Below are 67373 nucleotides of genomic sequence, written 5' to 3'. Positions count from 1 at the left end.
TGAAAAAGATAAAAATTTTAACTTTAATTTAAATAAAAAGTATCATTTCAAATTACTATCCCCATTTCAAATTATTTTTTTAAAAAAATTTGAAAAAATAAAAAAATTGGTGTAAAAAAATTAAAAAACATCATAAAAAAAGAAAAAAGAGAAAAGAATTGAATTGAAAAAAATAAAAATTGTAATTCTAAATTTTAAGAAAATAAAATTTTTAATTTTAATTTAAATAAAAATCATCATTTCAAATTACAATCTCCTTTTAAAATTAATTTTGTTAAAAAAATATCCCAAAAAAATACCTTAAAAATTAGAAAAATAAAAAAAGAAAAAAATGAGAAAAAATGAAAAAAATAAAAATTATAGTTTTAAATTAAAAAAATAAATTTTAATTCAAATAAAAATCATCATTTCAAATTACAATCTCCTTTTAAAATTAATTTTTTTAAAAAAGTTTCAAAAAAATATATCTTAAAAAATTAAAAAAATAAAAAATATCATAAAAAAAGAAAAAAAATAAAAATAAAAATAAAAATTTTGAATTTAAAATTATATCGAAATCTTACCATCCTATACCGGCCCATACCGTACCGTACGTAGCTGTTCGTGCCGGTACCAGATCGAGATATACCAGTACGGTCTAATTCATCTCATATATCGAAAAATCGACTTGAACTTTGATGGTTCCCCCCGACTTGTCTGATTTAGCTTATTTTTAGATATTTTAAAAAATATAATTAAATTATCTGATATATTATTATTATTTATGTTATAATTTTTATAGCCCTTTTAGCATAATTTTTTTCTCTCCTAATGTTCTGAGACACATTAGAGTATGTGTATCCATATCCACAAAGCATAATATCCGATCATTTGAAATTAAATAATATAAAATAAAATTAATAATTAATAATATTAAATAGAATAAAAATATTGAGTGTACAAAAAATAGTACAATAAAAATTTTAAAAATACTAAGTACAAATCTAAAAAAGATCAAGTCCCACAAGGAAGTCGTGGTGCCCGTGATCGCTTGGAAGGTCCTCAACGGCTGCTCCTGCTCCTGCTGTGATGGCTCTTCCCTTATATCAGTGGAGATCTGCTGGTCATGCTGCTCAAGAATAACTGATGCAGTCGGATCATCTACGGACTGAGCGACCCCCTTAACCCTCTCATCTGGATACACAAATGGACCTGAAAAGAAAGTGTTATACTCATGTGGCCAACTGGTATCCGGTGATGTCATCTGGAGAATGTTGGAAGAAGAAGGCACTGTCATCTGTGGATCAAAAGGTGGTGGCATCTATGCAGCATCTAGTGATGACATCTGCAGAATATGCGGTGATGACATATGTGGAACATATGGTGATGGCATATATCTCATATTTGACACATCGGCTGCTCCATACCAAGGCGCACAGCTATATGGGTTAACACCAATCGCCACCAATATTTCGAAACTTGTTCTCTCTATCTCACGCAGTATCCGAATTCGTTCGTCCTCATCAGTCGTAGATAAAGCACGATGAGCGTCCAACACAAGATCCGACATAGAATCAATCTACATAATAAAAATAAAATAATAAATATACTATAAAATATAAAATAAAAATATAACACAAATAACATAAACTAATTTTCGTAGTCTTATCAAAAAACGCACAGCAGAACTCTCGCCCTCGTATCCGAAAACTGCATACCGAGGCTGTCCAATAACTCGCACAGTAATGCTAAAAAATCAAGCATGTAGTCCTCGGTATATGAACGACCTCTCAAAATGAGATCACCATGAACAATGTGATCTCGACGTGCATTCCAAATATCGATGTACTCTGCATGTCTGATACGCCAATCAATACGAGCTCTTCCTTGTCGATCAATACGATAAAGTCCCTAGCTGGTATCAAACTGCTCTGGGATGCCCTGAATCTGACCAAACTGCCGCAGGACACGATCGAAAAGATGCCACTCTACCATATCAAAACAAATAAGTGACATCCTAGCAGTCCATATGTCATATCCAACTGTATACATCTGCGGCAATATAGCTAATATCTCATATGTATATGGCTTCCACAAAAACTGATAGAGTTAAAATAAAAAAAAATAGTAAGCTAAAATTTTAATAGATTATGAATACTACAAAATGATATTTGTCAAAAAATTAAATTTATCCGTCTATATGTATCAACTAATATATCCAACTGGCACCTATAAACCCATGCCACTTTCGTCGATACGTGATGAACGTTGAATGCAATGTTCCATCTGTTTCACAATCTACTCATATTAAATAAATTTTATCGGATTTAAAATAGTAAGTTTCAAGTAAAAAAAGTAATATTTTTATACCTATATCCTAATGATCCGTCTAGTCTAAATGGAACATCAGGATCATACTGCTCTGATGGCATCTCGAGCAACTGTCATCATAATGGACTGATAGTCGGCATATGCTCCTATACCGAAATCTGCAAATTTCAAAAAAAATCATACATAATATACCCAATGTGAACTATAATTAAATATTAAAAATAAAAATTTTTAATTCACGTACTTGTAATAATACAAGATAACCACCAATCTCACTCTGATCAGCATAAGAACCCCGACACATAGCTCTGTACGGACAAGCTAGTACTGCACTATCCCAACTGAGTCTACAAGCGAAGTCTAAATCCTCTAATAATAGCAAAAACATCAACTTCATCTTATTCGATGAAGTGTCGGGTAACAGGATACCACTTAACAACCGCAGCACCTGACCCCTAACATATTGCTGCACCATCTCCTCTGGTGCATCATCCTTAATATGAAAATATCGATAACGATCATCCAAACACTCAATCCTGAGTTGTGAATGATCGAAAAACTGAGCGTCAGGCTCAAACCCTAGCAATCGCAAGCACAAAGCCTGTCACTCTGAAATGGTAAGCGTGGGATCAACTCCGATAACTGGATCGCCATCAACTGGTAGTCCAGTAAGGATGCTGACATCCTGTAAAGTGATGGTCGCCTCACCAAATGGAAGATGAAACGTGTGTGTCTCTAGACGCTATCTCTCAAGCAAAGCAGTAATAAGACCAACATCCATTTGTATACGACCAATCTGATATACTTCATAGAATCTAAGATATCGTAAATAATCCAGCACTCTATGTGGGATGTCCTCTGTCCTCCAGAAGTCAGCATCGGATCGTCGTAGATGAAAGTGTTTGGGCTCTTGCAATAAAATATAATAATTAGATAACGTATATAATTTTTTTAAAAAAATATAAATAGTAAGAGTATGATTGGAATGCTTACGCCACCATCTAAAATAGTCTGTGATCGATGGTGCTCCTACAGTATAAGAATACTACTGTCTCGAGGATCGGAATGCCACAGATCGTAAGCCATAATACGCTAATAAATCTAAAATAAAGATATTATCACAAATGTATTAAAAAAATAAGAAATATGATAGCCATTTATTTTATGAGAAATACCACAGTGGTTCTTACTTCTTATTTGCCTATCATCCATCTCATTTCGTAGTCTTGTTGACTTTGGTCTACCTTTCTGCTTGGGTCTCAAACGATGATGATCAGAAATATATTTGAATATACGTGTATGCATCTAATAATCTTCATGTGGTAATGGATTAAAGTCGCCGCTCCAAGCATTCATATATGCTAAATTGTATATACATCATTCACAAACCCACTAAAATGTACAGCAATTTTTTGACACAGATAAAATGTGAGAACATGGATATTTGTACATGCTCTACTTTTCACAAGAATATTTTCTTTCAGCTAAAGTAATAGTATGAGAATTTTTTCTACCTCGTAATCCTGCGCTTGTTCTCCTCGTAAGTACTTGATATATACCTCTTTGAAGGTTGAATGCTGTTACTCGATGCTGGTTAGCTTTAACTTGATCTTCAGCAATCTTAATTGCAACATGAGGAGTAAAAAGATTATTTAGATTCTCCTCTATATATCTCAAGGCTTGGGTATGCCTCATATTGAAGTATTTCACAAGACGATAAAATATCATTTGAACATAAGCTGTAATTGACACATTTCTAGCTCTTCGTAAAACACTGTTAAAAATCTCTGATAAATTTATAGTTAAGACACCATAGCGCAGGCCATCATCATGTGCCAACGTTCACTTCTCCTTTTCTAATTCAGACAACCAATTCCAAGCCTCTTTATTCACTATTCTGATCCTACCCATGATAAAGTTGAACTTGCAAACTTGATGAGTGCTTCCTACTTGTCATACTGCTCTTTTCAACTGCACATTTTTAAAATGAGTATTGAAATTATTGCAGATATGTCTTAAGCAGTATCGGTGATAGGCACGTGGTGGACTCCATCCAATAGACTCATCTGCGATGGCATTTAATATACCTGGATGCCTGTTAGAAATTAAGCATATTCCATTTTTATCTTTGACGATATGTGTTCTGAGCTGGAAAAGAAATCAACTCCAACTTGCAGTCGTCTCCTCATCCACAATTGCATATGCTAATGAAAATATCTCATTCTCTGTATTAATTTCTGTTACAATTAACATCTTACCTTTAAACTTTCCATACAAGTGTGTGCCATCAATGCTGATTACAGGACAGCGGTGCGTAAAATCTTGGATGGATAATTTGAAAGCACAGAAAATATAATTTAAAACTCAGACATAAGAATTCGCAGTTTGAAAAAAATTCTATGAAACAACTGTATCGAGATTTGCATGTTGAAGTGCAGCCATATAATAGGATAATTTAGCATAAGACGGTTCCCATTCTCCATAAATATCAACCAATGCCTTCTGCTTTCCACACCATGCTTTCCTGTATGACACTGTATATTGAAATTGATCATTAACGGTTGCCACAATAGCTTCAACTTTAACACCAGAATCTTTCTCAATAATATATCGGACTAGTGTGCCAATCATCCTTCCACTGACATGTTTGTGGTCTCGACTCAACCCCGTAAACAAACAAGTATGAGGATCCTCATATTTTGTGATTTGAAAATATCCATATTTTTTCAACAATGCAGCACGAAGCCTGCATTTATAATTTTGAACATTATTTGATGATGCGCATCGTACGGACCATAATTTTGAATGCGACTGAACTACATTGTATGTCCGATAATTCATAATGTGATAAAGATCAACAGCTCTCCTTACATAATCTTTACTCTCAAACATTATATCTTTAGAAAATTCAGTCATCGAGGAGTCCCAAAACTGATAGTCAGAGTTCAATTTTCGACCAGCACTAACACAACCACCATCATCTAAATTTATATCGTTAAAAAATTATAGGGGTTCGTGCAAATGAGGTTGAGGTTCTTCCACATTAATATTAGCCTGAACATCTTCATTATCATTCTCATCTTCACCATCATCATCATTACTGCTAGTGTCCTCATCCATCCAATAGTCTTCATCTCCACTTTCATCTGACTCAAAGCTTAGATTATCAGAATTTATTCCACCGACTACCTAGTCATCATTCCCTATATGAGTATCGTCTTCCACACTTACCACTACTTCTAGCAAAGGAGAAGTCACCATAGCAGAAGATACAAAAAAAATCACCATAGGACTCTGAATAATTGGACAACTAGGACCGACAGTAGTGGAATATTGTTCTGCAAATACGACCTCAACATTATCGGTTTGCACCATAGGAGTTACGAAAGGTGAGGAAGGCCCAACATTATTATCCGCTTGAGTTAAAAGCTGACTATAGTATCCAAAGCTCGGTACATCTTCCTTTCAATATATAATTCTAAAAATCGATATTCTGAATATTTCAAAAGAAAGGTCAGTATTTTTTCGACATCTTTATCATCATCAATTGGAACTAAGATATACTTGGTCTGCATTAACTGTCCCGACATATTAGAAGATTTTCATTTCAATTTTATTTCATATTTTTCTTTGTCTACAGAAATACTGCTATATAAATGATCCAATAATTCTTGACATGATAATGATGAAAATACTCTAATCATCCGATTTGCAGGGTGAGTGTACTGCACACCAATTTCGTCATTCTGTATCATGTCATCATAATACAATAGTACACGAACTTGAGTACCGGCTATTTTCTCAGAGAAATCTATGACAAAATCAAAATCAAAAAATTTAGTATTACTAATTATTTTATCGTTTCAAAAGATTTATATGATAAATGCATCATATCATCAATAAATAGGTACAGATAGATCCTATCCCATTCGAAAATTATATTAATTTTATAGATTAATTATATTAATCAAACGATACGCAACATGGATCGAAAAAAATTTTAGCAGTATTTTTTCTTAGTTCTCTCCATACGATTGAAAATATGTGAGGAGAACTAAAGAAAAATATTGTCCGAAATTTCTCTCGAACCTTCTGCATATCGTTCGAATAATGTAATTACCTATAGAATTAAATGTAATTTCCAAACTGGACAATCAATTGACCAATATATATATTTTACGGTATCCATATAAAAATATATAATCAAATATATATTTTATACGAATATCGTAGAATATTCTACATTGATCAACTGACAGGTCTACGTTTTAATGAAATGTAATATATTTTAAAATTTTTAAATTAGGATCGAATCGAATTTTAAAATAAATCTAAATTTAATGAGATAAAAATAAAAAATAATGAGATAAAAATAAAAAAAAAAGATCGAAATAGAAGGACGTCGCAGGGCCGCATGGGCTACCACCGGGGGGCCGCCGCAGCCTGTCACCGAGGGGCCGCCGCAGGGCCACCGTCGGGGCCCACGGCGGGGTGCCACTATCGGGCCCACGCCGCGGGGCCACCGTCGGGGAGGGGCCACCGCAGGTGGGGATGGGCCGCCGTGGGGCCACCACCCGGGGCCCGCAGGGGGCCGCCGCAGGCGCGCGGGACTGCCGTCGGCCAGCTATCGCCAACGGGCCAAGGAAAAAGAGGGAGAGAGAGATGAAGAGGGAAGGAAGAGGGAGAGAGAGAGAGAGGAAGAGGAGAAGGAAGGCGTGGTCGGCCAAGGGAAGGGAGGGGCGGGGTGGCCGCCATCGACCCACCGACGGACCAACCACATGGAAGGGCATGCGGGACCACCGCCGGCCGGCTGTCGCCAGCGGGCCAAGGAAAAAGAGGGAGAGAGAGAGGAAGAGAGAAGGAAGAGGGGGAGAGAGAGAGGAAGAGGAAAGAGAGAGGGCGATCGGCCAAGGGAAGGGGAGGGGCAGGGCGGCCGTCGGTGGCCCACCGATGGACCAACCACATGGGGGGGCACGCGGGACCACCACTGGCCGACTGTCACCGGCGGGTCAAGGAAAAAGAGGGAGAGAGAGGAAGACGGAAGGAAGAGGGAGAGTGAGAGAAAAAGAGGAAAGAGAGGGGACGACCGGCCAAAGGGAGGGGCGGGGCGGCCGCTAGTGGCCCATCGACGGACCAACCACATGGGGGGGCGCGTGGGCCCGCCGTCGGCCGTCTGTCGCTGGTAGATCAAGAAAAAAGAGGGAGAGAGAGAGGAAAAGAGAGCTCACCACCGTCGGGAGCTCGCCGTCGTGCCGTCGGAGAGGAGAAGGAAGATGCGGAGAAGAGGGACACGCCGGAGAAGAGGGAGAAGAGGGAGGTTTTCTTTTTTATTTTTGGATCTTAAGCTACAAAAACACCAAAAGGGACGGCGTTTTCAAAAACTCCATCCCCTTTGGTATTTTTATTTCATTTTTTTATTTCTTTATAGTATTTTTTATTTTTTTTTATTTTTTTAGTTATTTTTATGCTATTTTTTAATAAAAAAATTAATTTAAAATGAGGATAGTAATTTAAAATAATAATTTTTATTTGAATTAAAGTTAATTTTTTTAAAAAAAATTATAATTATAATTTTTATTTTTTTCATTTTCCCCTTTTATTCACTTTTTTATGGTATTTTTATTTTTTTTAATTTTTTAGAATTTAAATTAAAATTTTTATAATTTAAAATTATAATCTTAATTTTCTTCCATTTTTACCCTTTTTGGCATTTTTTTAGGTATTTTTTCCTTTGTTTGAAATATTTTTTAAAAAGTTAATATTAAATTAATTTAGTAATTTGAAATGATATTTTTTTTTGAATTAAAATTAAAATTTTTATTTTTTAAAATTTAAAATTATAATTTTTATTTTTATCTCATTTTTTCATTTTTTTTATGATTTTTTTTAATTTTTTAATTTTTTGAGATTTCTTTTGGGATATTTTTTAAAAAAATTAATTTTAAATGGAGAAAATAATTTAAAATGATATTTTTTATTTGAATTAAAATTAAAATTTTTATTTTTTTCTCATTGTTTTCTTCTTTTATGGTATTTTTTTTAAAAAAATTAATTTAAAAAGAATTCTAATTTGAAATGATGATTTTTATTTGAATTAAAATTAAAATTTTTATTTTCTTAAAATTTAGAATTATAATTTTTATTTTTTTTAATTTTTTATGATATTTTTATTTTTTTTACATCAATTTTTTTAGATATTTTTTAAAAAGATAATTTAAAATAGAGATATTAATTTGAAATGATGATTTTTATTTTAATCAAAATTATAATTTTTATTTTTTAAAAAATTTAAAATTATAATTTTTATTTTTTTATTTTATTTAAAAAAAATTAAAATTATCAAATCAAATGATATTTTAAAAAATACTATTTGAAATGATGTTTTTAAAAATATCATTTCAAATGCTTTTTTTTAAAACGTCATCCGATTTGATAATTTTATTTTTTTTTATTCACATAAAAAATAGATGAAATAGGACGGTGACATGATCATCACGTCATTTTGAATAATATTTTATATTATTTATATTATTTTAATAAATAAATTAAAAATTAAATTATTTTTATAAATAATTTTTTTAAAATTAATTAGATAAAATATTCGTACTCCGAATCTTGGGTAGGTAACCGTCGGATTGGCTTTATATGGTAGGTTTTCTTGGAGTGATTGATTTGATGGCTGCGACTTGGATGTTTATATTGTTTGGTGGACAATTGGATGCAAATTTGTCCTGTAGGGAAACCAGTGCGCTCCATTGGTCTGACAGGTCTGGTTGATACCCTGCGGGACTATCAAGCCACACAAGCCATGATCTTCGAGGTCTTTCAGATGGAGGGTAGCTTATTTGGTATTTTGTGTAGCTTTATGAGTTGTTGTGTTAGGATTTGATAGGTTAAGGTAACTAGGTAAGGTTGGTAGGTAATCTGATTTCCATATGCTATGTTACATGGTTCGTGTATTAAAATATGAGTTGAGTTTTGAGGGTACATAATTTTTTTTTAAAATCAATTATATTTTTAATTTTTAAATTAAATTAGATTTTTTTGAATGATTCAATCCTAAATTTTAGTTTCTATATTTTTTGGATGGTTTTAATATAATCCTTTTTTTGAATTCCGATCATTTTTTTTTTATCAAAAATCTTATCCGGCAATAACCATTGCTTACATAGTGAAAATTGATAAATATATCTTGGTATAAATAACGTGGCATACGAATGATGATGTGGCATAATAAGTAAAAGTTTTTATTTGCTGACATGGCATGATTGATGATGTAGCATCTGATATAGATTTTTTTTTCTAAAAGTATCCAATCACTAAGAGACATATCAACACTTATAGATGACATGGCATAAATGACGAAGCGCATGCATGATGATATGGCATAGGTGATGACGTAGCATTTTTTTTTCAATAGTATCAATCATTTAGTTATACATAAGTGCTCGTAGGTAATGTGGCATAGATGATGTGGCATGGATGATGATGTGATATCTGATATGAATTTTTTTCAAAGTATTTAATTATTGAGTGTCATATCAGCAATCTAGTGCCACATCAGCACCTATATGCTTTATCATCATTCATGCCATATTATCGCTCATATACCATAAATTATTTTTTTAATCTTTTAAATTTTATAAATATTCTTAAATGGTCCTTATACTTAAAAAACCTCTAATTAGGTTCTTTGATTTTTTAGAATAATTTAATTTAATCTTTTCAATAGGATGGTAGAGAAGGTGGTGATTCTAATGCAGGATGAGTCATTAGATACATTCAAAAAATCAAAAATGATAGCAGTATTCAAAACAAAGAGCCGAGTTCAGATCTGAAGATGATCTCAAAGCAGATCAGGTTCAAAGATTTGAAAATCGCTATTATAAACATAGCAACGACATCGAAAAAGTATGCAGGCTTAACGTTCTCAATTTTACTGTTGCTAAACTTACTGTTGCTGTCAAATTTCTCCTTGAAAAAGTGTAAGTTGGTAATCATTGACTATGTAACTAAAGATCTCAGGTATTTAATAGCATAGAGAAGCCTAGAGAATAAATGAATCAAAAATAAATATTATTTTCTTTTTCTTTTGTTTATCCTTTTTTGCTTTTATTCTTCTTAAGTTCAAATCAAACTTTCTATGTTTGCTTTGTACATTTATGTCTATTATATACGTATGATGGGGTGTTACATGTGAGTCATGATGATGTAAATTTTCTTTCTTATATATATTTATATTTATTCTGATGTAAGGTAAAAGAAAAAATAGGATAGGTCAAGAGTATGATTGAAGATTGAGTAAAATCATAATATAATAATATATTATCAAAATAAATTTTTATTTTTAGTTTATCTTTTTGTATTAATTTTAATTATCAAAATCATATTAGTTTAAATTAAATCATATTTGAGAATTAGGAGATCTATTCTATGGTTGAGATCCTAATTAGGAGATTTACTTTACTCCAGTTGGAGCAAATGTCTGAGATCCTTATTTGTATAGTCTACGATTACTGACCTATTCTTTTTCAAAGAGAAAATCAGCAGTGATAGCGAACTTGATAACGACAAAATCAAGAATGCCGAGTCCACATACTTTTTTATTGTCGTTGCTGTGTTCATAATAACGATTTTCAAATCTCTAAACCTGATCTGCTTTGAGACCATAATTTGGATCTGGATCTGATTCTCTGTTTTGAATACTGCTGCATATTTGACTTTTTAAATACATCCAATGACTCATCCTGCATCAGAATCATCATCTTCTCTGCCATCTTGCTAAAAAGATTAAACTAAATCACACTAGAAAATCAAAAGACCTAATTAGAATTTTTTTAAAGTATAAAGACCATTTAAGAATATTTATGAAACTTAGAGGATGAAAAATATAATTTATGGTATATGGATGATGATGTGGCATGGGTGATGATATGACATATGAGTGTTGATGTGGTACTAGGTTGCTAACATGGTACTTGGTGATTGGATATTTTTCAAAAAAATTTCACATTATCACCATGTCATATCACCTATGGGCGTTGACATGTCACTAAATGATCATACACTACTGAAAAAATACTACGTCAGATACCACATCATCATCCATGCCATATCATCATGCATGTGTCATGCCATCTATGCCACGTTATTTATGAGTGCTGACATGTCTCTTGATAATTTGATACTTTCGAAAAAAATTTATATCAAATACCACATCATCATCTATGTAATATCATCGTGCATGTACCATACCATTTATGCCACATCATCTATGATCATGCCATATTCATCAGACATTTTTTGCCATGTAACTACTGATTATTGCCAACTAAAATTTTCGGTGAGAGAAAGTAATCTGAATTCGGAGAATGGACTATATTAAAATAATTTAGAAAGTACAGTAACTAAAGTTTAGGATTTTGTAATTTAAGGATCATTAAAAAAATTTTAATTTAGTTTACGGACTAGAAATATAATTTATTTTATTTTTTTTATTAGATGAACTTATTATACTAATCTAATAAAAATATATTTATAGTAATTAAAAAATTAAATATACAAAAAAATTAGAAGGAATACTTATCACAACAGTCCATAATGTAGTTTCTATATAATCAGCCACATATATCACAATCAAATCAGCAGTTTTTAAGTTTTTTTATATACATGGCTTTATCTAACACGGATATCGCTCAATCCAAAAAAAAAACATGGAATCGGCCGGTAAAGTGGAATGATTGGAGAGAGTTACACGGTCAAGCAAACTTTCCCATGAGCCACATTAGGGCTAATTTGTATTAAATTAAGTGCCAATGGATAAACTAAATCATACATTGTTGCATTTGATTGCCTTGACAGCGTGTCTTGTACCAAAAACAGCAAATAGAGGCTAATTTCAAATTTCAGTTGCCAAGAGCTACTAGTGTGTGTAATAGGACCACAAGCCAAGTTAAAAATTTTCATGATAGATTATCTTGGGTTAGGCTGGTGAATCAAGATAGGTCCATGCTTCCTAAAATTACGTGAAGTTGCATGCCTAAAAGATTACATTAATCAAAACTCTTTTCATAAAGGGTCAAACATGATCCCAATATCTTCTACAATTCAATGATTTTATTTTATGCACAATTTGTTAAAGATTTTGGGTGATATCAGCACACACTCATTCCAACCCAACATTCTATTTTGGCTTGCATTCTTATTTGGCTCTTTTCTATGTTTAGCAAGTCAACACATATTCATATTTGGCTGGCACTCCTATTTGGTCTTTCTCCTTATTTAGCTATTCTACATTTGGTTTCTCTTTACTTAGTATGTAATCGAGATATTCCTTCTTCTTGTAATTGCTACAATAGCTAGACCTTGTAATCTATATATACTCCTATTGGAGAACAATGAAACGCAAGAATCAGAAATTATCCTCAATAAAGATATTACCTTCTTTATGGTATCAGAGCCTTGAAGCTCCAACGAGCATCTCTTCTTCTTCCTCCTTCTGTGCTCTCTCATGGCCACCAGTTCATCTATCTCCACCTCCTCCAAACCCTCTTTTCCTCCTCCACCCAACACAACGACCCCTCTCACCTTTCCATCGGCACAGCATTTTCTATCTATCAAATTAAATGCATCCAATTTTTTGATTTGGAGAAAGCAAATTACTCCCTTCTTAAAGGGTCAAGGCCTGTTTGGGTTCCTTGATGGCTCTCACCCACAGCCCATCGATCCGATTGCCGCTACTGCTTGGCAACAACAAGATGCCCAACTCGTAAGCCTTCTTGTTGCTTCATTATCTGAAGATTTGGTTCCTCTTCTTCTTGACAAAGAAACTAGTTTTGAGTGCTGGACCACTCTTCATGAAGCCTTTGGTTCAGCATCTCCTATCAGGCTCATGTCTCTGCATCTAGAGTTGCAGAATCTACATCAAAAACCAGATGAGACCGTCACCTCTCTGCTCCGACGTGTCAAAGTTGTAGCTGATGATCTTGCTGCCTCTGGTAATGCCCTCAAGCCAACCGAATTTAATCTTCATGTATTGCGTGCTCTATGTGATGATCTACAAGATGCGGTCTCTGGCATTCTCAACCGACACACCCCTCCGACATACACTGAACTTCATGGGTTGTTACTTAGCCATGAAAGCATGCGGGCATTTAGAAAATTAACTGTTGCTGATGCCACTCCTACCAATCCTACCGTCAATACTGCTCAACGGTTCGTCCATTCTTCTAATGACCCTAGGCCCTCTATTGGCCGTGGCTTTACTCGAGGTCGTGGAGGACGTGGCAAGTTTGGTCGAGGTCGTGGTCGTTCTGGTCCACCTGATGGCCGTGGTTCTCAATGGTGTTCGTTTTGCAATCGTAACAACCACTCTAATGCCACCTGCTTCTATCGCCCTCAGCAACCATATCCATACTTTTTCTCTCCACAACCCAATACCAATTTCTCATATTCACCATATCCAAATCCAAATCCATCTCAACGTCACCCTAATCCACCACTTCTCCCTACCCCTCACCCCTCCACTGCTCTCACTTGGTACCCAGATACAGGAGCATCTCACCATATCACTCCTGACATTCATTCTATGTCCTCCTATGATGAGTACACTGGTCCTGATCAGGTGCATGTAGGCAATGGTAAGGGATTACATATATCACATATTGGTCATAGTTCTTTTTCCTCTCCCTACTCTTCTCTTTCTTTTCAGTTATCTAACATCTTACACGTTCCTTCTATTTCTAAAAATTTACTTTCCGTACAACAGTTTGTAAAAGACAACAATGTCTTTTTTGAATTTCACCCCTCTTATTTTCTTGTGAAGGATCGAACTACCAAGACTATAGTGTTATCCAGTCTGAGTAAAGGAGGATTATACACTCTCCATTCCAGTCCTTCTCCGTTGTCTGCATCTGTTCACGTAGCCGAGAGCACCACTCTTGATGGCTGGCACAACCGTTTGGGCCATCCCCATTATCGCTTGCTTCGCTCCATGGTGAAGACCAATAATCTACCCTGCAAGTCTGCACATCTTCGTCCCCTTTGTCCCTCATGTCAATTAGGCAAGTCTAGTAAGTTGCATTTACCTCCGTCCCATCGTCGCAGTCAGTTTTTATTAGATCTTATTTATAGTAATGTTTGGGGTCCTTCCCCTACTCCATCTTTGTTAGGACACCGCTACTACATAATTTTTGTTGATGATCAAAGTAAATATATTTGGTTTTATCCATTAATACGCAAATCTGATGTATTCTCTACTTTCTTACAATTTCAAACTTTGGTTGAACGGTATTTCTCTCGTACTATTAAATCAATCCAAACTGACTAGAGAGGAGAATTTCGCTCTCTTCCTCAATTTTTTCGTAAAATTGGCATTACCCATCGTGTTGCTGCTCCTCACACCCACGAGCAACAAGAGACTGTCGAACGTCGTCACCGTCATATTACGGAAACCGGCCTATCCCTTCTTGCTCATGGATCCGTGCCCATGTCATACTGGCACTATGCCTTTGAAACGACTGTTTTTCTCATTAATAGGATGCCATCTAAAGTCTCTAGTGATGTATCCTCCTTCGAACTCATTCACAACAAACCACCATCTTATGTCTTCCTACGAATTTTTGGGTGTCTTTGCTATCCTCTTCTTCGTCCTTACACTCGGCATAAAATGGAGTATCGATCTCAACCGTGTGTGTTTCTCGGCTATAGTCCCTCTCATAGTGCCTATCGATGTCTCGATTTAAAGACAAATCGTACATATATCGCTAGGCACGTTCGCTTCGACGAATCTATCTTTCCTTTTCAATCTCAGTCTTCATTAACTTGTCCACCACCATCATCTCCCTCTTCCCCACCTTGGGGCATTACATTACTTCAACCTCTACAAGAGGCCACCCCACTACCATCCGTTCCTCCACCGATTCCACATTCTCCTTTGCATCGTCTGTCCAACTCATCATCGGCTGCATCCCCCTTTTCTCGGTCTGCCTCAACACCTTCTCCTATGACCGTCCCACTCCAAGCCCTTTTAGATTAACGACTCTGCACCTATTCGGACCAGATTACCACCTTCCCCTACAAATAGCTCCTAGCAAGACAAAACCTCCCCTGACCCACCTGCCCAACCCACCCGTACACATTCCATGGTACTTCGACCCCGTTCCAACCAGCCATCCGCCCTCACCACCACTATCCTCACCATAGAACCTACTTGCTTTACTCAAGCCTCTAAACACTCTGAGTGGCGTGCTGCAATGACTGAAAAATTTAATGCCTTAATTCGTAATGGTACGTGGTCTCTTGTTCCACGTTCATCTCATTAAAAGAATTTGGTCGGATGTAAATGGGTGTACAGGATCAAGAGAAAAGCTGATGGGTCTCTCGAGCGTTACAAAGCGCGTCTAGTTGCTAAAGAGTTTCATCAGCAACTTGGCCTCGACTACAACGAGACATTCAGTTCGGTTATCAAACCTACCACCATTCGGTCTATTCTAAGTATTGCAATCTCTCAAGATTGGTCCATCCGGCAATTAGATGTTCATGATGCCTTTTTACATGGCAACCTAACAGAAGAAGTCTACATGTCCCAACCGTCAGGATTTGAGGACCGCGACCATCCAGATTATGTCTGTCATCTCCACAAATCTTTATATGAGTTAAAACAAGCACCTCGTGCCTGGTTTCACTGTCTCTCCCAGTTTCTTCTCCGACTAAGGTTTGTTGCTAGCAAAACTGATCCTTCATTATTTATTTTAAGGATGAGGTCTCATGTCCTCTATGTGCTCATCTATGTTGATGATATTTTGGTAACCAGCAATGACTCCAGTCAGATCTCTCTTCTCCTTCAACAGCTTGCTAAGGAATTTTCTATTAAGGATCTTGGTGATCTCCATTTTTTCTTAAGAATTGAGGTTGTTCGGAACTCTACTGGATTATTATTATCTCAAAACCGCTACATTAAAGATCTTCTTTTAAAGGCAGGCATGATTGATTGTAAATCTGTTCAGACCCCAATGGCCATGACAAAGGATTCTGATTCAGGGGGTGCTCCCCATCCGGACCCCACAAAGTATCGCTTCATTGTTGGGGCTCTTCAGTATGTTACATTGACACGTCCGAATATTTTCTTTGCAGTGAATAAAGTATGCCAGTTTATGCAGTCTCCTAATACTGATCACTGGATTATGGTCAAACGCATCTTACGGTACCTTCAAGCTATAGCTGATCATGGGTTACACATTCACCGATCCACCTCTCGCTCTCTCCAAGCTTTCTCGGATGCAGATTGGGCGGGTAGTGGGACTGATAGGCGTTCCACTGGGGGCTATGCAATTTTTTTCGGCCCCAATCTCATTTCTTGGGCATCTCGTAAACAGAAAATAGTTGCCCGCTCGTCCACAGAGTTTGAATATAAAGCCTTAGCAGATGCATCAGCTGAACTTATCTGGCTTGAGTCATTGTTTCAGAAACTTGGCCATCCCTTACATGGTCCCCCGATTCTATGGTGTGACAATATTGAGGCCACTTATCTGTCAGCCAATCCTGTTTTCCATGCTCGCACGAAGCATGTCGAAATTGATTTTCATTTCGTTCGTGAACGTGTTGCAAGACATCAACTATCTGTTCAGTTTATCTCCACTCAAGATCAGCTTGCCGATATTCTCACCAAGCTATTGGGTACCTCCCATTTTAAGTTCCTAAGGGACAAGCTGAAGATTCGTGCTCCCGATTCTTCATCTTGAGGGGGTGTATCAGCACACACTCATTCCAACCCAATATTCTATTTTGGCTTGCACTCTTATTTGGCTCTTTTCTATGTTTAGCAAGTCAACACATATTCATATTTGGCTGGCACTCCTATTTGGTCTTTCTCCTTATTTAGCTATTCTACATTTGGTTTATCTTTACTTAGTATGTAATCGAGATATTCCTTCTTCTTGTAATTGCTACAATAACTAGACCTTGTAATCTATATATACTCCTATTGGAGAACAATGAAACGCAAGAATCAGAAATTATCCTCAATAAAGATTGTTGGGTATAAAATACCCCCAGCCGAAGTCCTCCACAGAATCAACGGCTCCGCCAGCAAGGCCAACCTTAAAAGAAATCTCCGCCCGGGCTCCCACGGGAGCTGGACTTCATCCTTGACGACCATCAACTTCAGCTACAAGACAGCTCCGCCCAGACTCCTACGGGAGTCGGGCCCCGCCGACGACTCCAACGACTGCAGACAGACTTCGTCCGGACTCCTACGGGAGCCGGACTCCGCTGACAACTTCGACCTCAAGAGGACTCCGCCCGGACTCCTACGGGAGCCGGGCTCCGCTCTCAGTATCAACTGCTGGTAAGCTCCGTCCGGACTCCTACGGGAGCCGGACTTCACCTTTAACTTTGTTTGCAGAGGACTCCGCCCGGACTCCTACGGGAGCCGGGCTCCGCTCTCAGTATCAACTGCTGGTAAGCTCCGTCCGGACTCCTACGGGAGCCGGACTTCACCTTTAACTTTGTTTGCAGAGGACTCCGCCCGGACTCCTACGGGAGCCGGGCTCCGCTCTCAGTATCAACTGCTGGTAAGCTCCGTCCGGACTCCTACGGGAGCCGGACTTCACCTTTAACTTTATTTGTAGAGGACTCCGCCCGGACTCCTACGGAAGCCGGGCTCCGCTCTCAGTATCAACTGCTGGTAAGCTCCGTCCGGACTCCTACGGGAGCCGGACTTCACCTTTAACTTTGTTTGCAGAGGACCCCGTCCGGACTCCTACGGGAGCCGGACTCCGCTCTCAGTATCAACTGCTGGTAAGCTCCGTCCAGACTCCTACGGGAGCCGGACTTCACCTTTAACTTTGTTTGCAGAGGACTCCGCCCAGACTCCTACGGGAGCCGGGCTCCGCTCTCAGTATCAACTGCTGGTAAGCTCCGTCCGGACTCCTACGGGAGCCGGACTTCACCTTCAACTTTGTTTGCAGAGGACTCCGCCCGGACTCCTACAGGAGCCGGGTTCCGCCCGCAACTTCAGCTCCGAGAGGGTTCCGCCCGGACTCCCACGAAAGTCGGGCTCCACCCACGACCCCAACCGCAAGGAGGACCCCTCCCGGACCTCTACAGAGGCCGGACTCTGACCGCTGCCGAGCTTCAATCAACAGATCCGCGCCCCCTGGCAGGTCACAGTAACAACCATGATCCTGTTCCACTTCCTGTAGCGGATTCTGCATGGCTCCATCACCCCCTGCGGCGGACCCATTACTCTCTGACAGGCTGTGTCAACGGCCACGATTCTGCTCCGCTCCCTGCGGTAGGTGCTGCGCGACTCCACTACTCCCTGACAACTAGCGGCAATGGACGCCGCTCCATTACCTGCAACAGGCTCTACGTGGCAGGCCATGACAATAGCCACGGGTCTACTCCACTACCCTTCGCAATAAATTCTCCTGACCATGGGCAGCCCACTACCAGATGGTTACAAATGTCACCATCAATCCGTTGCCTCCTCCGTCTATAAAAGGGGGACCCAGATACGTTATTCTATAAGCTCATTTCTTATCTCAAAACTCTGCTAAATTCTCCGTTCGAGCACTCCATTCTTGTTGAGGCAGAGAACTGACTTGAACATCGGAGGGTCTTGCCGGAGCAACCCCACCTCCGGTTTAGACTTCCTTTGCAGGTCCCGACGGCGACCGCGACTTCTCCGACTCCAGCTTCTCCGGCGCAAGCAGATTTTTGTACCAACAAAGATATTACCTTCTTTAGGTGATCTTGATATAAATAATATGGACCCATGTAGGGTTATCATGATGCTCTTAACACCCAAGCAGAGTTGCTACCTAGATGGGCCTTGATTTTTGTTGTGGGATTGATTTGATAGGTAAGGATTGGATGTATGACAAGCAGTATTTATAATTGGCATGTTGGGTCTCTTTGGCGCTAATGAGGCTACAAAGCCAAGTCTAGATAATAATGACATAGGAGCTTAGTTGTTTCTTTTTTATGAACTTTTTGGGCTATTATTTTGAGAATTGATTTAAGCAAGCTAATAAATGGATAGTTGCATTGGCATCCTGTGCTAGATGGTTTAGATATTCAAATATGAGTTGAAAGTACTTGATCCTGCCATTTTCTTTCTGCAAAACATGCCAATAATTGAAACGCAGGACATTAGGGATGATCTATCAGGTGAGTCATGAAATTGAAATTGAAAGGAGATAGATGAGTCATTCCCATCAGTCAGGACCCCAGGCTCTCTTCAATAACCTACTCTAGGGTAAAACAATTTAGAAATCAAAATTTCTTTAGTAATCACATGGAGACAAGTATTCACAAGCCACATCAAATTTCTAAAAATCTAAGCAATATCAGGTGAACCAAATCACATAATTGTTACATGGAATATCTTGAAAGTCTTCTAAAACCAGCAGCAAGAAGGCTAGTTTCCAGTACTGGACCAACAATGAAACCAGGTATGATGGGCTTGCAAGTTAAGTTTACACTAATATTTGCGGCCCAGTATCTTTTTTTAGTGGATGCTATGCAAAAATATCATATTCCCTTGAGCTTGACGCTCTTATGGCCAAATATCATTCTAAGGGAGGCTTGTGCCATGGTTCTTGTTGCAAGCTTGGACAAGACAATGTAGGTCCATGCTTCTCTGATTTTGTGAGGTTGGATGCCAAGATTTTAGGTTTCCATGAATCGAATCTTTTTGACTCAGGAATCAAATATGAATCAAATCTTCATAAGATGCTTTGATTAGTCAGTGGGTCAAATCTAGATCCTAAAACTGAATCTAAAAGCTTATTAGGTTGGATATTAGACATGGTCAAACCCATACTTGAGCAACAGAGAACATTAAGCCACCAATAGTTTTAATAGAAATCTAGTCCTTGCTCAAGAACCAAAACCAGGCATTTTAGGTGTTTCTCAATATTATAATATAAAAATGTGTGCACATTCATCTAGGATGCTTTCTCCATTGAAGAACTTAAACAATAATGATAATACATTATTTTTTAAATATATCAACTTACTAGGATCCTATCTTGCCATTAATTTGATCCAAGCCTAGTATCTTAGTGTCCTCAATTCGCTCTTCCTTCTATCATCTAAATAAACATCAACCCATCTCCTATTTCTTGATTTTGTCCTTGCATATAAATGCCATTTCTCCTTGTCATGCCAACCTTCTCTAATAAATATTTCATATTGACATCACCGTGAATAATTTTGTTCTTTTTTGAAAAATTATCTCGAACTGCCAACCTCATTGATCAATTCATTGACGTGAGGTGCAGTCCTTTATATTTACTCTATTTTTTTGTTTTACATGATACTAAAATGTATTTATTTTTTATATTTTATCATTTCAAACTTGTTTAGTTCGCAAAAAGAATACTACTTGAGAAGTTACTTTTTAAAAAATTATTTTTATTTTAATATATTTATTTGATCGCAAAACAGTGCATTATGAAATGCTGGATGAACAGAGACGAGCAAGACAAAGAATTGCAGCACATGGACACAACAACAGACGTTGTCTTGTGCTTGGATTCGGCAAACGTCCGGAGATCTTAGTGAGGCCACTTTCTGCTCCACAGCTCCGGAAGGCGGTGCAGAGCTACCGGGTGTGCGGTGGACCACTACCCAACTCCGCCATCTACCTTCTTTGTCTTAGGATCACGCTAAATTCTCCGAATCTGTCCCCCCATTTCCGCCGTACTCTCCACGTTTTTCCTGTGAACTTGCTGAGAAAAGAGAACTTATCTGAGATTTCCTTTGATTTCTGAAGTGAATACTAGACCTAAAACTGCTCGTTTACTCGCATCTCTTTTCTCAGTGGAGTTTCTTCTTTGTGGTCTTCAATGAAGATTTCAGAGCCCATCACTCCAGGACAGGTGCGTGAATCCGAAGAAAATTGTTGCAGTCTTTCTTTTCCCCGAAAGATTTGGACATCTGATACGTTTCTGAGTCGAAACAGGGGAAATTGTTGGCATTTATATTCTTAAACGTTGGTTGCTTAAGAAATATATATGCTGTTCTTGAAGCAATTAGAGTGATAATTTGCTGAAAATGGTTCAGTTTCATATGGTTGAGGGTGGAGGCGCTGGCTAATATAATTTGTGAGTGTATCAATGGCAGGTGTCGCTGCTTCTCGGATTCATCCCAATATTTGCGGCTTGGGTGTATTCGGAGCTGTTGAAGTACTGGAAGAACTCGGGTTCTTCACAGTGAGTTATATATAATGAGATGTTGTATTTTGCTTTTGCTAGTTCTATGTGCTAGTTGTATAGCCTGGTTCTTTGTGTTTTAAATTTTTCAATTTCATTGTGGCTCAGCATTTTTCTGGATATAATAGATTGTGGAATCATTTAAGCCCGGAATTTTGTGAGTGAGAATCATCTTTCATGTTTAAAACCCAAGTTTTGCATGAACTGGTGGTCTGTTGGTAGTATTTAGATTAGCAAAATTTGAGAGTTCTTTTGGCATCAAAATTTCGATGATTAATCCAATCAAAGCTTGGCACTTATGCATTTGGGGTCCCATTTTCTTGGGGTTATCTTCATGCAGCCCCATGAGGCTTATTTCTTTATCAGATATTGCAATGATTTGCAGCATGTCCTTTGGAAATATAACCATATGTATATTTTGGGATATTTATATCTAATTGTCTCCCTTAAACTCTGGGCATGAACCAAATCCCTTCTTTGATTTGTAGTGGCAGGATTTCTGATGCCAATTTGGTTGGATTGGACATCAGCCCACCTGTTGAAGAAGCTAAAATTCAGTTATTAGAAGGAGGTCTCTCAGCAGCTTCTTCAAAACCTCGCAAAGCATCGGCAAGCCTTGTCAGGTTTTATGAGTTTAATGTACTTGATATCCTAACATGTAAGTTTTTGGTGTTTATTTCAGCCTGACCGAGTGGCATTTTTTTTATTTGTTGAGCTGCTCAGATTTTTTTTGATGGACAACGATTTCTTGCTAGAGAACCGTTTGACATTACGAGCCATGTAAGTGAAACTGCTGTGAACTTTTGGACTCATCAGCAACAATGTGTTAATAGATTTGAGCTGATAACTTTCAGATCAGAATTTGGAGCTTTCTTGGCTTGCTTTTACATCTGCGATCGTACAAATCTCCTTGGAGAGTCAGCAAAGGTGCTTTTGTATCCCTCACAAAGGAAACTATATGCTTCAATCAACTAGATTTAAAAAAAGTTGACATGAGGTGTACTTTAGCAGGAATTATAAACTCGCTTTTCTTCATATTCAAAATTAAATTCTTATAAAAGGAAATTTCGAAGTGATCTGAGCATGAACCCGATGCTGGAAATGTCTAACTTATCCTGAACTCTGACAATTTTTATTCATTATACATGTTTAAATCAGAATGCTGGTTGTATACTGTACCTTTCAGAATCTCTGGAAAAACAGTAGTAAACAAGAAAATAAGTCGCATTTATCCTAACATGCATGCATCCATGAACATGCAACTCTCTTAGGCTTCACTGTTGTATGGTAAACTCATGAAGCAATTGTTAGAATATGAACATAGTTTTGACTTTTAAGTGTCTTAAAAGGTTAGCAGGGTTCTTTACCAAAAAAAAAAAAAAAAGGTTAGCAAGGTTTCATTTTTCCTCAGAATGGATTAGCATGGATAAGAGGAATTCTTTTTTGGGTGCATAGCAGTCATGGCCAAATTGAAGTAGAATGATATCTCAAATTATGAAAGACCACATGTCAAACTATGAGCAAGTTACTTTCTTTGCTTAGTGATATATCCTAAGGTGATTATGGATCCCAACAAGATACAAGAGGTCTCATTTTAAGCACTACCTTGGAGTCAAAACTTATTCTTAGACAAAGCCAATCAATAAAGCTAATGAACTTATACTATTTATTTGTGAATCTTTTCAGGAAATTATATTCAATGGCAAAAAGGAAACACATAGGCCTCGCTTAAAGAGAGAGAAATTAAAAGAGATATAGATTTTCCACTCTATTAAATTATATTCTAAGCATATTAAATAAAAAAATCTGAGTAATCAACTAATAAAAGGACTCAGATAGCCCTTGTCCTGTCAGAACCAAGTTTGTTATTAAAAAAAAAAAAAAAACTTATATTGGTAGTTACTTAAAAAAATTGCTAGCAACATACTAACTCAAAAATGACATATTGTAAGACCAAAATAGCAACCATACTTAATCACAATTTCCTTATTATGAGCACTAAGATAACTAGTAGTAGCATGCTTGAAGATTAGTCATTTATCTTCTTTTGCATTTCATTTTTATGCATCTTTAATATTTAGATATTCACTTAATCCATTTAGGAGCATGGATCATGTATATTTTATGGGACTAACAGGATTATCCCTGAGTCTTAGTAAAGTTGGCACTTTTCTAGTTGTAGCTATGTTTTGTACCCATTTTCAGTCTAAATAACAACAAGGCTGTCTAATCTGACCACTGTTTTCTATTTGCAGAATTACAACAGGGATATTTTCCTGTTTCTCTACTTTCTTCTCATCATTGTTGCAGCAATGACATCTCTTACGGTCCACCATGATAAATCACCAGTCTCGGGAAAATCCATTCAGTATCTCAATAGGCATCAGACTGAGGAATGGAAGGGGTGGATGCAGGTTTGTAATTACATTGTTATGCCTTTTCTCTTCAAGGTCCATCTCATTTAATACTATGTGAGTCCTTTTTTCCCTTCACTTTAACATCTGATACCTCAAATATGAATTAGTTTATTTTGCCAGATCAGACCCAGATGATCATTAATATACCACTTTGTCTTGTTTGCTTGTACATTGAGTTCATCGTATATACTATTGAAGTCAGTCCCATGAGATGTCATTACACCTAGTTTCTGGTTCTCTTCTCATTGTTTTATGTTAACTGGCACTTGTGTTCAGTCACAAAATCCCAAACATGTTTTGAATTGTGGGAGACCCAACTGCTCCATGCATTCTTTACAACAGATTGTTGTAATCAAAGTGTTTGAATGTGCATATAGGGTATTAAGAACTACTCTTCAAAAGCAAATGTTTCTAGGGATGTGGAAATATCAGATCATCTTGGCCAGATATAGACATCTGGACCCAAACCTTTATCTCAAATCAAGATTGATTTTGAATGCTCCCTTTATTATAATTATTAATTGCTGTTGTTGTCATTGTGGTAGTGATGGTGGTGGTGCTGGTAGTGCTATTTCTATGGTCATTAAAGGTACAAGTCATTTAGTTAATACCCTAAGGGGGTGTTTGGTATGGGATGATCTTCTCAAGATCAAGGATGATGTGAGTAGAGGTGATGAGATCACCACATTTGATTGCACCACGATGATCTTATGTGGTAGTGATTCCAAATCACCTCTACTTCTCAATTCATCATCTAACTCGATGATGGAATACCCATCGTTGAGGTTGGAAATTGAAGATCACCCCAGGATAATGATCTTGGATTGAACTTTAATGAAAAAAATATCCTTCAGTTTTGTAAAAAAAATTAATATATCAATATACCGTTAATATATTATACCAATATTATATATAATATTATATTTTTTATGATATATTATATTATGATATATTATTAATTATATTATTGTCATATTATTATTCAATGATAATGTTAAATTATAGTATAAACATATTATTGTACTTTATATTTATATAATAAAATTATTTAATATAATACTTCTATTTATCTTATTTTTTAATCAAAATAAATGTTAGTATTAAAAAAAATATATTATAAGTATAAATAAAATATTAATTCTATAATAACAATTATTATATCTTTATAGGATTAATAAGTTATAAGACTAATAAATATATTTTCATGGAATACATTAATAATTACTATATTAATTTTTTTATAATATATTTTATATGATTAATAAATATATATTATTAATCATATTATGGTCATATTATTATTCAATGATAATGTTAAATTATAGTAGAAACATATTATTGTACTTTACATTTATATAATAAAATTGTTAAATATATTATTTCCATTTGCCTTATTTTTCTAATCAAAATAAATATTAGTATTAAAAATAATATATTATAAGTATAAAAATTATTATATCTTTATACGATTAATAAATTATAAGACTAATAAATATATTTTCATGAAATATATTAATTAATATATTAATAAATTTATTAATAAATTTATTATAATATATTTTATATAATTAATAAATGTATTTAGAGATCTTTAATCACTAGACCATGGTCTACCAAATGCAGTGATCTTAGATCACTGGGGATCGATTACTTTAGGATTTGGGTCACCAGTGATCTTAGATCACCATGGTGAACTCATTTGAGTCATCATAGCCTACCAAATATTTGGGAGACTGGTTAAAGGAGGGAATTCCTTATGATGCATCTAGCTATCAACTGTTTGCTTGAAAGTGACAAACTTGTAGCATGGGAGTTCGCCAGTGATAGTTGCAACTCAATGCTATTAATGTGATAATTTTGCTTGGCATGAATCACCTATCTATAGATGTGGCAATGTGCTTAGTAAGAAATGGCTGTTGATTGAGCTATTAATTTCTTTGTTTCAAAGAAAATCCCCAGTAGTTTCTCTTCACATGCGTATTTCTTCTCTAGCAATCTGTTGAGTTATTTTTTTTATTTTTTTATTTATTTTAATAATCTCGGACTAGGTGACCTTTATCCCCGACCATATCTGTTGTCCTTCACCGGTTGTTTTTTTTTCCTACACCTATTATGTGATTTGTCAAAATGCTACACTTCTTTGAAGCTTTTCTTGTAGTAGTTTGTAATATGCTATATTTTCTAAGTTGGCAAATGAGGAGTAACTTCTGAAGTCCAATATATTGCCAGTAGAAATGCAGCTTGATTTCCTTCTCAATATCCAGGTACTGTTTCTGATGTACCACTACTTTGAAGCAAAAGAAATTTATAATGCAATTCGTGTTTTTATTGCTGCCTATGTGTGGATGACTGGCTTCGGAAACTTCTCTTATTACTATGTCCGGAAGGATTTCAGCCTTGCACGGTTTGCTCAGGTGATTACTGTTCTTTTGTAAGTAATTCCTCTTTATTTAATGATTAACTACCACATTTTAAAATAAGCTGACAACTCTTGTCATATTTAACAGATGATGTGGCGACTTAATTTCTTTGTGGCATTTTGCTGCATTGTCCTTGATAACCATTACATGCTATATTACATTTGCCCCATGCATACCTTCTTCACTCTAATGGTTTATGGCACACTTGGACTGTTAAACAAATACAATGAACATGGGTCAGTTATCGCAGTCAAAATCACAGCCTGCTTTCTTGTTATTATTCTGGTATGGGAGGTTCCTGGTGTGTTTAGTATTGTGTGGAGCCCATTTGCATTTCTTCTATGTCAGTATCTCTCTGAACCTGTTCCTTAGTTTCTGTTGCTCCTTTTGATTCTTTTGAAAGATGCATATATTACTGAACCCTTTGATGGAAAACAGCTTACCAAGATCCAGATCCTTCGAGAACACAATATCCGCCCATGCATGAATGGCAATTCCGTTCGGGTCTCGATCGCTATATATGGATAGTGGGAATGATATATGCCTACTATCATCCGACGGTAAGTTTTGGTTCATTTGGAGTCATTTACATGTTGTGATGTAGAGAAATACACATCTAACATTTTGCATCTGTACTCAAGATGTTACTTTGTCAACAGAGTTGCTATTTGCTCTTATCTTGCTCTTACCGCTTAAGCTATAATCTTAGCATGTTTGCTGACAAAAGAGCTGAATCCAAGTATCTGCAGCAAAGCTTCAATAATATTTATAAATTTCTTTCTGACATAGGTGGAAAGGTGGATGGAAAAACTCGAAGAAACTGAAGTGAAGCTGAGAATAACAATCAAAACAACAATAGCATCAATGTGCCTAACGGTACTTACAAAACTGAATTCATTGCTCATCTTTCTCTCTCCTTTTTGTTTTTCACATCTCATGGATGCCTTTCTACCTTTGTTCAAGATTGGTTACTTCTGGTATGAGTATGTTTACAAGCTGGACAAGTATACCTATAATGCATACCACCCTTACACATCATGGATCCCAATAACGTATGCTTCTTCCCAATGTCCTTCCAATTGCCAATCATTCACTCCATGCTAAATGCTGATACATTTTATCCCCCTTCATTCTTGGAAATCAGTGTGTACATTTGCTTGCGGAACATCACTCAGCAATTTCGAGGCTATACCCTTACCCTATTTGGGTAAGTGACCTCTAGTTTACCCCAATGAATTGAAGTTCTATTTACTATTTCACTTTAGTTTTCTGGCTTAAATTTTCTGATTAAGTTCTTTACCACATGATCAGATGGCTTGGAAAGATAACATTGGAGACTTACATATCTCAGTTCCACATCTGGCTAAGGTATTTTGCTGTAAATTTAAAAAAGCTTTCTTATTTTCCTTAAGGAGGTAACAAGTCCTGTGTGCATCAACTTGCAGATCAGGAGGGCCTGATGAACAGCCTCGAATGCTGCTGTCTCTTATTCCCAATTACCCAATGCTCAATTTCATGCTCACCACTGCCATATATATCACAGTTTGTAGATATTGCACATGCTATAGTATATAGTTTCATAGGGAAAAAATGGGAAGAATCAAACTAATTTCTTTCCTATTGCTTTATCCAGGTTGCTCGTAGAATATTTGAATTAACGAACAACCTGAAGATTGTGTTTCTACCGAGCAGGGACAACAAGTGCCTCGCCTATAACTTAACTGCAGGAGTTATCATCTCAATAACCTTGTATGCTTTATCCTTGGTGCTACTCAGCCTTCCAAAGATGCTGGTAAGAATGCACTAAAAACTGAAGTGCAAATAGACTGCATAACATTTGATTGCAATAGGACCCAAAGGTCCCAAACTAATATTTGATGATAAGTTACCTACTTGCATGCAGGCATAAGATGTCTGTTTTTGGGTTGTCCATAGAAGTAACAAATCCTGAATGGGTCGATTAAATTCTGACAAAGCTTATTGTTACATCCAGTATCTATGATCGTTCTTGTTGAATTTGACCTCCAACTGAGGAGTCTGTGGAGTAGCCTCCAAGCTTCTTCCTCCATATCAAGGCTAGGTGCTGATGTACTTCTCTATTTCATTTGTTGTGATAAATCAGTATAAATGTTGTGTTTGTGCTTCAAATATCCTTATTGTGTAAATCATAGCAGCACGAATTGTTCTATTCTGTAAAAGTGAATATCATATTATCATGAGACGTAGAAAGAAATAGGTGGATATCCGTGCACTGACATCAGAACTCTAAGAATGTATAATCTCTGCTGCAGGGGTCATAAGAATTCCGAAGCAGAAGTTGGTAAATTGTTGTAATGGTTGAATGACAGATTCTTACAAACGATGGTTGCTTAGAGGCCTTTTGGTCTGTCATGTTGGCGTAGTTCTGATCCAACTGAAGGATGCATCCTCATTGTCCTTCCCCGTCTCCTTTGCGCAGCCCATTGCGATAACAGAGTCATGAAAACATGATCAAATCAACCTGCTATAACATGCCTAATAACCTGGAAATTCAGAAGTTGAACAATTGCGAAGGTGCAAACAAAATTAAATGCTAAATGGTAGTACAGTGATTTGCCGGGTAGAAGGCTGACTGGCAAGCAATGATAGCAGAAAAATGAGCATCTTTGGACGATATTGCTCCAGAATGAAGCAACCAAGCAGAGATAAGGAATTCCTCCTTTTAGCTCTATAAGTTTCTACAACCCTCATGTTGTGATAGAGTTGTCGTAGGTGCGTTGCAAGGGGTGTCAGCATGGACGTGGTATGGTGCTGCAAAGAATTTGGTATGTGCTAAAACTTGCGATGTTCTTAGATATTTTGGAACCTTTGGGATGGAGTTTAAGTAGATGTCTTGTTGGAGTATTGAGAGAAGCAATGGTTAGCCAAGGAGTGGCATAACCATGACATGATATCGGGGGGCTCAAGAAGTTTAATATTTGGCATTGTGGTAGACCGTCAAGATATATGTAGATATTGGAGGACTCTTAGTTTGAGGAGGGATACGGAGCTTTGGCCGTGTTCCTTACTCCCCCAGACACGTAGGACATGGGCTCGTCATGGCACGATTGTAGGCAAGGTGGTGCCATGCCAGGATGGTCTCGCATAGAGTCATTCAGAGCAATGCTGGTTGAACAAGCCGGCCAAATTGTGTGAGGACGGGATATTCGAGAGGTTGACCATTGAGAAATTGTCCGAACCACTTTATGCCTTCTTGATCACTTTAGTGGAGTGAAGAGGAGATAGAGGACTAGTTAGGCAAGAGTTTGGCCTACCTAAATAGGCTAGTCTCATGAGCATTATGGGTGATGTCTTGTGGAGATCTACGAGAGTTGGTTGGCCTTGAAGTACAAGCATGGCTTATAGAATATCGGTTGGGGTATGTGTCTTAGAGCTGGGTCGAGGATGAAGGATGGCCAAGAGGGTCATGTTGAGGAGAGGACAGCTGGATGCAAGGATCAGCTGGTCGAATATATTTATGAAATGGAAGGGCATGTCAAGAATACAAGAATGGGATTGAGACACTAGAGCTTTTGAGAGACCTTGGATAGGGAAACTTGGGAGGGCTTGGACATACATGATCGATCCTGGGTTCAAGGGGCTACGGGATGTGTTAGCTTGGTGGTTTGGCTAGGCGGCACTGGAGATGAATTTGTCTGAGCCTTATGCATAATCATGGCATTGCATGGTCGTGTCGTATAGATTTGGTAAGTACATTTTTGAAGGGCATCTTAGTGGCTTACGGATTAATGGCACAGTAGTTATGTCATGGTATGAAATTACTTCAAGGATCGAAACATCTTGGGTGTGCAGTACTTAGCTTAAGGGGTAGAGTCCTGAAGTTGGCACAGAGGTGCCGAGCTACGGAGCACTCTTAAGAAGAGTCTATCTTGTAGCATAGAGGTGAGCATGAGCATTACAATTGATCCAAGTAGTTGGGTTGTTTGCGGGTACTTGAGGGTGTCGCATGTAGTTCAACAAACTTGTTGGGTAGGATATAAAGGTGCATGCTTAGCTATGTGGTTGAACTACTGTTTGTTTATATGTACATTTGAGTGAAGAACTCAGAAGGTTTGGCCTTGGTGTTTGGCATACTGGGATGCCGCATGGGTGTTTGGGTCAGAAAAACACTCACCTCGTAATAATTGGTATCATAGCAAAGATTAGCTAAGTCGATAGTTGACGTTGTGCTTATTGTTGGCTTTTGATATGTGTTATCAAGTTGCATGTATTTGGCTACAGATATGGAGGTATCCAAAGTAGTGGAAAGATCTTAAGATATTGGGGTCCAATGCCAGAGAAATTGGATGTCTGAGTTTGTTGAGGGCGTCAACAACTCAAAATGGGGAATCATGTTGCAAAGGCAATGTACTTAGTGCTGAATGATTAAGGTTGCTCATCGATGGCACGAATGGATGGGAGCCCGTGAATGCAATAGTCTACTAGTTCATGGCTGAGGAAAGAAATTAAGCATGAAGAGTGCTCGTGAATGCTGAAGCACTTGGGCTGAATGCAAAGTTACAAGATAGAGCATCTTGAAGGACTAGAATCTCCATAGAGGCAGAGTTGGATAAATAGACTGAGGTACTAGGGTGAGTCTAGAGTGCAGAGAACGATGCAGCATCCAAATTTTGAAGTGCAGGCTAAGATGAAGGCTTGGAGAGTCAAGGGACATAAGTGCACAAAGATGGGAACATTGGAAAAAGCCATCTTTTGTGAGGGCGATTATGGAGCTAAAGCACTTAAATGGTCAAATTGAATTGAAGTTCATGTAACTGCTCTTAGGGTGAAGGCATTGAAAATCCAAGGTACTAGTGGTAGATATTTGGCCAAGGATGCTTATCCGTTGCACGAGCATGCGATGTCAGGTTACAAGAGGTGAAGCATGAGGACTGTGTAGAGTTGGCCAAGGTGGCTATTGTCTAGGGTGGCCAGGATGTAGAATGGATCTATCAATTGAGGTGCTTGTTTTGGTCATGCTGTGAGCCACTATAAGGCTTAGGTGTTAGATGCAAGTGGGTGTCGAGGCACTAGAGACACAGGAGTGAGGTAGGCTAGTGGGATAGTCTTGTGTTGGTACTATAAACTCAGAGTGAAGACACAATAGTAGTAGATTCAAGCTAAGAATCTGGGTAAACATCATAAATAAATGGTTCTGTAGATGTAAACAACTAGGTCTTGGAGTGAAGATTGAGATATCGAGGCACTTGAGCAAAGTGGAAAGTGGCCTTCACCACATATTGGGATCCCTCTTAGTAGCATGTGGATTTGTGTTGGTATGAGATGGTGCAGAGAAATAAAAGTGACTTGTTAGTACTTGGCATCAGTGCGGTGTGGTAGGATCTGAAGATATAGTGCTGAATGGAAAAGGTCGGAACTACTAAAGGGCCACAAAGTGGGTATGTAGCAAGATCAGGTATTTGGAGACAAGTTGCCAAAGGAGACTCATGTGGAGGGCCGCTCCTAGATCTAGATGGAAAAGAGTTAAGCTTAGGATGCAGTCCAAGGAGTGTCATTTTGTGTTGCTGGTAGTGAATTTATGAAGGATGCTTTGGTAGAAGCAGTGGTCGCTCTCAGAATGGGGCAATTAGGAGTAAAGCCTTAAAAGAGTTTGAGGAGTGCCACAATATTTTCAATTGAAGTTGATGGTCAGAGGACCACAATAAGCTAAGAGGATGCAGTGGCCACTCTTAGATTAGGACAATCAAGAGTTAAGCCTTGGAAAAAATCTGAGTGTCATGCAGTTGGAAGGTCAGAAGATCATAACGGAATGATAGAAGTAGAGGCTAATGCCATAATGAAGTAGTTTGGGTTCTAGGAAGAGTTAGTGTGGTGTGAATGGTGGATTCACAGTGGTAGAGAAACGATAAAAAACACCAAGGCTGTGGGCCTCTGACTTGAGGAATCATTATTGCAGTGACTGCAATGGGCATTCAAGCAATGGTTTGGATGTCGACAAGAACGTGGACAGCTTGAGTGAGGGAGCATTGTCACAGACTTGCCGTAGGTGCATCACAGAAGGTGTCGGCATTGGTGTGGCACGGTGTTGCGAAGGGTTTGGCTTGAGCCAAAAGTTATAATACTTCTCGATACTTTAGAACCCCCGAAGTAGAGTTTAGGCGGATGCCTCAATGGGATGTTGAGGGGAGCAATAGTTAGCCAAAGAAAGGCATGATATCGGAGGGCTCGAGCAGCTTGATATTTGACATGGCGATGGACCACCAAAACATATGTGGATCCTCGAGGATTCCCCTTGGATCAAAGAGGGATGCAAAGTTTTGGCCATATTCCTGACTCCCCAGGTCCGTAGGACACAGGGCTGTCGTAGCACGATTGCAGGGCAAGGTGATGCCATGCCTAGATGATCTTGCATGGAGGCTCGAGCTAATGCAAGATAGATGAGCTGGCCGCATTATACAGGGAGAGGATATTCGAGAGGTTGACTTTTAAGAAACTGTCCGGACTACTCTATGCGTTCTTGATCTCTATAGTGGAGTGAAGAGATGATAGAGGATTAATCGGACAAGTGTTTGGTTTGCCCAAATAGGTAAATCTCATGAGCATTATGGGGTGATATCTTGCGAAGATCCATCAGAGCCGGCCGATCATGGAGTACAAGCAACTTATGAAATATCGATCGGGACATATGCCTTAGATATGTCCCTTAGAGCTGGACCTAGGATCAAGGGCAGTCAAGAAGACCATGCCAAAGAGAGAATAGTTGGATGCGAAGATCAATCAATTAAATATATTTATTTAATAGGCAAACTTGGATGTCAATATCGCGGCAGTGCATGATGTGCGAGTAGACTGTGGACATCAAATGTTGGGCAATATGGCTGTGAACTTTCATGACCATGGCATTGCGCAACGATATGCAAGCAAATCATGAACATTGTCAAGTAGTATGACCATGGATGGAAAGATATGTTGAGGATGTAAGACCATAGTTGTGGCACCAAAGTTTATCGAAAAGCTTAGATGGTAGAACTTAGGAGGGCTCGAACATGCACGATTGACGATGGCTTCAAGTGGCTATATGGAATGTTGGCTTGGCTGTTCAGCTAGATAGCACTAGAAATGAATTTGCTTGAGCCTCATACATAACCATGACATTATATAGTCATATTGTTGAAATATAGCATGTGCATTTTTAAAAGACAGCTTAATGACTTACAGCATAGTAGTTATATCATGGCACAAAAGTACTCCAAAGATCAAAACATCTTGGATGTGCAATATTTAAAGGGCAAAGCCATGAAATTGGCACAAAAGTGCCAAGATACGAAGTACTCTTGACAAGAATCTATCTTATAACATGAAAATGTACATGAGCATTGACAATTAACTCGAGGGATCGAATTGCTTACAGACACTTGAGGATGTCGCATGTGTTCAATTCAGCTAAGTTGCTAGACAGGAATGTAGAGATGTATAATTGACTATATGACTAAAATGCTGCTTGCATATATGTATGTCCGAAAAAAAGAACTCAGTAAGACTGGCTTTGGTATATAGCCTGCTAGGGCACCACACGAGTGTTTGGGACAGGGAAAACACTCCCATGACAGTGTGGCATTATAATTTATGCAGAAGAAATAAATCCTATTTTTTTTTTTTTTTTGGGTGAGCAAGAAATAAATCTTTTGTCTAGGCGCAAAAAAATTATAAAATAATAGACTCTGCCTTGAACCCAAAGACAAGCAGCCCCATCTCATCAAGTGCCACTAAGGGAAGCAGCATTCAATAAAAGTTTGGCACTTTAAGGTATACCTGGAGAGCAGTCGGTAGCAGGTTAAAAACACCAATCGAAATCCATTTTTAGGCTTAAAATTAGCTCCGTCCGAAAAAGAAATGCTCTTGTTTTTTTCACTGGGAACAGCATGCAACTACTTAAAAGGACACTGAAGGCACCAGTCACATGGTGATGGACTAAGATATGCACCCATTCTTGTCAAACACACCATTGCACCGGCAAAAGCAACCTAAAAGGCTCTGTTTCTGGTCTTGCTCTCACCCTTCTCTTTCTCACGCTTTTTGTACAGCCTTTCTAGAACTCGTTTTGCCTCGCAGGAAGGAAAATTGCTGAGATCGTAATAGTGTGGAGCAACGTCGATTAACCTGCATGTAGTACAGTTGGTGCATTCCAAATTATCGAACAGGTGGCAATTTAGCTAAGAAACAATGCATGAAAGAATAGGGCAAATTTTCGTAAATATCACATGACCACAACTCATTTTTAACTGACCAACCAGAACTTAGTTCGGGGAATTACCAAAATTACATTGCTGATTTTTTTAGAAAAATGTAAAAATAACCCAAACAAAACATTATAAAGACATGCATGCCATCAAATAGTGAAATTAGGAGGCTTAATGATCCATTCTAAAAATTTCATGTCTTAGGCTGATTAAGAAAGCACTCATTAAATAAATCTAAATTTTCACCAAACACCTTACAAAAATAACTTGGTCATGACCGAGCCAGATGGAGAATGGGAGCAACAGCCAGAAAACTTTGTTAATTGTGATGCAAGTTGAAAGCTAGTTTACCGTGTTAGCTCGAAGCAATGAAAACTATGCAACATGAATAGCTTAAGGCTTGTATGCTATTGTTTTTGTTTTTGCATTTTTTGTATCTCTACAAATTAGTGAAATACCAGATCGAGACTGACCTTGAAGCTAGCATTTGCACAAAACTTCTATTATGCCTTGCTTTTTGAAAGCAAAAAATTTTAGCCATCAGAAGTTCTAAATGTCTAATAATTTTTTTTAAAGGTTTAATTATACATGTTAATCAGACAATTTTTCTTCTTGGATTTTTCAAGACAAAAACCAAATGACAGCAATACCGGACAAACCTTTTTTTCTTAGTCATTCTAAACCTCAAGAAAATATGGCATATGCATGTAATTTTATTAAGGAAATTAAATTTACTATGAGCACTAATGCTACCACCGAAGAGAAGCGAGTGAAAAATATAAACAAAGCCCTTTCTTCCTGAGAGAGAAAGATAGAGAGATATGCCAACAACGCTAATGAAAGGCCATAAAAGGATAACAGCATACAATAGAGTGAAATTTTGTATGATAAACATGAACAGATATAACATTAGCAATGAATATGTATTAGCTTACCAATCTCCACGAATATCTGTAACTGTGCGGATGAAGTTCCTACTGGTCAAGACGTACTCATTGTAGATGACCCACTCTGGTTTATGATCCAAGCAGTTCGAGGGGTGGAGATGAACCTCCTAAAAAAATAGGACAAGATAAATCCATGAAGCAAGGTAACAGGATAATATTCATTAAGGGAACTCACAGGATGTGCAACTAAAGACCATTAAGCAGTATCCACCTGATTATCTTTCACCGTCAGGTAGTGTCCAGTTCGCTCAAGATGAGCTACCTGCATGAAGTACCCTGAGAGCATAGCCTTTCTGATGTTGATGTAATAATCACGGCTGTTGAAATCTGTGCTGCATAGCTTGAGGTTGAATCTGGCCATGATGCGGGCAAGCTGTTGTCTCACATTGTCAGCAGCCTTTAATGTCCTTTGGTTAATAAAATTCTCATAACACCATGAAGGGTCTTCGTCTGCATTATCAAAATGAAGTGAATTACATGCACTGAAACAAGGAATTATAAGTGAGCCAAGGGGATTTGCACCGTGTGCTTACTGTTTTGCTTGTAAGCATGATAAACGTTCAGAATTGTCAGGTGATCCCCATCGATGTGACCAAACCGAGCCTTTGCTTCATCTGCAGCTTTCTGAGCTTCCCTAGGCCGGAGAAAGCAATTGGGTACTAAAGACAGAAATTGGTTATCACAGATGAAGCCCATGGTAGGTCAGCAGAGGCATAGAGGCGATACGACACTGCTTCATAAGAGAATTGCTGAGAAACTTAAACTATGTGCATCAGCCCTAAACTGGCAGGGTTCTACTGGCCATGCTGAAACCTGGCTCATTAAGCATGGACAAGAGAGTTGAAGATAACATCCCTCGTCAGGCAATATAAGATACTAAATCGCCCTTACATGCATGTTTTTTCTTTTTTTTCTCCGTGGACATCAATACACCTTGAAATATGGGAAAGCAAGCACAAGTGCAAAATTGACAATGCTGGTGAACTGTTTAGCATATCGAGTAATCATTTATGCTTGCAACCACATATGAACAGGACAAGATCAGCAAGCATCAACACATCTGGACTACACATCTGAAATGCTAAGCATGTCCAATAAGTGTTAATGCCTGCAGAGCATAATGCATTATATTAAATAACCAGCATATTTTGAAAAATCTCAAGACAATAAAATAATCAGATGAGATGCCCAGCAACATAACTAACTAAACAAATAAATTTCTGCATACCTGAAAGCATTGCAGATATTGAGAGGATCTCATTGGAACAATTGAACTCGGGGCTGACAATAAGCATCTTTGCCATCTGAGGATCCAAGGGAAACTCACTCATGATTTCACCTAATTTGGTCAAGTTCCCTTCCTCATCCAAGGCACCCAGATAGTTCAGAACCTCCAAGGCTCGCATCAAGGTTTCAGGAGCAGGAGGATCCATAAAGTCAAAATGTACCAAATCATCAATTCCAAGTTTCTTCAACGTAAGAACTGTATTTGCTAGATTAGAACGAAGAATCTCTGGATATGTCTGTGCTTGTAGATCATTACTGAAGCTTTTCTCAGTATAAAGTCTAAAGCATTTTCCAGGTTGAGTTCTACCGGCACGTCCTGACCTCTGATGAGCACTTGCCTTTGATATTGGAGAGACCAGCAAGGACTCCACACGTATCCTTGGATTGTAAACTTTTTGTTTGGAGAAGCCCGGATCAATCACATAAACTATACCATCTATGGTCAGAGATGTTTCTGCAATGTTGGTTGACACCACAATCTTCCTTCCAGGAGGGCCATCTTCCACCAGCGGGGCTGGAGCAGGCTCAAAAATCTTCTGCTGCATTGCTGGAGGCAAAGTAGAATATAATGGCACTGCTTTCACAGGGCCAACTTGGTCACCCAAGTTATTAATTTCCTTTGTAATTTTCCTACATGCATCTTCTATTTCTTCCTCTCCAGTAAGGAAAACAAGTATGTCGCCGGGAGGTTCACACATGTGAATCTGCACAATTGTTCGAATGGCAGCTTCCAGGTAATCCCTCTCTGGTTCCTGTGTATAGAAAATCTCCACAGGAAACAGTCTTCCAGGTACCTTCATTAGAGGTGCCCCATTGAAATACCCCTGAAACTTCTCAGCCTCAAGTGTCGCACTCATTACAACTAATTTCAGATCCCGCCTATTCCTCAAAACCTCTTTCAGAAGACCAAATAGAACATCTGTTGCTAAAGTTCGCTCATGAGCCTCATCAAGAATCACCACTTTATACCTCTCTAGAAGTGGATCAGCCATTGCCTCTCTGAGAAGCATACCATCAGTCAAGTACCTGATGATGATAAGGAGAAAACAAAAGATTGAGTATACGCACGTGATACTAATTTGATGGTGAAAAACAAGAAGCAAGTTATGGTTGGATGTGAGCATAAAGTCAGAAAAATTATGATAACAATAGCATGGAAAAGGAAATAACTAAAATAATAAAGAGACCACAAAGTACTTTAGACCATCTGGATTAAATAACATTGGCGGTGCCTGAAAAAAGGCAAAAACTTACTTCAGTATAGTTTTTTGGCTACTACAATCTTCAAACCGAATGCTGTAACCAACTTCCTCTCCTATTGTTACATCCATCTCCTCGGCAACTCGACGGGAAACAGACATTGCAGCAACCCTACGAGGTTGGGTGCAAGCAACCATTGAGTGTTTGCCTAAGTCCTCGGCTTCCAAAACAAATTGAGGAATCTATATAATAGCATCATTCCTTTCATCAGTAAGTTGAAAGCAATTATAATATTTATAAAATTTTATAAGAAATTATTACACTTTGTCTATCATCCATCAAATATCTACAAGAAGCTGCACAAACAAAAATAAATAAATGAAATAACAATAAAGAAGGACATAGCAAAATCACTGGCTTAAATGGATAAAAAACAAAGACAACAAGAGCATCTGACTGATGATTAAGATTTTAAGGTGAACAAATACAAATACAAACATTCAAATGCTTAGAAAAATTTAAAAAGAATCAAACTAGAGCAGCAGAGGAGAGGGGAAAGACAACATATAAAAAAAATCCTGAGAGGACAAAGAACAAGCAATACTTCCAAGGAATAAGAATACCTCTTAAATATTGTGTTTGTAAACATATTTTAATGCTAACTGGCAAAGAATATACAGAATAAACACCAACCAATCATCAAACAAAGCAAAGCACCTCCTAATGCATTTAACCAAGTATCTAAACTTCTTAAGAGTTGGTCATGAAGGGAAAAGAAGATTCTAAGAATTACTCTCAAACATAACCATGCACAGATCTAAAGCTGTGATATATACATCTATTTTCCTCCATTTTGGCTAATCCATATACACCGATCACTATTCGAAGAGGTTCATAAAAATAATTTCCTCATTTAACAAGCCACATTGAACTTGTAAAAATATATAAATTTATAGACCATAAACCAAAAAAATACTGGGTACCTGTACTGGCACACGATCAATACAGACAAAGTGAGTGTCAGCACAATGCATCAATATCCTGCCTAGTGTCAATATGAGGGTGTATTGATGTAGCTTCTTAGTTATATTTGGGAAAAAAAAAATTGAGAGACAAGCTTTAGCTCACCCACACCCAAGTTTGCTCCTCCTGGTAACTAAGATACCCACCAGTAAGGTTGGTATGGGTTGGTTAGCACTGAATTTGCATTAACCCTCTGACCCAAACTCCCCAAGTTGTAGCCCTAACTGCATGGGCACTTGCAATACTTGTGACCTAAGCTGGTCCCTCAGCTTCAGGCAAGAAGATCCAAACAATATAGCTCCATATGTCAGCAACTAATCACCCAAAAAATCAATGACCACAACAAAACCTTATTTGGAGGTTGAAAGCCACCGTCCGGAAGATGAGGAGAGATCAGAAGAAGCTCTAGCTAAAGAGGAGAAAGAATAATGAAAAACATAAGATTCAGCCAGCTTATTTGTTCCCTTCTATCGCAATATTTACGGACTGCAAATTCCTCCTTCAGGGTGATATAGCTTGTACCAAAAAATAGCGATATTGAATTTGAGTGTTGCTGCTGGAAATTCAAGCCAGCAGTTTGTTATCGCAGAGATAAGGTCTCCAGGCATCCAAATAGGCCCTAAGTTCCAAAAATACAGAAACGAAGAAGATGGATTGATAGATTCATAGCTTGTTTTAGAATGAACAGTTCCAGATTTTAACCTAAAAGTTAATTACCATCATTCATTCCTTTTTCAAAAATATAGATAGATATTCAAAACCTGCCCAGGAAATAAAAAAATAACGAATCATATAACATCCATTAACCTCTCAAGCTACCGGTAAGCCCAACATATATAATGGTTCAGAAATTTCTAGCAAGTTCAGAACTTTCAGGCAATCACAAACAAAAAAACTTCTTTCTTCACGATTCCAAACACCAGCATCTCATCATGGACTTAATTTTGTAAAGCCACAGAATTTATTAGAACAACCTACAATACTGCAAGGAAAAGAAAGAGTAGGAACAAAAAAGATCATGGCTGCTAACTAAAACAAGGCCGGATAAAAGATTCAAAACCTTAACTTTTTTTCTTTGTTTCTCAAAGAACGAACCTGGGTGGTTTTGCCACTGCCAGTCTCTCCAACGAGGATCAGGGTCTGGTTGGCCTTAAGTGCTTGCAAGAACTCGTCTTTCTGCTGCCACACTGGGAGGGTCTTCCTCTTCTCAAGGATCTCGTAGTATCTCGCCGAGTAGGGCCTGCCGCTCCACCGGTTGATCCCCGGCGGCACCGCGGGGGTGGCTGCTGCCAGCCCGGGGGCGGAGCCGTTGACCTTGGCCAGCTTCGCCGACACAGAGTTCTCGTCCACCACGTCGAAGAGGCTCACCTTCCGCTTCCTCTCCGTCGACATGCCCAACCTGTTCACTCTCCAAAAGAAGCAAGAACCGGCCCTGAGGAGGGCTACGAGAAGCGATGCCGATTGCCGCTCAAATGGGAGGGGGGATGGGGACTCGCGCTCGAGCGCGCGAGGGTTAGGGTTCGCGTTTTTTGAGGTCGGGAGGGAAAGCTTCGGAAGTGATCCACTTCTTAACCCCAGATAAAAACAATTACAATTTTTTGATCAGTCAACATCCATCACGGCGGCGTTTGTAGTCCAACGGTTAGGATAATTGCCTTCCAAGCAATAGACCCGGGTTCGACTCCCGGCAAACGCAGATTCTGTTTTCACCTTTTTTTTTTTTTCTTGATAAATTTTTCTTTTAATTTTTTAAAACATATTTCTTATTTAACTTTGGTTCTTTCTTTCATTTTTTTTTTAAATATACTCTTTTATTTACTTAAATATCTGCTAGATATATTATAAGTGTAAGAAACTAAAGAAAGAGCATACAAAATTATTTATTTAAGAGAGAAAAAAAAGTGATCAAATTTTTTCATACAAGTATAAGCAAATTTTGAATAGCATACAAAATTATTTATTTAAGAGAGGAAAAAAAGTGATCAAAATTTTCCATACAAGTATAAGCAAATTTTGAATTAAATAATAAAATATAAGACATATTTCTTATTTAACTTTGGTTCTTTCTTTCATTTTTTTTTAAATATACTCTTTTATTTACTTAAATATCTACTAGATATATTATAATTTTTCCATACAAGTATAAGCAAATTTTGAATTAAATAATAAAATATAATCCCATAGATATTATATATTAATGTACATCTATATATAATAATAGTAAAATTATATATGATAATTAGAGATAATATTCCATATTGACACATAAGATTATAAGATAATCTCTCACAATGCCATGTGTCAAATTTTATTTTTTATTTCTTATATTTTTAAATAAAAAATAAAAATAAAAATAATATGATAAAAAAATAATATCAAATACAATAATCTCCACTGGTTTGGAAGGCTATTTTTGAAAAAAAAAACTCTCAAAGGCCCTTTTGATCTCTTTATAAAATTAATTAGTAAAAATAATATTTAATATAAAATATTATCATTATTATCAATTAGATCCCTATAACATGGGGGTTGAATACTAATTTACTATATATGATATATACAATTTTATGAATGGAACTGTGATGGGTTAAGATATTTGACTTCTTTGAATCTAACCAATCCAATTGGATTTTGAAAAATTGAAACCGGCAACCAATCCAAAATAGCTATTTATGAAGTTCCCTTGTGCTTGAGATGTCCGTACACAAAGGCTGACAAGGCATGCAAAATTTTCCTTATCACCACAAACATTTTCACCACCACGCTACATAGATAAATAAGTACTACCAAAATTACCATTTCACCTTTATCATCTCACTGCTCGCATATAATTTGCGCTAATGCTCATCTTGTTGGCATGTACTCGCCTAAATACTCATCCTATCAACATTTGTGAGTAATAAAAAGATTCAGTCGAAATGGCGTCGAGCACATCAATTGCAGACTTCATGATACCAGCTGAACACCAAAGCAACATCCTTCGGTTCTACAGAAACCAAGATCTTAAAAACATGCCATCCCGTTATAATGAATCCACTGAAATCATTATTAATCATCATCATGACTAATACTACCAATCACTTGTCTCAAAAAACAACTTTTAAAATTTAAAATCAAAATAATCACTAAAATGTGGCCATTATGACTATATTATAATGGAAAAAACAGACAGTAACATAAAATAATAATACAAAGTTCTTCACTTTTATTAGGTGAAGTAATATTATCTTTGGACTGTATAATCACTTTTAAAGAAAATTTTGTGATACAAAGATTGAATTTTGAACCAAAAAAAAAAAAAGAGAGAGATTATTCTAAGAAGGTTATATTATGATGGCTTATTACAAAAAGAAATAATAGACTAGTCATTATTTTGTTACGTAATTTATCCCAATCATGTAATGAAGGTTACAGCGGTCATAACTCATCGTTTAAAATCATAATATAAATCCCCACCTCTCTCTCTCTAACTGGCTTTCCGAAGAACATAAAATTTATTCTCATTTTTTCTGAACTGAGTTTGCTGCCCCATGGCTTCAAACATAGACATTCAAGCCAAGCTAGTAGTGAATCCGTATGGATGTACTCACAACAATAGTTTATAATATAAAAAGGAAAGTTTTATAATATAAAAAGGAAAAGAGAAAGCAACCATCCAGTGAACTCAGTCGTTCCAATCACTATCATTGTCTATATGACTATTTTCCTGAATACGACTGCGAACTCGGAAAGACAAAAAAGTATTTCGACTAATAATTTGCAGGAAACCAAGCAGCTTTTTTGCATCATGTGATCAAGTTGGCCGAAGCAGCAATCATAAAGGCCACTTGATATTATACAGACGAATATGTGGTTCAAAAGGCAGTCTCATCAGATGGTTGCTATTCGGTAATAATGCGGTGCAACATCCACCAACCTGTAGATCAAGAATAGCAACATCATTAGCTGATAATTTAGCAACATTTAATTCATCATATATTGATCTTTCTCCTTGTTCACAAACAGATTCAAGAATTTACTTGCATGCAATCATGCAAATATGCATAGGTGCCAATTTCAGAATAGAATGCATGCGCAAAAACTCTGACCCTCATCAGCAATTAAATATAGGCTGTACAGATGCATTAAAGAGCAAAGAAGGAAGATGCATTTAATTCTTATCTCTATTTCAGTCATCTTTGCTTTATACAGGCAGTTTGTAAGAAAATATGATATAGACAGAATGCAAAGAAATCAATGGAAGAGCAAAAAGTGGACTATACAAGATCAGGTTATGAGCAAATTCGAGTGGTAGCAAATTGAATATCAGGCACTAGCATAATTTGCAGCTTTTAGCAAACCATGAAGTAATGGTTCAGTAGAGTATTAATGGGGTAGCATGTAGGATATTATAAGAATTTGCTGACCTTATGTGAACTTGAATTACTTAGTCATCAATGGGAAGTAAACAAACAAATTATCCAGTCAAGTTACTTCCAGGGCCAAGAACATGGGGTCAATATGTATGGCTTCAGTAGCTGATAGGAGAACGGAATGTGCATCTAACTCAAGCACTAACAATGCAATTCTTAAAAGGAATAACATACCACTCCCTGCGAACATCTGTGATGATACGAATGAAATTCCTACTGCCTAAGACAAAATCATTGTATATGACCCATGCTGGCCTTGAAGCAAGACAGCTTGATGGATGAAGGTCGACAACCTGCATGATGACCCATAAAATAAACAATTCTGCTTGCATAAAGAGGCTAAACATGGAAGTCTACACAATTACTGTTCTTTTTTTTAGAAAAAAAGGTGAATGTCAAAAAAATCCTCACATGATGATCTTTAACAATTGCATAGCAACCTGAATGCTCGAGCTGAGCAACCTGCATAAAATAACCTGCCAGAAGGCCCTTTCTTATGTTGTCATAATAATCGCTGCTGTTAAAGTCTGGGGAGCAAAGCTTAAGGTTCAGCTTCAGCATGAGAGTTGCAAGCTGATTCCTCACACGGTCGGCAGATCTCAACACTGCCTGATTGATAAAATTGTTTTCACACCAGGTAGAATCTCCATCTGCAATTTTTCTTCTCAATAAGTGAAGTGAAGATGTAAAAAACCTTTCTGGCAAAAAGAGAATTTCTGCACTTACCATGTAGCTTATATGCATGGTAGACATTCAAAAGAGTGAGGTGATCCCCATTGATGTGGCTAAAATTAGCTCTCGCTTTATCAGCAACTTGCTGGTTTTCCACAGGCCGTAAGAAGCAATTTGGTACTGAAGAAGAGAAAGCCGTATAACAGAACAGGTGCATAGGTCAGTGGGTGCACAGAGGCGAAACAACACCAATGGCTTCATGACATTACTGAGAAGTTCCAAATATCTGAATTAGAACTCCAACTCGAAGTCTTGTTGCCAATGAAATGCAGAATAGATGACAAATCATAATGCAACAAGAACTGACTTATACCCATCAGGATTACAGGTATCATGCATGCTGAACTAAAGGAAAAAGCAAGCACACTATATCAAAACATAATCCTACATCCATTAAAAAAAACTATTAGCACCTCTCTTTCATCTGCAACTTGGCAACCAGAAAGAGAGAACATGAGGGATCTAAGTTTAGACAAAGAACAGAAGTGCAGTTATGCATACCTGATAGCATGGAAGCAATGGAGAGAATCTCATTGGAGCACTGGAATTGTGGGCTACCAACAATCATCCTTGACATCTGAGGATCCAAAGGAAACTCATTCATAAGCTTCCCCAGTTCAGTCAGGCTCCCCTCCTCATCCAAAGCACCAAAACATTTCAAAGTTTCAACAGCTCGTGTGATTGTTTCCGCAGGAGGAGGATCCATAAGCTCAAGATGAAGCAAATCATCAATTCCTAGTTTCTTTAACTGAAGGATGGTGCTTGCAAGATTTGCTCGGAGAATCTCTGGGAAGGCTTTCAACTGAGCAGCTTCAAAATACTTCTGTGAATACAGTCTAAAGCATTTCCCAGAGACTGACCTTCTTGCACATCCTGCTCTCTGTTGTGCACTTGCCCTTGATATTGGCAAAATCAGTAAGGACTCAACACGCAATTGTGCATTATAAACTTTCTGTTTAGCATACCCACAATCAACAACATAAACAATGCCATCAATTGCTAATGATGATTCTGCAATGTCCGTTGAAACCACAACCTTCCGTCCAACAGGACCACCCTTTCTTGTCGGAGGAGGAGCAGCCTTGAAAATCTTCTTCTGCATATCAACTGACACTGTGGAATGGAGAGGAAGGACTCTAACAGGCCCAATTTTATCTCCTAAGTCTGTAATTGCTTTTCCTAGCCTCCAGCAGAAAGTTTCTATCTCTTCCACTCCAGTAAGAAAAACAATTACGTCACCAACTGATTCAGACACAAGTATCTCCACAACTCTCTCAATTGCTGCCTCTACATAATCCTTCACTATATCCTTTGTATAATTGATCTCTACAGGATTAAGTGACGGACATGGTTGCACGATCCGTGCACCCTTAAAATAATCCCGGAACTTCTTAGCCTCAAACTGTGTACTCATAATAATAAGTTTAAGGTCAGGTCGAGCATTTGTTGCCAGCAGTTTCTTAAAATAAGCGAGAAGAACATCTGTAGCCAAGGTCCTAAGGTGTGCCTCATCAAGAATTATCACCCCATACATTTCTAAAAGCCGATCAGACAGTGCTTGTCTTAGAAGCACACCATCTGTCAGGTACCTATAACAGTCCACATTTCAATCCATTAATGCAATAGGCAGAAACAACATGGACTCAAGCAGAACCGGACTGTAGTGTTTCATAGCCACTCTCATAAACTTACCTTAGAACAGTTTTGGGACTGCAGAAGTCTTCAAACTGCACAGAACAACCGACTTTCTCTCCCAAAGTCACATTCATCTCTTGAGCTACTCGACGAGACAGGGCCATTGCAACTAGCCTACGAGGTTGGGTGCAAGCAATCTGCTTCCCATTACTTGCATAACCTGCCTCGACAACAAATTGAGGGATCTGTCCAAAATCCAAATTGAAATATTATCTTTCTTAATCTGTCAAGTTCACTTCTAACCATACTTCTAGACCAAGCTAGCAACTTTATCATTATTTTCTACTTTTCTCCTATAACCCACTAGGTTTCAAAAGTACAGAACTTACTGTGGTATCAAAAACTGATCCTTTTGTTGACAGCAAAACTGAATTTTCAGGAATAAATCTAAGATAGCATCTTTATAAGGCTCAAGAATCCTAAACAAAAGATGCAAGACCACAACAGATCTCCAGTCTCTCACAAAGATTAGAATTTTAATCAACTTAAAGTTCAAAAGAGAAGATGGACAAAAATAATTCCACTCCAATCTGTCGATGAACTTTTTTTACCTTCTTTGGTTCGTTGTGACTTAAATCATTGAATTGACGACATGCATGGGGTTAAAACTACTAGATATCCAGATCAGAATCAACTTCAGATTGTCATAACTTGTTGCTACTTAAAACTACTGGAAATTACCATCAGGATCGATTTCTGGATGTCAATAGTTACCAAGCTCAGGTTCGATGGAAAAGAGGGGGAGAAGGAGAGGCGAGATGACCTGCGTGGACTTGCCGGAGCCCGGCGGCGCGGCGACGACGACGATCTGGTGCTTGGCGAGGGTGTCGAGGAACTTCTCTCGATAGGTCCAAACGGGGAGCTTCCGCCTCCTCTCCAGTATCTTCTGGCACCGCCGCGACAGCGGCGACCCATTGACCTCCGCTGGCGTCTCCATCGCCTCTTGCGGTGGCCGTGGGAGGAGGGAGAAGAGGAAGCGACGGAGCAGGGAAGAGAAGAATAGAAGACGGGAGAAGACTTGGAAAGCAAGGGAAGTATAAAAAAGGCAATATTTTTATCCCTCGCATCCCTGCTTCGGTTGGGGTGGTGCTGTGTGCCGGCGGCTCGTGATAACTAACGAGGTTCTCAACCTCAAGGTCAAAGGGACTGGGAACACTTTGATGCAAAGCCTTGAAGCTCCTTCAATAATTGCAGTTAGTAATCCTCTTAGGTCAAATTTTGGAAAATCATTATGAAAGCTTCCAGGCCAAGACTGCAAAGCCTGGCTAATTTATCCAAGAGACCATTTGATTGACAAGTTTTATTAAAATAATTTTTTTATAAATCTAAAATAAATAAGTTTTTCAAAATTCTTATTTAATTGTTCTCCACAAAGTCTGTGTTGCTAAAATTGGTAAGTTATAGAATCTGAAAAATAAGTTTTATGAAAAAAAAGTTCTTCTCTATGTTTCATATAATCAATTTTACATGAATTAGATTTTACGTATAACTATTTTCAAAAAAATAATGAAATATTTTATTAGGGAATGAACAGGGTAGCCGATTAATTGGTAACTTTATTGCTTAAGGAATAGATAATTCATGTCAATTGTTGAGAGATATTTGATCTTCGAAGCAACATAATATTATATTGCAGCATTCTTGGCTCAAGTAAACAAATAAATAAATAGATAACTTCACCAGCTAACTAAATAGAAAATTTTCAAAAAAAAAAAAAAAAACAATGTTAGCATTTTGGAGAAGCATTTACATTGCCATCTTTAATACCCTTGAAAAATCTATATCATGAATATGGACCTAATTATCTGTGCAAACAAACATCACATTGATATGTTCTTATTGCTAGCAGATAAATAGGCAAATTAAAAGTGAGAGTATTTTTCATGAAGTCATGTGCAAGATTATGGTCTTCAGAAAAATAAAACAGACTTGTATTATCGATAAATATAAATCATATGTTGAAAAATATATTAAAACAAAAGCTAAAAGCATGCAGTCTAATTCAAAATGTTAAGGCACTTTTATGATCATGCATCCATATTCATATAAAACTCCTGAGGGAGCAGCATCATGGGATGTTGCTTGCCTACTAAAAGGACGATCTATGTGGACCTTTCAAAAAAAAAAAAAATTTATGCTTAAAAATTAGGATAAAATTGTAGAGAATATTATATTCTTACATATTTTGAAAAATTTCATACGGACTAAATTTATGAAAAAGTTCAGATCTTAAAATGATTGTATCCAGCAGGCCCATCAACAGAAGTCTCTGATGATCCAAGGTCAGCCATCATCTTCTCTGACGATTCAAGATCGGTAACTACTTTAGCCGATCAATCTTTTGAAATTGTCCGACTAGAGTTTTGCTCGTCGACAGCGACTTGATGATCTTTACACGTCATCATCAATGGCTCCTCATCGACGGACCACTCATGCATTACGGAACAGATCTTAATGATGGCACAAGATGACTGACCCCTAGTCATCGTCGACTAATCCTCGTCCCTATAACATCCAGGTTGGCAACTTCATTCAAAATGCGGCACCCACCAGATAACAGCTGTCGCTGGATCGACAAGACAATCACAATCGCCACATCTCAAAAATATCGAGCGACAATCTCGTGCCCAATGAATCGTGCCCTGATCATACGAGATCGTATCAACCAACTTGCCAACCAGAGTCGGTCCTGATATTTTTTAGACCTGGGGCCAAATAAAAAAATAGAGCCTTTTCTATTAAAAATTAACATACTTTAAATATTAATTATCATTAAAAAATTAATCTACATGCAATAATTTCTTATAGATATATTTGTTAAGCAGCGTGTAAAATCCATCATTAATCTATTTAATTATTTTTTTTGTTATAATATTGTAGAAAGTCATCCTTGCACTTTATTGGAACATCAATGCAGGGCCTGAGGCCTAAGGCGGTCACCCAGTTCGATCTGCCCTAGGACTGGTCCTGTTGCCAACTGAAGCTCCAATTCTTCACCATAAAAGAGATCAAAAGAGGATCCAAAAAAGGTACGCAACAATTTTGCCTTTCACGCTCCTCCTTCTGTTGAATGAGATTTTGACTTCAGCGTCGGAAGGTTCTCATCGGAGCCACTTCTAATTTGGACTTTTTTGTAGGTTGCGTGTTCAGGAGGCTCACTTTATTATCAACTCCAATACCTCGATGCCAAGCGATTTCTCGCATCAACATCACCAAATAAGAGAATATATTTTATACTAAATTTCTTTGAGCATCCAGCTATTTGAGGGCCATATGATTGGCATTTCACTCATACATGATAATTTATCACTTAACTTGTGATATAGAGCATGGCTCAATTAACAAAGCTTAGGAGAGTGTCAAAGCCTCAATGTTGATTTCATAAGGATCCCAAACAGGATAAAATTTTTTTCTTGCATTGATATATTATCATCAAGGGCATGCTTGATCGGAGGAATTGGACAATGAAATGAGAATGAAAATGAATGACTTTCATTCCAGCTATTTTGTTGGGAGAGTTCTATTCTCATTCTGATTTAGGAGGAATAAGAATATCTCAATTCTCTAAAATTCAATCTATAATCTTCTCTAGTATTCAAATTCCATTCAAATTTCGATTCCTATTTCGATCATGAACCAAAAAATATTAAGGGATATGGCTATGCTGATTTTTATTTAAATCCATTCTGATCTCGAATCTGGTCGCAAACTAAATATCCCAAGAGTAAATTTAGTGAAGGGAAAGTTGAATATAGGAGACCATTATGACCATGTGGCTATCAACAAGAGATTGCTTTGCATGTGCTTGAGTGACAATTTGTATCTCAAGTTTGGTTTCTTTGTTCTCTGGTTTCAAATCTTCTATAAGCAAAGCCTCTTCTTTCAAGGAATGATTTTCAGAGCTGGAAAGGTGGATAGATAAACAAAAAAAGTTTGAATCTTTTGGAGTGACATCTTAGGGTATTTGGAAAACTAGGACCTTCTCAACATTTAATGACAAGTCGATGCACCCTTGGACATGGCTACTATGGTAGATACTCCCTTGAATGATTTTGCAAGGGCTCAATAATATGAACTAGCAAAATAAGTTCACTATTTGTAATTGGAACCTCCCTACACGGCATCAATAAAGCAAATGCAGATGGGGTTACTGTTTTTTTTTTTTTTTTTTGATTGATTGGGTTATTGTTTTAATTTTGCCCACCTTCCTCTCTTATGCACTCATCTCCATTGTGCCCACAACAAGAGCCACAAGAGGCCCAACTAAGATGCCCCATCTATAAATGCAGTAAGACCACAAGAGGCCCTCCCTTATAATCTTTTTTTCCTAAAAAATTATAGAGATGGACAAGTAGGTTGGACTCCACAAGCAAAGATTCTCAAGGGCAAGGGGCATGTGGAGATGAGAGATCAACATTAGAATGGAAGAGGAGAATAGTACATCTTATCTCTCTTCTTTGAACACCAACTATCATTGATGGTCTGGCACCTTCGTTTAAATTCTTTTTTTATATTTTTTCCTCTTGGATGTTAAGGGCAAGACTGCTTTATGAATAGGGTGTCAAGAGGACACACATGTGAAGGAGGATTGCATGAAGAATAACAAGGATTTTCTTAAGATTCTCTTTGCCAGTTTTTTTTCATAAAGGCAACATTTTGTGGATCTTGGTATTCAATCCCTATCTCTTCTTCTTTCTTAATTAATTTAAATTTAGATTATTCATTTCAGGTTCTTTTTGTGGTGAAGTGAGTCTCTTTTAAGGAATATAGGGATTGCAAAAGGATAAATTATAGAATACATAATTGAGATTTGTAGATTTGATCGGGAAAAAAAGATTGGTGATTTCAAGTACTAGTTTCAAATTCTCTATTGAAGAAGTATTCACAACATATGTTTTTCAAATCTCTGCATACCTTGATGAATTGCAATGCTGTATGCTTGTATCTTTGTTAAACGAGGATTTGTATGTTTAGATTTTTGCATTTGGCTTAACAAATTTTTGCCAGTTAAAAATTCTATAGATTGCAGCAAAGGCATATGAAGGATCATAAAGATTTTATAATATATTCTAATTAAGGAAAGAAATTTCATTTTGTGTAATACTCATAACTGCAACTGCTACCAAAGGAGTTTGATATTTTTATTCTAAGCCCATGATTTCTCCATAGAAGAAGCATGCCTTCTCATGTTCCTTTGTTGATTAACAATCTTTTTTTAGTAACATTATTCTATTTCAACTTTATGTTGGGCATCGTGGCTCAAGTGGTGTATTTGGATTTTTCAACCATACAGTGAATTGAAGACAACTTTGTTGGTGCAGGAGCCAAAATACAACTCTGCTTGGATAAAAGACTCGTCCCAGGTGGTAACGTAGAAGAAAGCCCCAATCTCCATAATCCTCATTGATGCCTCTTCGCAGTGACCCAGCTTGTAAAGAGATCAATTTGAGTTAGAAAGGCCATTGGCCTTATGGTTTGATGGCTATTGTTATATTGGTTAATTTCTTTTGTGGTGGATGATTACAAACCTATATGATTATGATTGAGAACTATATTTTCTAGATGATCATTTCGTGAGGTTATGGAGTTCCCCGGAACTGATTTAAGTTCTTATAATGTGATTTTTTTTTTTTTAAAAAAAATTGTTAGGGGAAGGTTTTTTGCCTATCCTCTCCATTTGTTATGTTTTGGATTTGAATACTCATTTCATTGGTGAATAAAATATATGGTACTGGCAACCCCATCTTTTGAACTAAAAAAAAAAAAAAAAAAGAATAATAAACAAAAGAATTCTTAATTGGAGTGCACCTACGCATCTCTTAATCAATCGAGATGTATCAAAGGTCTGGGCATTAGCAATCCAAGTGATTAAACAAAAGTGCAACTTGGTCCATATGCTAAACAATTACCTACTCATGAATGGTGGCTGATGTGGAAAAGAAATTGGCGATAGCTCATTTTTTTTCTTCGTAAATTTTAAGCAATCACTGTCTCCGATGAATCTAGTGCTCCAAAGCACATTGGTCCAATCTTTTTTCTCCATCAGACAATCTGCACAACTTTTTCTTTGTGGTTCCATTTGGAATAAGCCTCCAAGTACTTAGCCGTCGATTTTGTAGCTTAATCACATTCATGAATGGGACATAAAGCTGGTTTTGTTTCGGCATTCAATATCTGATGGCCAGCATTCTCTAATCCATGTTTTTAAATTAGCCTAATTATAAGTAGTGACCGGTCACATAAAATAATATTTTTGGGGGCTTTATTGGATACAAAATTGATATGGAATAGATTTTTTGTTTGGATATACCCAATAATGAGGTGTTGAGACAACAAAGAATATGTGAAACTAAATGTAGTGTGAATTAAATTCCAATATATTAATATAGGTTGAACAATTTTAAGGTCATTGATTGACATAGGAACTTATTTTATAAATAATTAAATCTGCGATGGAATTTTTTGTTTTTATTGAACTTGACTATATATCTTTACATGATCATGCAAATAGAGCATTGGAGAAGCAAATTGCAAACATCATACAAAATGTAGTATTCCAAACAAGTTGATAAGCTAATTTTATAGAGAAGGAGCATATTGCAAACATCATAATAAAATGTAGTATCCCAAATAAGTTGATAAGCTCATTTCGTGGAACTTGGTTTAGGTTCTCTGAGACTTGATTATTGCAATGCCTTATATCTTATATAATACTATAGCTAGCAATATCTATACTCCATATAAATATTGCAATCATTGTATGTGATGCATAAATATGGTGGAGCTACCACCAAGCACAATTGTCTTTGAGAGCTAGGTCTTACGGCAAGTAACTGGTTCAACTAATTAGAAGCAAAGCCATGCCATTCAAGTAAAGAAAATATCAAATATTATTTGACTAGTTATAATATCACCGACATACGATATCAATAGGCAATAGTCTAAGAAAAATAAAAAAGAGGAAATCAGCTTTGAGAACCCTAATTCTCTAGTTCTCTCCCATTGTGCTCCATACATATCTATCCCCTTTTTCTCTCTACTCTCCAGCAGCTTCACTCTTAATATCATCGTTCGGAATTGCAGTTGGATCTATATGTGTTAAAATTTAATATCTTCATCTTAGGGTATCACCTTCCAAATCCTAGGATAATTTGAAAGAAGATCAACGAGAGCAACCTTGAACCCTAGAAGCTGAAAATTTCTCTCTCTCTCTCTCTCTCTAATTTGCTAATTCGAAGCCCTAGCTAGAGGGATCAAAAAAGATCCTAGAGATCGCTTGAAGCCTTGAACGAGGTGGAGGGGGGGATAGTAACTTTTTTAGAATCTTGGTTATATATCAATATTTTTTCATAACACTAGTTATACTACCAAAATATATAAAGCATGCACTACGGTCATTAATTACAGATAAGCTATAATTTCTTTTCCATTTATGCTTTGATGCGAGTACTAAAAAATATTGCAAATAAAAAGGACACGTGGAGACATCATATAATATACTCAAAATGGACTGATTAAGGTGCAGCAATCAAAAAAAAAAAGATATTACCAAGCTACAACTAGGGATTCTAGTAAATTGTGCAGCAATTGAAATTCTCTAAAGTTACAAAAAAAAAAAATATTATAGAGAGAAAAACTTTGTAATTGCAATGCATGTAAGGTATAAATAGAAATTGAAGTCTACAATGGAGGGATAAAAAAAAAATATTATAGAGAGAAAAACTTTGTAATTGCAATGCATGTAAGGTATAAATAGAAATTGAAGTCTACAATGGAGGGATAAAAAAAAAATATTATAGAGAGAAAAACTTTGTAATTGCAATGCATGTAAGGTATAAAGAGAAATTGAAGTCTACAATAGAGGGATAGCCCCGAAAGAGGGTTGAAAAAAAAAAAGAGAATAGAAAAGAAACAAAGAAGGCATTCACAAAACTATATCTTATGCCTACATAGAATTTTAACTGTCCCCAATAGTCATTGGCTCACAAATCTTCCTCTATTTCAAATTCTTGAGCTTTATATTTTGTAACATGCAATACTAGCCATTGCTATTGTAATGCCAGATATGTCATTTCAACTAAATAAATAAGAAGTTTACAAAACCATATGATAGTTACAGTTGTTAAAAATCTTAGGCTTTCAAAATAGAAAACCCAATGCAATTAAGCAAAAAAAAAATGAACATAAACAATGAATATAAATATTTAAATAAAATAAAAAAAAGAATATATATTTGATATAAGTAGTTATGAGCATAAAAAACAAACATTTTGTATAAGGTCAAATCTTATAAATCATTAACTTTTTCAATCTTCAATAGTAGTTCAAGTAAATATATTCTTTGCACGGCTTAAAGTTTCAGTTGAAATCAATCCATTTCAGCCGACATGGATCAGTTTCGGCCAAAACCAATCTAAGACTCACCAATATTTTTGATTTCAGTTGCTTTAAGTGGTTTTGGCCAGTTTCGGATGGAATTTTAGCTATTTTACCCAAAATTGATGGAAACTCTATTTATCATCCTTTTTTCTTTGGTTTAGCACTTAGATAGAGGTTTAATATTTTCCAAAATTCATCACATAATTGAATCATACATCTATTCCAGATTCTAATAGTTTGATCAATGTTCAATTCATGAAAATATTGTTATTGGTGAGCAAGATGCAATCTTAATATTTGCCTTTAATGCTGAATTAGTAAATAATATGGTACAAGTATAGTAAAATTAAATACATTAGTGCAGTATAAGCTATGTCATTACTATCCTCATTTGCTTCAATACGATCCCATCCATGCCATAATGATAATGGTTTCCATTGTGCACCTTATAATAGTCTATCCTATTGCATAGGCATACATACTCAATTCCATACTCTTATATACCTATCTTATTAACATACTCAATTAAGTGATATTTGGTATTTTACTCAATAGATAAGTATACTACTTAGATATATTTAATGCATTAATATTCAATATTGGTTAACTTCAGCTCAAAACTATCGAAATTACAAAAGTTATGGTCCAAGATAACTCACAATAAAATAATATTAAGTAAGTTGATTTTTTTAATTTTTTAATTATTTTTTGCCCAAAACTCTCATAGAGTGAAATTGCCATAACTACCAAAACCAAAATTCCACCCTAGAGAGCAAAATAGAAACCAAGTTTTAAAACTTTCATGTTATGTCACTCAAATCCAAAAGAAATCCAAATTCTTTTCTCAATCTTCACAAGAAATCGAGCACAACAATTTGGGAGCACCATGATTATACAATTCCAAGTTTTGTTGCGTGCCAATAGAAACAAAAATTGGTAGAAATCAAATCCACAAGAAAGTGAATCAATTGGAGGATTAAACCATCCAAACTTGGATCATGACTTAAAATTATAATAAGCCAATTGCCACCATGCAAATGACTAGATATGCATATAAAAATAAGATTAACAATGCAAGGATTAGACCCATATAAAAATCTCGTCGAGTACACAAAGATTTATGTAAATAAGATTTAGAACATCTTTGCCAACATAGACCTATTAAAAATATTTTGAAGGTTAAAGCCACAAAAATGTTGAATAGAATAAATTCGCTATTTAATTCTTTGAATCAATCTGTAGAATTCTTCCATAAAAAAAAAAAAAGAGATCTTACAGATAAGTGATCAGAATCTTGTTATGAGATCGAAAAAAGATGCAGAAAATAGATGAGTGGTTAGAAAATCAAGAATGTAATTAACAAGGTAATGCTTCAAAGATGGTATATTTTCATCAACGAGTTTATTAAAGATACCATCTATGCTTTGTTGTAGATAGTAATGTAGCTAGCATATAGTTGTATAAGATCATTGGTTAATATAGCTACATATTATATGATCAAACAACTAATTCTTATATGTTATGTGTGATTGTACTAGTCTATGCCTTTGAGCTTTTGCATTTAAAGAGTTCTGAATCAAGTTTTAATATATCACAGTACCGAAGTGTTAATTAACGCACTTTCCACCACTAAATGTAAGGTCTACAAGACTTGGTTCATGCATCATTGACCACAATGTTGTTGTCATAAACTCCATTTTCAAGCATGTTTTATTGGCTCCACTACTCATCTAATCAACTCTAAAAGATTTGCAAAAAATGGATAATCTAAACCTTTCATATGTTTTGATATCATATATATAGAGTTGATTCCTTACATTAACAAAGTATGTCCTAAAAAGCCTCTATGGGTGGCTAACTTGATGTCAAGTGCCCTAAAAGTCTCAAACTCTACCATTCATAATGGTTATATGTTAAGACACCAATATGGCTAAATCAACAAGAGATGGTCAAGGATAGGACTTTATTGTGCTATAACTTCTACAAGCTTATGTTAGATAATTCACTTCTACCCCTTAAGTTAAAGGGCTTCTAAATTTTTTCATTTATTTCATCTTCAAATTTTTTTTTATTTCTAAAATGCCTAAATGCGAATTAGCTAAATCTGTGGTTATCTAAATTTCTAAAATTCTCATCATAACTAAATTCTATAACCAACAAACTGATAAGAATAATGAAAAAAAGGAAGATCTGAAACTCTTGAAGCTTTGATCTAGAGCTCAATGCTTAGCATGTTTGATTCACATGAGAAATAGAGTCTCAACAATACCTACAACTTAGACATTGAAAAAGAAACTTTAGGATCGTTTGACATTATTTCATTAAAAATTATTGCATAAAAGTTGCAAGACAAATGACTCCAACATGCAATAACCAAGATTGGCTACAGATGCTAGCAAAGAAAAACAATTAAGATTAAGAGTTTTGGACTTGTAACCAAAAGTAGAGGACCCTTGGCCAATGCTTGATACAACACTAAATGATTGACAGTGGTGGATATAACAATAAATGATCGTGGGGAAAGACTAGATGAGACCAAAAACAACACAAGCAAGGCTATAGATCATCCCCTAGTTCATATATGTATTATTTTGTCTTGAAAGGCTTCAAGCTAACCCACAACAAATTAAAGGTCTACTTCAATAGAAACCAATAGTCATGTTGAAGTCAAGAGATAGACTATATAGTTATCTAAAAAAGAAAGAGTATTTTTTTTCTTTAAATTCATATAATCATTTTATTTTATTTATTATTATTTTTTGATGGAAAAGGAAAGCAATAAGATGCCACCCAGATTTTATTTAGATGGGTATGTACAATGAAAAAGGTATACAAGAACAGAGCAAAGTATTAAGGAGGACATGCTTCTCCAAACAAGAGTATTAAGATTATAGCAACAGTCAAAATAACAAAGATATGCTCATCTGCATATAACAAGGGATGTGATAAACTGGAGTTGCACTTGAACACTCTTCCTTGCTCATCTTTTATCCATGATTTTTAGCTCTATTAAAGAATGGGACTGCAGGGAGCTCATGGGCTGGTAGTTCCACTAGCCTCTTAGGAGCTTGGGAGTAATCTCTATAATTTAGTCCATTGAGCCTTATGCCCAGCAAACTTCTTTAAAGTACAGAGATTCTTCCACATCTTGAATCTATGGAGTATTCTTTGGAGGACTGAATATACAGTGTGCTTTTTTTCTCATAAAGATCCTACCCTCTTTCCAACCATACTTCCTAGCATAAATTTGCAATGAGTTGATCCCTCGCTTTTTTTATTGTGGTATTGAAAACCTTTCTTCTCCAACTAGACCAATAATTATTGAAATTATCTGGCCAGTCTAAAATGTTTAGCTATAACTTGAGAGAATATAGAAGTGATCAAGTGAAAGAACACTTAACAAAGAGATGAGAACTAGTAGTTTCTTTAGATGCACCATAGAGAACGCAAACTTGGTCGATAGTCAATCCCTTTTTAGTAAGATTGGCCCCTGTTTGGATTTTGTTCCTCACACTCAGCTATAGAAATACCTTGACTTTTCATAGAATTGTGGCTTTCTAAATCACCTGATAGCAAAGACAAACCAATCCACCATTGTTAAGAAAATTATATAGTGATTTAACAGTATACAATCTATTTTGAGATAATTTCTATGTTGGTGTGTTCCCTGCTCTAGAAGGTTTGAAGTTATTAATAATGGCATGCAACACATCCATCTGATCTATTTGTGCTAAAGTTAGAGGTCCTCTAAGAATAATTTTTCAGGATAGGGTCCTCGAAAACCTCTGAGACTTAACTGTGCAATTCTTTCGATAAGCTATCGTATAAAGATCTTCAAGGATGTCCGTGAAAACAGAAGGTCCAACCCATAAGTCTTCTCAAAATTAGATGTTAGATCCATCTTCGAGCTTAAAAGAGAGACAATTCTAGAATACAGATAAATTCTTGATTACATATTTTCACACTGGAGATAATCTTGAAAGACTTCTAGAAGATCTTATACCAAGATGCCATCTAGATTAGTATGCAGCCTTAATTAAATTTTTTATTACTTAGATCTTCATTTTCTAATATCTTAGAAACACATCCAAGGATAGCCTTCAGTGTACGCATAACAAATTTCTTTGTATACGTGCGTCTCATCAATTAGACATAATAATTTTCCTAATATACTCATTTACATTTCTATTTTAACCATACCTAAAGTGTTATATGCTTCAACAAAATAATTAATTATGCTCTATGATATGTGAGAAAAGAAAATGCTACTTTCAAAATTGAATGACCAAGACGGTCGATGGGCAATGGAACAGCTCTATAGTAGGCCACATTCACTACTATGGTAGACATACATCTGCTGTAAGGTTGCTATACTCAGCAAGTAATGAATATATAAACATATCAACTCATGGTATAAGTTCTAGGCTAAGTATTTATAGTGCACTATTGCATTTATGATGTCACTAAATATTAAAAAAATATTCATGATGAAATTAATTCATCAAAAACATTGTTGATATATATTATTTTAATTTCTTATAAATATGTATTTAGTAATTAATTCATTACAAGAATATCTTTTTTAAAGTTTATTATATCTATGATAGTACTATTTTGTTGAAAAAATATCTTAAATTGTTAAAAAAAATTCCTACTGAAAGATCAAATTAAGTAGGAGTATTTGGTGCAATGGTGATAAAAATTAGCAATGAAATAGTGTGTCATCATCAAAATTGCTACTTAAGTGATATTTTGTGACAAGCTTTTTATTTGGTTATCATATAGTATTTATTGATGATAAATTATACTTCATAACAAAATAATTTATTGTTGATTGTCCTTTTTATTGTAGCATCTTTATGATTTATTCTATCTTTTTTCTTCATATCTAATTTAGTTAGATATCTAAAAACATCAAAGCAGGCACTGATCAATATCACCAAGATAAATCCCAACTCAAAGAAAAGAATGGAGTAATATTGCATCACCACATCGCAAATTATAGAGAATTCTACAAGCTCTTTGTCCATATATAGCAGGTAGGTGTCATCTGTTTGATAATTTTATACTTTTATGCCTGGATCGATCGTGCTCCAATATTCATGTAAAAAAAAAATAAAATCATAAATTTAAATCATATCTTGTGCTATCCTCTCGCCAATATGATGATCACATAACCCACAAAGCATCTGATCTTCCATTACAGATGGCTGATCTTCTCTCTCCTCAGCCTCCACCTTTATGTGGACGATTGATGGAGAATTGTCACACCCTCTTGAGAGTTAGAGAAAAGAGATCAGGTCACCTCTATTATACCTGTACTTATTTTGTCCCATCAAAAGACTTAATCTTAATTAGAGTTGAACTTTCAGTCTAAGTCTAATCAGAAATAGGACTCTTTAATTAATTGGGCTCACATGTGGCTAACTCAAAGAGTTAAACTTAACTAAGTGATAATTAGATCATATTAGGAGAGTCAAATCCAACATTCTTTCACTTGACTTATATTATTACTTAAAAATAAATCTTTAATTTTTTAAAAATATTTTATTTTTTAAAAATAAAATATTTTAATTTTTAAAAAAATAATTTTGAATCAAAATTTTAAAATTGACCCGATGAGTGTCCACTCATTTTTAAAATTTATCCAATTATCTATTTCTTGAAAGATCTTTTATACTTTAATTAAGTAAAAATTATTAATGCAGATCATGACGGTTATACATCTTAATTGACATACTTCCTTTCATGTATCATGACATCAATAATTCTCACTTAATCCAATCTTATATACGAGAATATATAGGCTATCAAAATTATAATGCCTATGATAATGGTCCAACTGTTATGTTATATGAATGATACTTCTGTTTACTTTAGTTTTGATAAAAGTCAACCATAATATATATAAACAATAATTAAATAGAAGCAATAGCAGTCATCAAACTATTAAGAGATCTCAAAATAAGTATCTATTACAAATTAAATATTTCAATGATAAATATCTGTAACTTTTACATGCTCTTTAAAAACTTTGGGCACTAAATCTTTCTCAAAGGATCAACTATCATGCAAATAATATTAATAAAATCAATAGATACCTGATGACTACTAATTCTTTCATTCATAGTAAGATACTTAATATTAATATGCTTGTTTGTATTGATCATCCTGCTACTATTAGAGAAAAAAACTACAACAAAATTATCGCAATAAATTTTCAGTGGCTTGAAAATAGAATCCACAACTTCGAGCCTTAAGATGAATTTTCTCAACCATAGAGCATGTGAGAAAGCCTCGTAGCAGCTTATATATTCAGTTTCTATAGTAGAGTAGGCAATAATGGACTATTTTGTACTCTTCCATGAGATTGCTCTACTAGCCAATAGAAAGATGTAACCTAATATAGACTTCCTACTATCGAGGCAACCAGTATATTCTATATTTGAATAATTGATCACCTCCAACTGATCAGTCACCTTATAAGTGAGCATGTAGTCTTTAGTCCTTTGAAGATAGCGCATCACCTTCTTGACAGTCTTTCAGTAGTCCATATCTGGATCACTCTGATATCTATCAAGTATTCTCAAGACAAAACTAATTTCAGGATGAGTACATACTTGAGCATACATTAAACTACTTACTACAGATACATAGAGTATATCTTTTATCTGATTTCACTCAATCTCATTCCTGAGATATCAAAATTTACTAAATTTATCATCCTTAACAATTGGCACTTCACTTGATGAGCAGCTTGATATTTCAAACCTTTCTAGAATTTTAGTAATATAATTTTTCTGAGATAAACCAGGCAATCTCTTACTCCTATCACGATAGATTTCTATACTAAGAATATAAAAAGCATCTTTCATATCTTTCATGTTAAAATGTTCGAATTTTTTTTTTTTTAATTTCATATAAGAGACTCAAATCACTACTGGCTAGTAAGATATCATCCACATATAGAATCAAAAATATAAACTTACTCTCACTCACCTTCAGATATATACACTGATTAGCAATATTTTTCTTAAATTTGAAGAAAATAATGATGTGATTAAACTTTAAGTACTATTAACTGAAAGCTTATTTAAGATCATATATAAATTTTTTTAATTTATATATTAGTCTTTTATTTTTTTATACTAAAAATTCTTCAGGCTGTTTCATATACACCTCTTCCTTTAAATCATCATTCAAGAATGCAGTCTTGACGTCTATTTGAAGTAGCTCTAAATCAAAATAATTAAGCTACTAATATCATAATAATTCTGAATAAATCTTTTCTGAAAATGGAAAAAAAAATTTCATGATAATCAATACCTTCCTTTTGAGTGAATTCCTTTACTACAAGTCTAACTTTATATTTTTCGATATTACCATTGGAATCCTATTTGATCTTAAAAATTTATATACAACCTACAAGTTTAAATCTTTCAAACAATTCGATAAGTTTTTCGACTTGATTTTTAATCATGGTCTCCATCTCATCTTTCATGGCATCTAACTAAAGTTCAAAATCATCGTTATCCATGGCATCCTTAAATGAGACTGGATCATCCTTTATCCCAACATCATAATCATATTTTTATAAGTAAACAATATAATCATCTAAAATAGCATATCTTCTAATTCCAGTAAATCTCCATCATATAATCCAGATTTAGTATCATTATTGTGATTATTTTCAATCGGATCTAGTTCATTAACAATCTATTTAGAAAGTGGGGTATCAATCACCTGTTGATATTCTATAATTTCATATTGAACATATTCATGTAGAATATCTCTAGGTGTTACTATAATAGGAAGAGATTCTCTTATTTTCTGTTATACTATATTATGCTGTTCACCACTTCCATTGTTATCACCATCCTCAATGAACCTAGCACTTTCAGTTTCAACAATTTTAGTAATATGTGATGGACAATAAAATCTAAAACTCTTTGACTTTTTCTGAATATCCAATAAAATAACAACTAACAGTTCTAGGATCCAATTTATTTTCTTATGAATTATATAATTAAATCTCTATAGGACAACCCCAAACATGTAAATACCCTAAATTTGATTTTCTATCCATCCATAACTCAAAAAAAATTTGAGGAACAGCCTTACTAGGTACCTGATTTAGGATATATATAACGATTTTCAAGGCTTCTCCCTATAAATTCAAAGATAATAAGAAATTATCAATCATACTTCTCACCATGTCTATCAAAGTATCATTACGTCTTTCAGCCACACAATTTTATTAGAGATTTTCTGGCATAGTGTACTGTGCTACAATACCATACCGTTCAAAAAATTTTGTAAAAGATTCAAGATTATGATCAAATTCATCATATCTAATATCGTATTTACTATTCCTATCAGATCTCACAATCTTAATTTTTCTATCTAATTAATTTTGTATTTCAATTTTGTATATTTTAAAGGTTTCCAAAGCTTCAGATTTTTTATGCAATATAAAAATATAATCATAACATGAGAAATCATCAATATAGGTGATGAAATACTTTTGCTCTCCAAAATAAGATATAAAATAGCCATAAATATCGGTATATATCAATTCTAAGAGTCTTTGACTTTTAGTGATATATCTTTTATGATTTTTAATTTATTTTTTTTAATGCAATCGATGTACATACCAAAATCACTAAAATTTAAATTTAGTAAAATATCTTTCTTAACCAATCTAGTCATTCTTTCTTTCGATATATGACCTAATCACCTATGTCACAATATTGAAGAACTCTCATTTACAATACTATATTTTATTCTGATATTGACATTCAAAATAAGTAAAGATTGTTTAAAAGAAGAACCCAAATTCAATTTATATAATCCATTGCACAATATTCCATACCAACCAAAATAAATTTTTTTTATTAATTTAAAATTTAAATTTATAAAAATAAATGAAAAATCTTCTAAATCAAATTTTAATAAAGAAATTAAATTTTTAGATACTAAAGGAACCTAAAAGACATCATGTAGATCTAACTGAAATTCGATGTCTGTAATAAATCTGTAGGTCCCAACTGAAATAACTTTGGACTTCATCTGGTTCCCCATAATGATCCATCGCTCTCTATCATTTAGCTTTCGATTTGAAAAAATTTTTTGCAATGAATTAGAAATATGAATTACAGTATCTGAATCAATCCATCAGGTATTAGAAGGAATATCAATGAAATTGATTTCGAAACAAATAAGTGACAAGGAAATATCCTTCTTTTCGAACTATTTTCTTCTTTTCTCACAATCTTTCTTGATACGTCCTTCCTTGTTATAGAAGAAATATTTTAATTTGTGAAATTTTTTTTGGTGGATTACTGGATTCTTTATTTTCTTTCTTCACCTTTTTTTTTAGGATGCTCATGTGAAATCACATAAACAACTGGAACCACTTCCTATTTTAATCTCTCTTCCTCTTACACACTCTGGGAGATGAGTTCATTCATTAATCATGATTTTTTGTGTGTATTATAGTAAATCTTAAATTAGATAAACTAGAATAAAAAAGAATTGAGAACAAAATAGATAAAAAAGTTTTTAGATATCATCATATCCAAATCATTCAATTTCTCAGTTATATCATGTATTTTCATAATATGCTTTCACACTCCTGAAAATCCATCATATTTTATAGAGGTTAACTTGTTTATTGGAATACCAGCTAAGACTTTATTTGATCTGATAAACTGTTGTTTTATAGAAAAAAAATACTCAGAGGCCAATTTGTTATCCAAAATAGATCTCCTAATGTCTCTCACTATGAAACTCTTAATAATCATCAAAGACAATCTACTAGAATGCTCTCACTTTTCACATAATTTTTTATGATCAAGACACTTAGTGGGGATAAGTAGATCAGGCTGAGACTTATGAAGGATCAAATCTAAGTCTAGGCATCCTAAAACAATGAGAAGCTGCTCGTGCTAATCAGGATAATTCAATCCATTCAGTGTGAGAATATTAATTAGATATATATGAAAAGAGTGAAGTAGAAGTCATAGTTGTAAATAAATGAATATACTCATAATTACAATCATGATGCAGATTCCATTATACAATTCTGCTAATAACACTTATTATATAATTATAAAATATCTTGGACAAGAATCATAGCATACAATAAGTGTCGTAACTAATTTAATCATAAATTTAAACATAATAAACAATACCAAAACATGCATCATATAAATCGTAACCAATAATAATATGAAATATATAAGCAAGAACAACAATTATGGCATATACACATAATTCATATTTAAACTATGACCCATTATATTAGTTACACATTCAGTAGTTAACTAACACGATTACAAAAATCTAAAGTTATTCCCATCTTGAGATGTAGAACTCCCTGTCTTTATGCAATTTAAGTTAGTCAATCTTTTACTGTTAATGTTGTATCAAATTACAGTCACCTTTGGGTCAATTGTAATATATACATCTTTATGCAATTTTAAAACTATAATGAAAGAAAAAATTATTAGTCTTCGATGACTCAGCTATCCAAGATCCATAGAGTACTCTGGATCCTTTAGGGCCATGTGAAAATATACTTGAACATTGTAATAATGAGTAAAATTATAAAATAAATAATATAAAAATTATTTAAATATTTTATATTATAAAAATTGAATCAAAATATTTCTCAAGCTATCACAAGTCCAACAGTTTAAAAATCACTCAAATCGGATGTAAAATGACTAAGATACAGTGATTTTTTCAAAAACCTTAACAATAAAAAGCTCAACTGTAAATAACAGAAAGAAAAAAGATTTTTCTATAAAACAGCTACTTTAAAATAAGTCTTTCAGAAAACCGCAGGGATCTATCTGTAATTGACTGTTCTTCGAGGGTTATATACAAAAAGGTTTAAAACAAAATCGGATTAACGGGTTCGGGTTTGATCCAAAACCTTAATGGATCAAAATCCAAAACCCGATAGGCTTTAATGGGTTTGAACCTAAGTTGGAATGGATTTGGATCTGGATCCAATAGGATCTGAAACCCAATACCCCATCTCCTTCTTCCCTGCGTCTTCTCCGATCAAAACCTCAAACCCCCATAGCCGAGCCTCCCCATGCGCTGGGCGGACGGCCGAATGGTCGACCCTCGCTACCCGAGCCATCGGAGGACCAAGCAGGGAGGGCGGCGGTCCGGGTGTCGCCTCCCACCGCCACGGTGGAAGCCGCTGTTCATGCGGCCGAGCCAAAAGACCGCGTGCGGCAGTGCTGCCGCCGCCTCTGGGGAGCAGGAGCTCCCCCTCTGCCCAGACCCACCGCCGTCGCCGGCATGGCAGCGGCCATGGCCGCTGCCCCGTTCGCCAGACGGCATGGGTCGGCCTATACGGCCGGCCCCAAACAATTTTTTTTGGTTTCAAAAAATTAAAAAACTATAATTTAATTTTCTTAAGTCTTAATTAATTTCAGAAAATATAAAATTATGATTTTAATTTTTCAAAAAATTGTTGAAAAATTTATTTTATTTTTGTATGAATATGAAGTATGAAATCGAGTCTCTCATACCACATGTTAGATAATTTTATACTTTTATGCTCGGATCGTACTTCGATATTCATGTAAAAAATTTAAAATCATAAATTTAAATCATACCTTGTGCCATCGTCTCGTTAATATAATGATCACATAATCCGTAGAGCGTCTGATCTTCTTTTGCGAGCTGCTGATCTTCTCTCTCCTCACCCTCCATCTTTATGGTGGACGATCAATGGCGAATCATCACACCCTCCTGAGAATTGGAGAAAAGAGATCAGATCATTTCTATTTATACATGCACTTGTCCTGTCCCATCAAAAGACTTAATCCTAGTTAGAGTTGAACTTCCCATCCAAATTTTATTAGGAATATGACTTTTTAATTAATTGAGCTTATTATAGTTGATTCAGAATATATGACTGATCCAAAGAGTTAAATCTAACTAAGTGATAATTAAGTCATATTAAGAGTTAAATCCAACATCATCTCCTATCCATAAATGCTTCAACTAATGAAAATGAGGCTGCACGTGTTTTTTCTATGATATATCCCCTCCATTTTCCTAAAGTACGTCCCTCTCTTTAGAACTACCATCTTCACATTGTAGGTAAAGTTTAAAAATACTCTGACATTTTGGATCATTATTTTTCGAAAAATCGTGAACTCAATTAGTTGGTGCCATATATGCTACTGAAAACTGAAAAGCTGAAGCATCAATTAATCTGCTCTCTTGATCTGTCACTATACAACCAGTAAGGTGCTGTTCCTGCTTCCTCTGAGATTCGGGATCTGAAGCAACAATGCCTTCCTAGCTGGTACATGGAAAATATCTCAGCCTCATAGATGGATGTTAATTCCTGTCTAGACCACCACTAAATATGAACAATGCTCTATAATATCAGGAGTCAATACACATGCTTGCTCACACTAGTAGATTCGGTGGCCGATAGCCCTCCTGCATTCATTTGATGATTTTTCCTAAATCGATCGGTTGGTAAAATAAAAAAATATAATTGGTTCTCCTGTATTTATTTATTTTACATGAAGCCATATCGTCTCTCTCTTAATTACAATTCTTGCTTACAATTTCCCTCTTTATAACCATTTAGATTATATTGGTTCACGTTTTTAGCCTTGCAAAATAGCCAGCTTTTAGCTAATATATTCTCAAGTCACGATACATATAGACATGCATTACAAATGTACACATCGCGGCTGAGCTGTATGCAATGGGTAGGAAGTACATCATGTGTTCCAACCACTAGAATTTATTAGGATGAACTAGTACTCCTGTACAAATTAATTGCAGTAAATTGCACGCACGGGATTTTAATCGTAGTCCCTTTTCCTATTCTCTATCCTAATATATAGTCATGAAAAATTACTTCAAATTCGTCCTAACCAAACAAAGAAAACGAAAACCCTTAACATCGCAATATCCATACATACACATGTATACGTACCGAGAAACAAGATGAAGAAAAGAGAAACAAAAGGTGTCATGAAACAAGATCTTTCAGTAGATCTTTTCTGCCCTGGATCTCTTCAATATTTATGGAGAAGGAAGGACCCATTAATGCGTCCATCCATGCA

The 67373-nt window shown here is 35.9% G+C and overlaps 4 protein-coding genes, 1 long non-coding RNA gene and 1 other non-coding gene across 11 annotated transcripts in view; 3 read left to right on the top strand and 3 right to left on the bottom strand.

The window, feature by feature from the left end:
• Positions 1-21009: 21009 nt before the first annotated feature.
• LOC105052613 (protein REDUCED WALL ACETYLATION 4) lies at positions 21010-28739 on the top strand. 2 transcript variants are annotated; one of them, XM_010933471.4, is made up of 16 exons: positions 21010-21197; positions 21442-21530; positions 22019-22153; positions 22254-22310; positions 22385-22457; positions 23786-23944; positions 26212-26361; positions 26455-26710; positions 26806-26927; positions 27157-27243; positions 27331-27419; positions 27512-27574; positions 27679-27735; positions 27813-27909; positions 28001-28159; positions 28361-28739. In XM_010933471.4, exons 1-16 carry the CDS (start codon positions 21165-21167, stop codon positions 28367-28369), a joined length of 1635 nt encoding a protein of 544 aa, XP_010931773.1. In that variant the 5' UTR covers positions 21010-21164; the 3' UTR covers positions 28370-28739. The 2 variants fall into 2 exon arrangements, with proteins under 2 accessions (XP_010931773.1, XP_010931774.1); XM_010933472.4 differs by having other exon boundaries at positions 21021-21197; positions 28271-28515.
• Positions 28740-34173: 5434 nt separating this feature from the next.
• Positions 34174-40601, bottom strand: LOC105052611 (probable pre-mRNA-splicing factor ATP-dependent RNA helicase DEAH3). Of its 4 annotated transcripts, XM_010933469.3 has the most exons (7): positions 40139-40599; positions 38075-38262; positions 36762-37846; positions 36067-36192; positions 35745-35983; positions 35522-35640; positions 34174-34506 (listed from the first exon to the last, which is right to left on the bottom strand). In XM_010933469.3, the coding sequence occupies exons 1-7, from the start codon at positions 40433-40435 to the stop codon at positions 34371-34373; spliced, it is 2190 nt and encodes a 729-aa protein (XP_010931771.1). In that variant the 5' UTR covers positions 40436-40599; the 3' UTR covers positions 34174-34370. The 4 variants fall into 4 exon arrangements, 3 of the variants coding, with proteins under 3 accessions (XP_010931771.1, XP_019708584.1, XP_019708583.1); XR_002165548.3 differs by lacking the exons at positions 34174-34506; positions 35522-35640 and having other exon boundaries at positions 35880-35983; positions 36067-36263; positions 40139-40601; XM_019853025.3 differs by lacking the exons at positions 34174-34506; positions 35522-35640; positions 35745-35983; positions 36067-36192 and adding an exon at positions 36212-36346 and having other exon boundaries at positions 40139-40601.
• Positions 40602-40667: 66 nt separating this feature from the next.
• Positions 40668-40739, top strand: TRNAG-UCC (transfer RNA glycine (anticodon UCC)). Its single transcript has one exon. It is a non-coding gene; the product is annotated as a tRNA-Gly (tRNA).
• A 1779-nt stretch (positions 40740-42518) lies between these two features.
• LOC105052610 (probable pre-mRNA-splicing factor ATP-dependent RNA helicase DEAH2) lies at positions 42519-46925 on the bottom strand. Of its 2 annotated transcripts, XM_010933468.3 has the most exons (7): positions 46646-46923; positions 45880-46067; positions 44689-45776; positions 44182-44307; positions 43867-44105; positions 43630-43748; positions 42519-42959 (listed from the first exon to the last, which is right to left on the bottom strand). In XM_010933468.3, exons 1-7 carry the CDS (start codon positions 46817-46819, stop codon positions 42914-42916), a joined length of 1980 nt encoding a protein of 659 aa, XP_010931770.1. In that variant the 5' UTR covers positions 46820-46923; the 3' UTR covers positions 42519-42913. The 2 variants fall into 2 exon arrangements, with proteins under 2 accessions (XP_010931770.1, XP_073100381.1); XM_073244280.1 differs by lacking the exons at positions 42519-42959; positions 43630-43748; positions 43867-44105 and having other exon boundaries at positions 44253-44395; positions 46646-46925.
• Positions 46926-50272: 3347 nt separating this feature from the next.
• On the top strand, positions 50273-51445 carry LOC114914567 (uncharacterized). Its single transcript, XR_003802051.2, has 3 exons — positions 50273-50362; positions 50440-50550; positions 51204-51445. It is a non-coding gene; the product is annotated as an uncharacterized lncRNA (long non-coding RNA).
• A 15585-nt stretch (positions 51446-67030) lies between these two features.
• Positions 67031-67373, bottom strand: part of LOC105052609 (probable glycerol-3-phosphate acyltransferase 3) — a 4341-nt gene continuing 3998 nt past the window's right edge. The window contains exon 2 of the mRNA XM_010933467.4: positions 67031-67373. This exon is cut by the window's right edge and continues 883 nt beyond it. The gene's annotated coding sequence lies outside the window, so the exon portion shown is untranslated.

This window comes from Elaeis guineensis, chromosome 10 (assembly GCF_000442705.2).
Source record: "Elaeis guineensis isolate ETL-2024a chromosome 10, EG11, whole genome shotgun sequence".
NCBI lineage: Eukaryota > Viridiplantae > Streptophyta > Magnoliopsida > Arecales > Arecaceae > Elaeis > Elaeis guineensis.
Note: the sequence above shows the minus strand (reverse complement) of the source record. Positions and strands in the feature narration are given on the sequence as shown.

What these genes read in the sequence shown, in the direction of transcription:
- LOC105052613 (XM_010933471.4), top strand. Translation starts at nt 21,165, where the DNA reads ATGAAGATTTCAGAGCCCATCACTCCAGGACAG. An exon ending in GCATCGGCAAGCCTTGTCAG is followed by an intron (nt 22,154 to 22,253) that starts GTTTTATGAGTT and finishes TGAGCTGCTCAG; the next exon opens with ATTTTTTTTGATGGACAACG. An exon ending in AATGGAAGGGGTGGATGCAG is followed by an intron (nt 23,945 to 26,211) that starts GTTTGTAATTAC and finishes CTCAATATCCAG; the next exon opens with GTACTGTTTCTGATGTACCA.
- LOC105052611 (XM_010933469.3), bottom strand. Translation starts at nt 40,435, where the DNA reads ATGTCGACGGAGAGGAAGCGGAAGGTGAGCCTCTTCGACGTGGTGGAC. An exon ending in GCAGTGGCAAAACCACCCAG is followed by an intron (nt 38,263 to 40,138) that starts GTTCGTTCTTTG and finishes GCTATTATATAG; the next exon opens with ATTCCTCAATTTGTTTTGGA. An exon ending in AATATCTGCAATGCTTTCAG is followed by an intron (nt 36,193 to 36,761) that starts GTATGCAGAAAT and finishes TTCTGTCTTTAG; the next exon opens with TACCCAATTGCTTTCTCCGG.
- LOC105052610 (XM_010933468.3), bottom strand. Translation starts at nt 46,819, where the DNA reads ATGGAGACGCCAGCGGAGGTCAATGGGTCGCCGCTGTCGCGGCGGTGC. An exon ending in GCTCCGGCAAGTCCACGCAG is followed by an intron (nt 46,068 to 46,645) that starts GTCATCTCGCCT and finishes GATTTTGGACAG; the next exon opens with ATCCCTCAATTTGTTGTCGA. An exon ending in ACAGATGTTCGCAGGGAGTG is followed by an intron (nt 42,960 to 43,629) that starts GTATGTTATTCC and finishes CTTGATCTACAG; the next exon opens with GTTGGTGGATGTTGCACCGC.